The following is a 72,089-nucleotide window of genomic DNA, read 5'->3' as shown; positions in this document are numbered from 1 at the left end:
ATGCTTCTGTCTATACAGTAAATATGAAGCTGAAGCCAGTCACCGGTTGGCTTAGCTGTTTCCTCCTGCTTCCAGTCTTTGTGCTAAGCTAAGCTAATCAGCTGCTGTATGTAACACTTTCCTCTACAGGTGACATATGAAAAGATATTCCAAGCCCTGTTTGAAGACTGAGGATATACTGCATATATTGAGAGAGTTCACCAAAACCATGGTACTAAACTGTTAAAGATAAGAGGATCCATCGTTAGACCCCCACTACACATTTTGGTGACGTTTTTTATATAATTTGATCATGAACAAGTGCATGCTGAAGCTAAAATGTTTGGCAATACCTCATAGTCTTGAAACCACGAGAAAAGTTGCCCATCGTCTGCACCAACTCAACAAATTACTAAATGTAAGAAAGATACAAAAACATGTTTCTTCTAATCTCTCTAATGAGACACTTTGAATGCTGCCATATTACAAATAGATGAATGTGTTGCTTATGGTAAGCTTGGACTTGTTCACTATGGGTGGCCAGTGGATTTCGGACCCCTAGCCTTAGCTGTGTGTTTGTGCCAACTCTAAGACGTGACCCAAAGAGATTAATTAAACCTAATACATCTGAGTAATCTTCCACAGATTTTGCTCTTGGTTTTATGAGATCATCAAAGCTCTGCGTCCACTGAGTCACAGTCTCTTGCCCCTCTGATAAAGAGCACACTTCCCTCCAATCTGTTCTCAAAGAATGACCTTTGAGAAAGCAGCGGAAAACTCCCCGTGGCGAGAACATGTTTAGATCTCACTAATGCCTCTGATAGGAACGTCCACTCTGACAAACAAGCAGCAGATTCATGGCCACACCATTAAAAGCTCTGTGATTGCTTTGAGTACAGACTTGGGAAGGGCTGTCTCAAAAAAGAAATGTTGCTGTGGAAATTTCATGTTTAAAGTTCAATTTTTCATGAAATACTGTGTTGCTTTTGTAATGCCACAAAACAAGGGGTTCCACAAATATTAGAAGCCATAAAGGATCAATGATATATGAGGCTTTTTGGTGACTAAACAGAGAGCAATGTGTCCTCATACAATGGTTCTTTGAGATCTCACGAGATGTGACGTGACGTGACGTGACGTGACGTGACGTGACGTGACGTGACGTGACGTGACGTGACGTGATGCAAAGCAGGAATTCGCATTTCGATTACAACAGGGCTACCTTTAAGGTGTGTCTTAAATAATGGATTGATTATGGCTTGTCTTCAGTGAAGATGTTCAAAAGCAGTGGGCTGATCGTCCAGGGTTGGTTGTATTTGGTGAGACAACACCGCTACCCAGTTGGCCTGGCTTTTGGACCTACTACTGAACAGGTCCATCTCCAACGCGGCTTGGTGTGGCACTGACAATAGAAAGACATATCAGCGCATCATGGCTTTATTCGGCATGGCCAAGGGTGGCAATGGAAAAAGGGTTTTTGGTTTCACATTTGACATCAACAGCAGGCTCCTGGGTAAATGTCCTGTTTGTTTAAGCCGTCCGCCACCCCAACCTTCCTCTCTATGTGAATTTTGTCACTCTTTATACTACTGTACGTTACCTGACAAGGAGGAAGGTCATGCACAGGTCAAGTGTTCACAGCCTCCTGCCCCTTATTTACATACAAATTATAGTGCATTACCTTTTGAAGGTATAAGTATGAACAGTAATTTAGAACAGCCTGAAGGAAAAGAGAAGGAGATCATTTGGAAAAGGAAAGAAAGTAACCTAAACATAAATATGTCATGAAACATAAATAAACACTGACAACTTCTCGTTGATTAAATAAACATAAAATACATATGAAACATTCATCAGCAAGAGAGCAGCTCCAGCTGTAGATTGAGTCTAAGCTGCTCTCTCCTGAAAGATACCATGGGATCATCAATCCTACTGACACACACACTCACATACACACTTCCATCGTGGTCCCAGGATGGTAAATCATTGAAAATGTAAGGGCTTCTCTCCATCTCAATCTATGTTGCTATGACGACCGCCAAAGAGAGGATGTGTAAAACACTTGGCTTTGGTCATGGTTACGTAACTGACATCAGTCATTCAACCTGCTCAGAGTCTGACCAGCTTTCATTTGCCACCATAAAGGATCAGCTGATAAAATCAGCACTTCTGTTCCGTCTGGATCAACTTAAAGTAAAGATGTGACACAGATCTGATAATCTTTTGGCTTCTGGGATTGGAAGAAACCACTTTGTGCCTGTTTAGATGGCAAAAAAAGATCAGATCTGTGCTGCTTGAGTCCTGAAACAGGCATATGTCTGTTGCTGTGGCTGTGAGTGAAGGAAAGAGGAAAACAAAAAGCAATTAGAGCATAAAATATGCAAACTAAAGTGTGGACAAAGAAACTGCAATAATAAGTTTCATAGCAGAAAGCAGCCTAGTTCCCAAAAGCACCCAAAAGCTATTTAAATAAAGCACTTTATTGGAATGTGATCTTTGAGACCTGATGTGTCTCCAGTGTCTGCATTACTGCATCAGTATATGCAGGAATACTGTGCATGTTAGTATGTGAAATCACACCCCATTTACGCATACAGCTCTTGTTCAGTATGAATAAGTCCAGTGTTTTCGCTGTTTGTCCATAGCTGCTGGTAGCAATAACACCGATCACTGATCCCCAGGTACCAATAGACCATTCCCTGGCATGGAAACACACACACCCACAAGAGCATATTATATAAGCTCAGACACAAACACGCAGGAAACTAATATGGAAGCACACACACACACACAGAAAAACACATTATAACCAAGAAAACACACATGTACACACAGCCTTGACCAACTGACCCCAACACCAACACACTTTCCTCTTTTACACAGCTTCTTCAAGGTGGCAAATTCACACAATTATTCAACCTCGCCATTCTGTATAAAACTTACATTTGCGGAATGGGGGACAGAGTTGTCTCGGCTTTAATGCTGCATCGGAGGTAGTAACGGCGTCAAAATGACCTCTATAAAGAAAGAGCAACCAGGACGGGATCATGGGCAGTAGAGATGTGACTTTTTGAAGACATGTTATGCATGTGACCCGTCCCTGTGAGACTTAAAAAGTAGCTGGAAGCAGTTTAGTTCTTTTCTGGGAGAGAGTTACTGCCTCAAGTGAGGGAGTTCAAGTATCTCGGGGTCGTGTTCATGAGTGAGGATAGAATGGAGCTTGAGATGGATTGGAGGTTTCATGCGGCTTCTGTAGTGATGTGGGCACTGCGCCAGACTGTAGTGGTGAAGAGGGAGCTGAGCCGGAGGGTGAAGCTTTCGATTTACTGGTCGATCTATGTCCCAACCCTCACCTATGGTCATGAGCTCTGGGTGGTGGTCGAAATAATTAGATCATGGATACAAGCGACTGAAATGAGTTTCCTCTGTGGGGTGGCTGGGGTCAACTTAATAGATAGGGTAAGGAGCTCAGACATCAGGAGGGAGCTCAGAGTAGAGCTGCTGCTCCTTCTTGTCAAAAGAGGTCAGTTGAGGCGGTTCGACCATCTGATGACGACGCTCTCTGGGCGCCTCCCATTGGAGGTGTTCTGGGCATTTCCCACTGGTAGGAGGCCCCAGGGCAGACCCAGAACATGCTGGATGGATTACATATCTCACTTGGCCTGTGAACGCCTTTGGGTCCCCCAGGAGGAGCTGGAAAGCGTTGCTGGGGAGAGGGACGTCTGAGGTGCTTTGCTTGGCCTGCTGCTCCACTACCCAGCCCCAGATGGATGGATGGATGGATGGATGGATGGATGGATGGATGATAGCAGTCAGCAGCTAACTCAAAGAAGAAGAACAATGGCCGAAAATGTCCACAAATTGGGAAAACAATGAGGTTCAGGAGCTCCTTACCGTCCAAGCAGAGGACAAGAATAGCCAGCATATAACAGGAACAGAAAATAATTGTTATTGCCATATTAAGCTGCTGTTATTCTTTATGCAGCACTGCCAACATGTATGTTTTATGTCACACTAGAGGCCGACGCTGTTATGATACAAGTCACGTCCCTTCAAATCTCGTCCGCAATGCCAGCATGCTATCTAAAATCACACACTGTAGCGGCATGATGCCTCTGTTGTTGGGTTCTGTGTAGAAATGCAAAGGCAGCATGAAAAAGGGACTTCAGAGCGGCTCTGTAATGCGATTTCTGTGTGAAATGGGCTACACACACACACGTCATATGTACTAATCTTTCTGCATTTTCTGCCCACAAAATATGCACATAGCAGCACAAACACATCTGTACTGCTTAACCCAGTCTGTTTGCTTTCTCCTGGTGTTGCCTGTCTCGGTCAGGTTTGGTTTAGTTGTCTCTTTTGTCTACAAACATCAAGAACATGCGGTTCGGAGAAAAATGTTTTCTTTATTCTCTCTCCTCAGCCTGATCTCTTGAATTAAGTGCCATGAAAAATGATTAATCGTAGCTGAAGCCCACCAACTTTTTTCATCTAATTTACTGCCAACGCTGACAGCCGCTTGTGTTAGATATTGATTAAATCTTATGAGCTGATTGGGCGCATTTTCTAACTTAAAGCTTCCTTTTGGATATTTATTTAACATAAAAAAACAAGTAAAGAAAATTAGATTAAATTTCAATGTTTGCATCTCACAATGGAGAATACCGGACACACCCAGTGCCATGTGTTGGCGAATAAAGTCTCAGCACAGATTTGTGTGTATGTTGGACTCCACGTTGTTCTGGAGTGACGCCTGAGCTACAGGGAGAGACAAAGCCAAGTATCCAGTTCACATTAACACCCGGGCTCGCTCCAACACACATACATGCACGGGTTCGTCCTCGAGCTGGTGCCAAATTCAAATTTAATTATTTCTCCTCTCGCTCTCCCTCTGTGTTGCTTTTTTAATTTGTGAAAGAGGTGAAAGGTTTCATGCAGTTTAAGCTGTGTGGAAATAATTAAGGAAAAAACATCTCATGAGGGACTACTGTCTGAAGCCAAAATCTGATCCAATGCACACTTCCTTGTCACACTAAATTCAGGGCCAGAGCAAACTGGCCAATTTATTTTTAATTATCAGTAATGCTCTCAACATAATATGGCTGAATTATGATACCACTGATTGAAAACTGAATCAGTGGACCCTTCAGTTTCTCTGGAGGCACACTTCAACAGCCATGACCTGGTGTGCCTGTCCACACACACAGCCACATGTTCACACACGCTACACTGCAGAGACAGAGAGAATCAATCAGGTGGACACAGCAGATTGATTGAGAGAAGGTCAAGAAGTCTGACAAGATGAAGAGTCAGACAGACAGGCAGGAAGAGTTCACTTCCACAGTCAGCCTGTCCTTCGGCATCACTTTTCACTCCTAACACCTGAACTTTGACCTGAAGCAGCCGCCACCAACAAGGAGGTGGTGCATCACACCTTAGGAAGTGTCAAGGTCAAAGATAGTTTATGTCATGAGCACAGTGGACTGCAGGTAAAAGCCTTGGAAGAAACTGAGTCAATTTTGAATATGTATCTTTTTATTATTATTATTAGTAGTAGTAGTAGTAGTAGTAGTAGTAGTATTGAAAAACTAAACACGATGTTTGAGTCTGAACCATCTTCTTTTTATCTGGCGAACCTCCAAAAACAATATTTGTAATCATAAACTTTGTTTGGTGCTTCTGAAAAGCCAACACTTCCACACAAAAACTAGAAAATATCATACCACTGAAATGTAATAAAACCAATAAAACAGATGGCACAGCAATATTAAACAAAGAGTGAATAACGTAAAAATTGATGTTGCATTAAAAATGATGAAATAGATCACATAAAATATGTTTCCAAAGGTATTTCAGAAGTGATTGTGTCGCCCTGCAGGTACACACAGTGTTTTCTGAAGCAAAAGGTCCATTATGGCAAAAGCTAACAGGAGCAAAGGCACTAAACCAAACTACCTGTATGCCTCCAAAATGCCTCTGAAGGAATACTTCACACACAAAACTACCACTTGTAAATCAATCAGTCACGCTGTGTAACTTAAATGTGTGTGGTAAACTTTGTTTTTCTCACATGCCTTCACAGAAAACAGGAAACACATTGATTTATTGATTGATAGTGGACCAGGTTTAACAACAGCAAAAGTGCGTCTACACATCTGTTTACAAACTCTCACACAATTTACGCAGTATAATCCAAGTCTGATTTATCCTGTTGTATGCTCAGAACTTCCCAAACACATCACCATACTACTAAAAGCTGAGCTGAAAGTGAAACTCATCTACGTTCTCTTCAAGCCAGACTCCAACACTGAGGTATATTTTAGCAGACATGCATATGTTTGAGGTGAATATTCCTTTAAAAATCACTGTGAAACAGGTGTGGCAGAGACTGTTTCTGAAAACTCCCGCCACAGCATGTAAGTGCAGGAGACCCTCAACTGACAGCTATAACCTGTAAGGTCACATGATAACCCTACTCACACGCTACTGTTGTGCAAAATCCAATTCCTAAATCGTACATTCAGCAATGGTTGTTACAGGTTTGTCTGTTCTAGGACTGGATGGTGGAGGAAGCCATCTAAAAGAGAAGACAATATACAATAAACCAGGTTAAGGTAACAGTCACTGCAACGGACCAGGCTGTAAAACCCCATTTCCACCAAACACTTTTGGTGTGGTACCTTTGGAACCAAAAGTAACTCTTCAGACATGGTACCTAGACCCTATTTCCGTTCAGCATTTCCACTGCAAACACTATTCTTAAATGTGGGCGGAACTGTTGTAACTCACAACTCCGTCGACCTCTCACCGGTGACACAGATGGAAGTCTGCACCTGGTTTATCATCCACAAAACTGGGTTGCACACCAACATTTTCAGAACAAAATAGAACAGGCTGCAATGAGAGTCTCTCTTGATGGGATATTATAAAATAGCAGGTTTGTGCATTGAGTCCTTCTCAGGCAAGCGGCGGTTAGAATATATGCAGTTCAGACGACATTAATATATGTTCTTAAACACTTGCAGGTCCACTCATTAGTGAAAGTATGTCTTCCAAGAGAGACTAATGGAATGGTCAAAATAGTCATGTTAAGATTTAAGGTGTGTTAATGGATTCACCTTGTCAACTCAGCTTCTGCTAGAGGCAGCAAAACATCCTGACATTTTTTAGTTACAGTTTACTAATGTATGTAAAACTTGCCATGGTATGAACAGTGGTTACATAACCTTCAAACCCAGCCACAACTCAGCCCCAAACAAGAGTGACCATTCTCTATTGACCAATCAACAGACTGCAGTGTCTCCAGCTCCACCTTTTAGTACAGGATCTGTGTGCTAGGTACCCCAACAGAGGGGGGACCAAAAATGGGGATGATATGGAACAGTTCCATTGGTAGCATCCACAACTTTTCACAGTGGAAACTGAAAAAATGTGTACCAAACTATAATGAACTGAAACACACTGCTTGGTGGAAACTGAGCTTAAGGCAATCTCATCCCTACTGGTCATATTTTGCCACTTGAGCAAAAGCCCCGGGCGTTACTAAAAGGATGCCAGGGGCAGCCTTTTGCATTGTATCTTGATGCACAAGGGAACAGCAGTAAGAAAGGATTGGTGGTTAGTTTAAGGCAATGAAACTATTTGGTGAAAGTTAAAAAAAAGTTGCAGATGTTGCTTAAAAACACTTGCTTTGAGCAGCACAAAGATGACCAGAAAGGCAGGAGTGTGTCATTGTTTGTTGGTCTCAAACCCCGCTCTCCTAGGTCAAAGTCCAGTGTCCACCAGTCCACCCACCCTGAATGGACTTTCACAGTTTTTACACTACGTCTGTTGCTCTGAGTGTTAAATAATGACGCAGATGGGTTTACATTGGAGTTGGTGGAAATCCCAGTACATCTAACACAGATGCTAAACACTAGGGACAAGCACAAATTTGCCCAAGCGGCAATGCTGCGATTGAGACAAGACTGTAATCACAATGAATCCATAAATCATATGTCAAGAGACAAAAATTAAAACTGATTCTGTGGTGCTGCAGAGGCAGGTGTTTTTTAATTAAGAGATTGTGGGTTATGTTTAATGTAAATAGATACATCTTATCTGATTGTGATTACTTTAAACTGGTGTCAACAATATTTAGAGGCACAACTTTACATCGCTTGATGTTTGATATTATGATAAGTTATTGATCCGTGTTATAATTTATTCCTTTGAGTGCAGTTTATGGAGGAGAAGAAGCCTGTCTGCAGAGGTGCATACTATGATGCAGAGTGTTATCATTTTGATCTATTTTANTGTGTGAGTGTGTGTGTGTCCAAAAGCAATTTTTATCTCTTCGAGCTAAAATATTGCAGTTACATTTCTCCTGACAGAGCAGATTGCAACTTGGGTTTAAATCCTGCAGCGGTGAGGATGAAACTCAGATGAAAGATGGTTATTCTAAGCAGGCCATTGATTCCAGTAAGAGACAAACCTTCCCCTGCAGAGAGTGTTGTTTGTCTAAGTGTTTCTCCAGCCAGCGGATATCAAACCACCCCTGAGTCTGAATGCAGAGTTACATACAACATGAGATAACTGTCTCTGTCTGAAAAGTAGAATACCAGAGTAATATGACGTTTTTTGGCCAAAGGAGGAGCTACATTCCCAGACTCATGGCTATTCCATGCGCCATACTGTACACGCTGACCCCCTGAAAAAAGAGATTATGTAAAACTGTTTTTTTTTTATCAGTTTAGATAGAAAGCATCACTGGTACCATAAAAGTGAGACATGCTGCTAGACAAACGTTCATACAAACACACACACACATACACTGCGGCACAAAGCCACATGCATGCAGGGACGGACAAGCTGCACACACAGAGGCACAGTTAGGGATTTATTGGGAACAGAGGTAGTGGTTGAGGGGCATTTTAAGAGTCACTAATGTCAGAGCTAAAACTAAAACACAGCCTTCGGTAAAACACGCCCCTGAACTGCCTATGACACACACACACACATTCACATGTAGCACCCAGAGTTACACGCTTCCAAACACACTTTCTTGCAAACACACACCTGTTTGACGCCCATGGCCTTGTCTCTGCTGGCCTTGACACATCTGCACTGTATCTGTCTGCACAGGAAGAAGTTTAAGTGGGAATCTATTGGGTTTGGCAGCATGGGTCGGTGTGTGTGTGAGACAGAGAGAGAGCAGAAGAAAAACATACAAAGAGTGAAAAGAGAGATGAGAGAAGATAGGAGAGCAGAGAAGTTGTTTGATGTGAATTTGAGTTTGTAAATTTGTAAAACAATTGGCCATGGGGAAATGACCTCTGCTGTGTGATGGTGAAACTATCTGCATCTTCTGAGAGGAACAGACAAGTGCGTCTGTTGTTGGGCAGACAGCAGATATTGAACTCCAGCAGACTGTTTATACAACAGAGATCTGAGTTCTCTACAAGTTGTACAAAAGGATCCATTCGCTCCAATCAATACTTAAAGACAGACAGAAAGGCAGGGAGACAGAGGAACAGACCGACATTCCTTCGTAGCAAACCTGGACTGGGACAGAGGCATGTTCAAAGCTGAAAATACTGCCTCTGTGAAACCGTCTGGTTAAAGAGAGAGGAGGGGTAAAGTGAAGGGGAGAGAGAGCGAGCAGGCAATAAAGCAGACAACCCAGACAGAAAGAATGGAGAAGAAGGAACAAAACAGTCGCAGGGAGTGAGCAGAGGCAGCAAGATGAAAGATTGCAGTTCTCCTTCGTGTGCTGTGGCAGAGGTAACAGGAGGAGGTGAAGGAGGGGGCGGAGGGAGACTGAGGTTACCAAAACATCAAAGAAGAATATGAGTTTGACTTCTGCAGGAGAGGACAACAGGCTTTGACCCCTGACACCTGTAAAGATACAGTTACACTGACAAATCTTTAATACACACACACTTGCACCTCGAGTGGAACAAACAGCCATTATCTGCCATTTTTACTCTTTGGTCTCTTCTCTTTCTGTTCTGCATGGCTTACTTTGTATCTTTATCTCCCCTCTGTCGCGCCCAAACACACATATCCACTCAACCAATACAGTAAATAAAATAAAAGCTGGTCGACTTTGTCTTTTCACCCTACACACACACACACAGATAAGCATGGGTGTGCTATGAATAAGATTTGAATATTGCAGAGGTTTAGGACGACTCCACTACACAATAACACACTTGTCTCATCAGCCAAAATCACAGAGCGGAGCTACACTAGAGACAAGTGTCACCTCCTCTCTAATTGAGAAACTACAGATCCACCCTGTTGGTTCTGATTATTAGTATTCCGGTGCAGAGATTGTGCACTGGTAGGAAGTCATATCAGCATAACCATCAAAACTGAAGAGCAGAATACAAAATTGCTCCTAACAGGATCAACAAAGCTGTATTCACCAACAGTGGCTGAGGCTGTTGGGAAAACATTTTTCTCATTTCCTGCAGCCACCAAGAAAGAAGATATTAAATTCTGAGAGGTGAACGGCATACTGACACGATGTTTTACAATTTCTGGATAACCCAGTTCACCAGATTTAAACCTTTGCTGCCTTTTGGTGCTGCCAAAAATCACTGTCTGTATCTTATTAGTCTAAACAAATGATCCTTTTTCATTTTCTAACTTGACCTCAAATGAAACGGTCAAGGTAAAAGTAAGGAGAGAAGCAAAGGAAGAATCAAACAAAAAGATATGAAAGGAAGCAATGATACACCTTTAACCCCTTAATTTAACCCCCTTACAAGAAAAGTTATTATTCTGAATGTATTGTGCATCATTCCACACACATTTCCATCCCCCAAATTCAATATTAGAAAATGTTGTGATCTCCAGTAGGATTTCAAACAAAGCTCTCGGGGCTGAAAAATGATTTGGCAGCACAGCTTGCGTTTGAACTGACTGTCACACCGGTTGAAGAAGGATTGAAGAGGTAGATTAGCAGTAAGGGAATTTTATCAGCTCTTATAATGACTGCAACATAATCAGATCAATTAATTCAGTTACAATCTCGGAAACCATCCGCTATCAGTCTGACGACGATAAGCCTCTGGGGGCGAGGGCCAATATTTCAGGCTGATCCAGTGTAGCATGAGGATTTCCGGGCCAAGACTTCCACCTCTGTACGCCAGTCATTTCAGCTAATCTCTGTGAACAGATGTCTGCGGTATGAAAGCAGATACCTTTTTAAAAACTTTTGAGAAAAAACTTGTGGTCAGATGATGGTCGATGGGAGCTGAGATTGCATTTCAGCCAGTGCTTATGCCTCTCCAGTTAGTCAGTTAGTGATTTCATTGACACAAACAAATCAAATATTTAGGTCCAAACAATATACAAAAAATATATAAGTTCAACCCATTAGTAAAAACATTAAAAGGTAATACACCTAACAACACAGAATCCCTTCATTCAGTAGAGGCCTGCTGGTGCTCAAGTACTGCAAGTCATGCATGTAACATGACTAAGATTCTTTTATTAGTATCCACAAGGAGTGAGCTCAGTTCAGAAGAGTCATGTCCATATTTCTCACGGATATCCTGTGTAAGTGGGCACACAAGGACGTGTTCTTCATTTTGTATGCCAGTCTTACAGCAGCACACATGTTGTTCTGGTTGTGTACAGCTCCACCTCCCCATTTCTACTCGCAATCTGTGAGAGGACAACCAAAACCATGTAAAAGTTATTCTCAGATGGTCTTCAATGTATGGTGAATTGCTAGTATAAAGTGGATGAACAGATATGTCCGGATTGATGGCTTGGTAGGTCTTGTATCTTGTTCCCTCTTTAGATCTTAATTTTTCGACTATCTCTCTATGGTCATTTCTAGAACATACCACAGGGGGTCATGTAGCATGCCCTGACGCTGCTTTATCTTGGTCAAAAACCTTACTTGCTTTTCTCTCACTAAAGCTTGCACTGAAGAGAGTCCTGCCTCCAACAGGCAGGTTAGGTTAGGTGTAGTTCAGTCAGGAATACTTTAATCAAAGAAACCTTTATTTCCATTTGCAGTATTATATTTGACGGTATGGCTCTGTTCTGGGGCCTCTGCCTTTCCTCGGGCCTACACAGGAGGCCTCTTCTTTGCGCCTGCGTGGAAAGCATGAGGCAGAGAGAGCACACCTGTCTGCCCTTCCACGTGCAAATGAGGAAAGCCTTTGACAGAGACAGCACACCTCCCTGCCCTTCCATGCGCCTACATGTAAAGCCTAAGGCAGGGAGAACAGCAGCAAATACCTCCCCCAGGAACAGAACAGAGCAGCATCAATGACAAACAGAAATGACATTGATAAGTCAGACAACATGAAAAGGAGGAGTTGGGGTGGAGGCAGGTTGCAAAGCGGCTTGCAAAGGAAGCAGCAACAGTAGGCAGGCCAGAGCAGTTCACATAGGGCACCCTGAATGAGATGTGCCAATAGTTGCATAGAAAGGAATCATGTGATCTATCAGCTGACTCCCGTCCATTAATCAGCTGCTCCATCAGTTCATTGCTGTTTAAGATCAACTGATGTAGTTGGGATGTGAGCTGAGCTTGACATTGCGTGCTACCTGAACTAACGCTATGCTCAATTAGACCTCACCCTAAGTAGGGATTTCACCCGTCATGTAAAGAGACTCAACAGATTTTAAGGGCACCAAGCCTCACACCCACACAAAATAGCTGAAGAGAAAGCAGCCTCAAAAATATTTAGTTTGACACAAAATGGGGCATCATAGTTGGTGGATAAGAAGACTATTACCTTGTTTAAGTACTTTGTCTTCTCTTTCACATGTAGGGCAAGTGAGGTTCGAGCATTTCCATCAGTAGTGAAGATGGCTCCCAGATATGTGTAACTGTCACAATGCCTCACTATAAAAGAATCGGGTTGAATAGGTTGCCTGTCTTCCTCAGAACCCAAAATAGTCATAGCCATAGCCACACGGACTGTTAAACATGATATCCTACTTGGGCTACAAACAGAAACCAGAACACTTCCAATACCAAAATCTTGTCTAATCGCCTACAGATTCAGCATACATGTGCAGATATCTGTTTATAGAGATTAATACAGTTAATAATCTTCCTAACAGAAAAGGTGCCTAATCATTTTAAGTTTGTAGCCTTTTTTCAATGCTATTGAAAAGTGCTATGTAAATAATAGTGTTAACTTAATGCAGGGACAGAGACTGGACCCACTTTTGCTTTGGTGTCTGGGGCGTTTTGTAGACAGACCTGAGATCAGACAGCTGAAGGTGTGAACACTGTCAGGTATACTTAAGGCCTCTGGTACAAGCAGCTGAGAGCTATTTGGTCAGTTTCCCTGAGAAAACGTTGCACCATCACAAGGTCAAATGGGAATCCTGTTCAGTTATAATCAGCTTATCTAAGAACGCATGCAGAGTGCAGAGAATATTGAGAGAATCTGCACACACACACACACACACACACGCACACACACACGCACAGACATCCAGGTAGTTATCTATCCCTCCCAGCTGTGAGCCTACTAACCTGGGTTACATCACAGCTCACAGAGACACCTGGGTGTACTTTACATAACACACATGCACGCACACACACACACACACACACACACACACACACAAACAGAGAAACACACACAAGCATGCACAGGCACATAAAACCCTTAAGAATTGCGTGCACGCAGCTACATGCACACACCATACACAACACTGTGGATGGCTGCGCGAAGGTCTGGAGCAGGCTAGATAAAATTAGGAATACACAAGTCTCTGTGGACTGTGGCTGTGCATCTGTCGAGTGAATCAGCACTCAGACAGTACAGTACCTGGCTAGCTGGCTAAGTGATTCTGTTTGTCTCATCTGTCTCTACATGACCAGACTGGGTAAGCAGAGCCATTTGTCTAAAAGAGCCCTGTCAGTGAAACCACTGAGGCCACAGCAGCTACACATCCTGGATGGATAATGAGCCAATGTTGTTAGGTGACAAAAACAGCTCCGGTGAGTAAGAAGTGAATAACGGTACTGCCAGAGTAAGAAACAGTTAGCATTGTTGCTTGGAAGCATTAAAAAACAGATAGTGAAAAACAATTTTTTCAGAACGTGTCTGGGGGCAGTACAACTTTTAAAGCAAGGCATGTTATAGCAAATGTAAAATTAATGTGATACAAATTAAATTAAAGAAATCTTTTAAGGGTGAGATAGATGTCCTATTTAGAAGTATACACGATTCATTCATATGAAGGCACATTTGATAATGCGGAGCAGTGCAGCTTTGATCAAGACAACATAATTTGAACAAATTAAAGAAATAATCCAGGATCAATTCAGTTGGGGCCAGAGGTAGGAACAAGTCATTGTTTTGCGAGTCACAAGTAAGTCTCAGATCTTTGCACTCAAGTTCCCAGTCAAGACAGTCAAGTCCTAAGTCCTAAACTTTAAGTTGCAAGTCCTGTGCAAGTCATAATGCACTCCTCAACAAACGTAATGCCAATATTAACAAAAATCATGAATGTTTTTCTTATTTGCATTTATTTGTTGAAACAAGTTTATTAAAGTTCCTTAGATATTAAGCTAACGTTAGCTAAACAGCTAATATTAGCTCTGACTCGCTGTTCTTTGTGTAACTTCCACTATCGAATGAAGATAGAAATTGTTGCGTCTCGGTCTGTAATTTTAGACCTGCAAGTTTTGCATACTGTTGTTCTTTTTATTGTTGACCACCGTGTACTTTTTGTCCGTGAATGGAATTATCTTCTATCATTTTTTCCAACTGGTGCCCAGCAACATAATGTTATTTCTTGGTGGTTCTCTCCTGCAATTTGATTGGATGCTGTTGGATTTGTTGAATCTGGAGAATTAAGTGTCAACTCGCTGGGAATATCATTAACATTAGTTGATACAGGAATGAAGGTAAATGAATTAATTGACAAGTATTTTCAAGTCAAAAGACTCAAGTCCATGTAAAGTCATGAGTCATTGGTGTTAAAGGCCAGGTTGAATTGCAAGTCTTAAGTCTTTGATTTTGTCTTGTCGAGTCTCAGGTCATTAAATATGTGACTCGAGTCTGCTTTGAGTCCAAGTCAAGTGACTTGAGTTCCTGCCTCTGCTGTCATAAATCTCCTATTTGTCTGAGGCAGGGACTGATGCTGCATTGTACAGTCCGACAGGAGCTGGCACCATTTGAAAAGGATTTCTTTGTACAGTACACAGCAGGGTATGAGCACAAGAATACAGGTGCTCTGTAGCTACATCTAATTTTGGAAGAAAGAACAGAAAAACAAGAATTATAAGCCTGTAGACACTGATTTGATGCTTTGAGCTCAAATTTACTAAACAATTACATACGGACTGCTTTCTGGGAAACAACAGGCTGTAAAGTTAATTCAACAGAAAACCTCCAGGTTTTATTGTGTGCTCAGAATGTGTTTAATGCAGGAAGTTATCTGCTAACCAGCTGACAACAATTTACAAAATGCCACCTTTATTCAGTGTGGCTCCTGCACCAGAGGAACAGATGAGTACCAAGGTGAAATGTAATACAGTTTTCTGGAAAAACATGTCATAACAGCCTGCATGGTGTGCAGTTAAGTCAAGTGAGGCTTATTCGTGTATCCTTTTATGAAATAAGCTATTTTACAAAGAATGAGTCTAGACTGAACTATTTAAAAAGCAAAGCAAACAAGACATAACAGACTAACATAGCCAAGCCTAACCCAAACAACAGTGTGGCTGAGAGGACGAGGAAGAACACACCTGATAAGGCTCTTAAGGGAAAAATGCAGGAACTTTGAATAAAGGTATTCACACATCGCATGGCTGAGGCAGCGAAACGCGGCAGGGTAAAATAAAATGAGCAATAACACGGACAAAAACAATGAGGTGTTTTTTCTGCATTAATTTACTACACCCAGCAATTCAGCTCATTTTAATACAGCACACATTCTGAAAAATTAATAAATGAGACCCAGTGGGAATACAGAGATGCGCTGCACTCTTAAACAAACACAAGCAGCCAGACAAACTTAGAGCACAGTGGGCTTCAGTGTGACATGGGAGGTCACACTGCAATGCCAATTAGGCTTGGTTCTAGGCTATTTTGGGGCGACACCATGGCTTAAAGCAGCAGCATGAGAACTTGTAAGGAATTAAAGTAGATGAAAATAAAGAGAAATCCGGCAAAGGAAAAAAAAAATTGGCTTTAGGGTCTGAGATGATCGGATTTTATCTTTACAGAATCACAGACAGTGCACGGCCTCATAATGAGCCCACTCTGTGTATGTGTGTGTGTGTGTGTGTGTGTGTTTGTGTTTGTGATTTGAACGGACATTTCATCTGAATACACGTCAACACTAGGTGGACATTTGGTATTAACAGGACAGGGTCAGTGTCCTGCTAATTCTGACAATCCATATGTACTTCTACTGGTGTAGGGAGCTCAAATACAAAAAAAAATCTCCAAGAGTTGCTCTTGTTCACATATACCTATGCTTGTGTAAAATCTTTGTATAAACACAGCGCCCCCACTGCTAGTTCTATGGTATTACACCCACTCATTAATAGTTCACACGTGTATATTTCAGAGTTTCTGATTGGCTGACTAACAGAAGGTCCCAGTAATTCAAGTTTTTATCAAAAATGCTGTGTTACTCTGATGTCGACCCAGAATCCTCAGTTATCCAAGAAACCTTAGCTTCCACAACTTTAGCACAACTTTTAACACAATTTAGATTCATGTACTTTTAACTTTGTGTTCCTGGATTTCTGATAAGATGGCGAACAAGGCACATGGAAAGTTTTAAGATAGGTTCATAAGGTCCCACATTTTGACCCAATTCTTGCCCTCAACTCAAAACTGTGCTCAAGACAATTCAACAATATCACAGCAGCAAAAAAACAAAGAAAAACAAAGGAGTCCACAAAAGACAATGTCAGTTACCAACGATAAAAATTTCCCAGCGCTCAAGTCAGCTAATGCAAACATGGGAAACAGGTTAGCTTTCCACAACTATGCTACAAGCAATGCTTTCCTCTCTATGGATACATCAAAGCCTCCCACAGCAAGTACTAGTGGCTCGAGCACAAGACGCCCACTGAATACAACTCCAACTAAACTCCCACCGGCTAAGAAGTTGGCAACAGAAACAGAGCCCTCCCTGGCTGATGTTTAAGCTGCAATAAAGAGCCTAGCCAACAAGGTGTAAGACTGAAAGCTCTGAAATATTTGCTAGCTTTGCACAGCGGGTGGAGCTGAATTCAGGTGGAATCACCGAATGCAAGTCTATAGTGGAAATACTGGAAAAGACCAGATGAATAAATCACCGCACTAAAAGAAAAAAATACTTCAAGTGGAAAGGTACAAACACTGCTGTAACCTGAGACTCCCAGGTCTCAAGGATCAAGAAGGAGAAAACCTGACAGAGAAAATTGAGCTTCTCCTCAAAATTTTTCCTCAGTGAAATGAAAAATTGAAGATGTTGTCGACTCAGTTCATCATATTGGAAGGAGAGAAAGAGGACTAAGTTGCTAGGTCATCATGCAGTTTATAAGGAGGCAGCACTAGGATGCAGTGTGGTAAACAACCAAAGACTCTCCTGTGTGTAGGGAACAACTTCTTCCCCTCATGCAGGACTTCACCAAGGCGGACCAGAAGGCAAGAGATCTACTGTGGCCAAAAATCAAGCAAGCTAGATCACTGGGTAAGGTGGCATTCTACAAGGGTCACATCGTAGTAACTGATGGATGTATAATAATGGCTTAACATTAGAGTTAGACATCTTTAAAGTCTGATGGATACTCACCGTAATACTCAACAAATGTTATGGCATTATGGCATTCACTATTGCTCTTAGACTTAAGTTGTTTCTGAATATGTTTAGCTTCACACCTTTTCTCCTCACTATGTTAAGTCACTTTAAAAAGTCATTATTTATGGGGGACATTACTGTGAGAAAAGTGTATGTTAAGTGGTTTTGACTTTCATGTTTACTTCAAGGACAAATTCCAAGATGTTTTATGGGGCTTGCCTTAAGCTTTCATCCTTATAACTAAAAGCTTCTGAGAAAGAAAGCTCTGTGTTATTGTAAGGCCTTCCTCTCTAAGTGTGCACCTAGTTTGATTTAATTTTATTTATTTACTTTATAATATATAGTCTATCCCTTAAATGTCCATAAAAAGCAATCTGAAACTCCTCAGAGATAATCTGAAAAGAAAAGCTATGTTTCTTTATTGCAAGAGTAAAAATCCAAGAAATCCACTCAAATGAATCAGATGAAAGATTCTGGTCAAATCAGTGGGGAGATAAAATCCTCTTTTCACATAGTAAATCTAGATCTGCAGGAGCTGCAATTCTGTTTAATAACTGTATGGGGATAGTAGTAACATCTAAATTTAGCGATGTTGGTCAGTGGATTTTCTGTGTTACATATTGATGACTCCACACTTATTATAAATAAAAAATAAATATTTATGGTTAGTGCAACACAGTGCAAAATAGAAACCTACTCACAGATGTCAAAGAAAGATTTGCAATGAAAAATGATATGAAAGAGTGAGTACATTTGCATGAAAACAAGTAGATTGCAAAACATAAAGTGGGCAATAACTTTATAGAGCACACAATACTAAACCATTACATACTGTATAAAGGGGCTCTTATATAGTGGGATATATTGTCTTTGAAAATCCGCCTCACAGATCAGGTACGTCTTTGCAGTGCATAGTGCTGTTGTATTGTGTGCTGTGTAAAACAATTGTTCCCTCATATCTAAGGTGTGTTCTTTTAATGCACAGTCCCTTCACTTTAGTGTATGTGTGTAGCCATGTTCCATTTAATCATGTTTAATCATGTTTGTTGTTTAGCTACTGTCCTCACAGATCAGGTTAGTCCTTTAAATTTCCATTTGTGGCATCGGCGGGGTTTATGCACCTAATTATCTACTGCCTTCACGACTAAATGTGGTGTCAGGTTGTAGCATTTTGAGTTGTGTTGAGTGTATTCAGTATTTGAAGTGAGATTTGTGTTGTATGGAACAAAATAGATTTTTTATGTTAATTATATCATTGTAAAGCAGGTGGAAAGGGATGCTCCCCTAATGCAGCAAAAAAATGGTTTGGGGAGCACTGTCCTTGTACACAAAAATCGTGTGTGTGTGTGTGTGTGTGTGTGTGTGTGTGTGTGTGGTAAGAGAGTTTTTGCAGTGAGGAAAGTAAATGCTGAAAAGCCAAACTTCCTTCCTGTCTGAGTGATATCACAGGCCAACAATAACACACACACACACACACACACACAGTCTCTGTCTCTCTACTTGAGGGCAGTGCACACAGATCAGGCAGGGATGGTCCGTGTGAGTGGTACACAAACACACATGCACACACACAAACATTATCATGTCTAGCAGCAGGACAGTCTGGGAACAGCACACACACACTCCTCCATCCCTCCTTAAGTAAAGAAAAAATAGGGAGGGGCAGGAGAGGTATTTTATATCTCAGCAGAGAGTCTGTTGACATGAAACACTGACAACATTTATCATTCACCATCATGCATCTGTGCAGTAGCCTACAGTATACGCTGGAATGTCTTTGATTCTCCTGACCGCAATGTTTTAAAAGTCTGTTATTTCTAATAGTAGTCATTCCTGTTGTTCTATCTCCACTATTTCAACCAGCAGATGTTACTGTTTTACAGACACATTGTGCTATTCTACAAAAAATATGCAAAGAACAGGAAGTAATGGCTCACTAAAATGCAAAACTGGCCCAAAATATGTGGTATGATTCTCCTGTAGCTTAGATGGAAGGAAATATTTTTCTTCTCTGTGATCCCAGAATTATTATGCACTAAAATAAACAAAAACAGCACACTAGGGTGAAGCTTTGCCCTAAACCTTGTCCACAAGGCACCCTTTCCTGCACTTAATTTATCAGGAACAATGCTGACCTCAGCTGGACCAAGTGTGTTACTGCCGTTGTTTACGCTCCTCTATGAAAAGCAGCGGGCATCAGAGCAGTCTGAATTATGTAGCAATTCTCCCGCAGAGAAGAGTCTGACGGAGCATACAATCAGAGTGAGAGACAGACAGACAGGAAGATAAAAGCGGGGTTAGACAGGCATGAGAGAGAGAGAGAGACAGAGACAGAGAGACAGAGATATAGCAGGCGAATAAACAGGTAGGTAGACTGATTCATAATGGCAATGGAGAGGTGAGACAGAGACATGGTCAACAGACACAAAGCAAGTGAGACAGACAAGCAATAAACAGACGAAAGCATCCCACGCTTAATTAATTAGAGAGTGAAAACACTGCGGGGCTCTGCTTGAAAGACAGTTGGGCGTGTAACATCCCCACAACAACACACCCACACTCAAAAACCCAGACACGTGCACAAAGAAGGCATGCGCGCACACAAAGGCAAAGGAACCTTGTATCATCTCTTTTCACAGCTTTTTAGATGAGGAAAAGGCAAAGAAGAGCAAAGGAGGGAAGTAAATGAGTTGGGCGAGGAGAGGAGAGGAGAGGAGAGGAGAGGAGAGGAGAGGAGAGGCACAAAGCAGAGATGGAGCGAAGATCAGATGAGTGGAGATGAGACCAGATGAGGTAGAGATGGATGTTGGGAGAAAAGGAGAGAAATGGGGTGTGAGATGAAAAAAAAAAACGTGAAAGGACGCAGAGAGAGAGAGAGAGAGAGAGAGAGAGAGTGAGAAAGTGTGGAGGAGGAGGGGGAGTAGGAGGACGAGGAGGCGGAGGAGGAGGGCATATTAAATGGAAGAAGGAGAGCCAAAAAAATAAGAGTCGTGAAGTGCAGTGGAGAGGAGTGGAACGAGAGAGGCGCAGGCAGATGAGAAAGGAGGAGAAGAGAGAGTGGAGACTCTGCGCTGTGACCTCACATGCTCGGCTGCAATGACGCTTTGAAGATCATCTCAAGGTTGTTAGATAAGAGGGAACCCATCCAGACGAGGGGGGGTTATAGTAAGAACACCACAGGAGTGAGAGGAAGAAAGAAATATAAAGACAAAAAACAGTGGAGAGGAGGATGAGGGAGTCGAAAGGCACCGTGAAGAGATAAGAGGAGAGTGTAATAGTGAGAGTGATGAAGGCCGTGCAGAAAATGATTCAATGATTCAAGTTGCTATGAGGCATGCAGTTGTGTGTGTGTGTGTGTGTGTGTGTGTGTGTGTGTGTGCGTGCGTGTGAATACATGCATTGTGAGGCAGGCAGGCATGAACATGTGCACAGTGTGTATTGGTATCGGCAGACATGCAAAACTGTGTGAGTGTACGCAGACGGTGTGTGTGCATCTTGGCAGGAGTGATTAAGTACAATGAGTTTGCCAGCCAGTAAACAACCAGGCAGGCTGTGTTCCATTCCTTAATGAGTTCCCCTTATCTGTTACCCTCCTCTCCTCTCCTCCTTCCATGCATCCTTTTTAGTTTCTTCTCCTTTACATTATCTCATTCACTCCCCCCCTTCTCCATGTCCCATTATCATTCATCAGGCATCCTCCACTTCTACTCCTCTTTCAATATTTCCCCGCTCAGATACTTCTTCTCTTCAGCTTTATCTTCCTCCCGCCCTCCCTACTGGTTCCCTCGATTCCCCCCGAAACAAGAAAAAAGCAGGAGGAGTTGACATTGTCACGGTCTTTCTGACTGTGGGATGCAACACAAGCAGAGATAATTTGCTCAAATCAGAAGCCAGAAGTGTCTTGTATGTGTGACCAAAGTCGCACAGCATTTGATTTTGCTCTGTACTGGAATCATAATACTGTATGTGCAGCCTAGTAATTTTGTTTTTCAGCAGCACTAGCAGCCTGGCTCCAGGGCTGCCTCCATGGCTGTAGACTTTTAGTCTTGTTTAAACAATGCCTATGTTCAGTCTTTGCTAAGCCAAGTGGTTAAAACACCCCATTCATTCATTCGTGACTCCCTGCTCTGTTTCTCCATCAAGCTAATTTCATCTTCACTCAGTGACATGTAGGCTACAGTGCGAGGCAGGCAACTTGTCACAATGGTCATTTTTCACAAAAACTAAGCAGGGCCTCACCGAGTGTGTGCACAGCATGTCGCACGAGATATGGTCAGTGAACTCTCCACTAGAGATCTGGATAGAAAACACACCATTTAAACACTTTAGTGTGAAATTTATATCTGACAGTTATTAGATTAGCTAACACTCAAACAATAAATGCTTGAGATTTAGCAGCGATCAGGCGCTGCCAAATATTGCCTTGAAATTGTCTCCAGATGCTTCACATTCAGTTTTTAAATATTAGTCAGGTATCTGTGAAAATGTTCCAATACCCACCATCTGGACACATCTCAGGCTACATACATCATCTCTGGGATGCATTTAGCAGATACACTTCTCCACCTCTATTGTTTAAACGTTAAACCTGCTGAAATAACCTCAGTCAAGTTGCCAAGCCAAGATACAAAATGTAAGATGTTCAGTTAAACTGTGGGAAAAATGTGTTTCTGTGTCCAAGTGTCTTTTGATTCATTTAAAAGTAGTCCACCATGCAAGCAGTGGTTTTGGAAATGTCAAATTGAAATGGTAAAGTTAGAGTGATTATTATTATTTTTTTTTTTATAGTTCTGAGCAATTTGCACTAGCTTCACAGTTTCCTTTCTGCACATGTTGACATCAAACAAAAAAACACCTGGTCATGACTTGAACTCATGCTTTCTAATGTGTTGTGGGCAATAAATCAAATTAACTGCAGTTATATCTAGTTAATGGGATTAGAGCGGGGACACACTGTAGGAGACATCAATCTGGTCTGGAAGTCAGCCATGAATTTGGTTCTCTCACATCTTACAGGGTCTCCTTGGCCAGCTGGCAGGGGCTGCTGGTCCACGGTGATTTACAGTGATATCTCTCTATTTTGCTGCAGTAAGGACTTCAGTAATTGTACGAGATATGCACTATAGACCAAAGCTAAAGATAATCCATGAAGAATTATTTTTCTATTGCTTCAAAATCTTAAAACATTGTGTGTTATTTTGGGAATAAGGTTATTCACTGTCTTGTGAACAGACAGATGAAAAAATTGATACCACTCGCATGTCTGTACGCTAAATATGAAGTTACAGAGAGCTGCTGATAACTTTAGCCTAGCATAAAGAAGTTAGCTTGGCTCTGTTAAAATAATGGATGTATAAAGAACTGGATACAGAGTTAAAGCCAGGGCCCTATGCATTTCTTTGACAGTTGTTCAGTGGCGCATTAAGCGAACAAAGTTCAGCTTCCATCTGTAAAATACCCGGATCTTATGCTATGCTTCCACGTTGTTGGGCCCATAAAGCAGGCGCACCAAAGACTTTCACCAGCTGAGCAGCTAACCTCTGGTTTAGCTCTCCGCTAACTTAAATGGGATAAAAAGATTTAATTGCGCAGCTCCTCTAGACTTGAAATGTTATGGGACTGAATGGATTAAGTCTGCTGAAATGAGTCATTTTGCGGCGGCTATCAAATAAATGCATCCACTAATTTACAGACGTGTCTTTCACAGTGTAAGTCTATGAGAAATGGTATCCAATGGTATCACGTGACGGAACCAGAGGTTGTAATTTCACAGTTTGGCCACTACATAAAATTGGCGTCAAAGCCCAGTGCCGTTCCTGGGTGCTTGGTTAAAATCTAAAAAACTGCCTACTAGTACCTCAAAAGGTGAACTAATTAACATTATATATCAAAATACACAAAGCCAAATTTAAAAATGACAAATTGTGGGAATATGGCCTGAAAGTATTTCTTGGTTGAGCGCAGCGACCTCCTGGAGTCTTGTTATCACAGTGAGTGGAGACTCTAGAAAGTCACTTCTACCTGCCAGGAAATAGTGCAGCACATAACTACCCATAAAACACATTTTCTTTTTGCATAAACAAGTTATTGGTGAGTTTTAAAGTTGTTGATAGGTGGATTTTATTGCCTTTAGAGAAAGCTGAGCTAGCTCTGCTTCCAGTCTTCATGCTCAGCTAAGCAAACGGTCTCCTGGCTATAGACCGAACCGCTAACCAGCGCTAACACTTCCGTGTAGGCAACTGACAATTTTTTGAAATCGCAGAGATATGTAAAATCAGCAAATTTGTTTACTTCTGTTGCCATTTTCAGCCTTAACTGTAATGTTTAAAGATACATAGTTATACGCAATAGTCCAACCTATCTAATGTTTCTATGCTTATTTCATGTACTGTTGTGCTTTGCTAGCGTGTTTGATACACCAAATCTAAAGGAACGGAAGCTGCAATGTACTGCTAAGCATGGCAGCCATAGCAAAACAGATTTTGGCCACCAAAAAAAATCAATAACAGTTTAAGTGTGAACTATATTTAGGATATTTTCAGCTCTTTACCGTACATGCCAACTAATTTAGGCAGCAGTAGACCAGCAGCTCCCATATCCTAAAATTACTGTTTGTGTCAATGGAGTCTGGTGTCTTATGATAACAGCCATGACGGCAAGATAAAGTGGTAAAAATATTCAAAATATAGTGTACACTTTCACTGATACTGTGAATTTTAGGTGTGCATTTTTTAGGTGGCTAAAAAACGAACCAATTGAGGCAGTGTTTGCTCAGCGGCATTTCATTTTATGTACGTGATGCAGTGGTTTCCTACCCGGAAGTTATTGTTAACAAACATTGTTATTCGGACTAGAGGCCGTTTCCTTGTTGCTAGGGCAACAACTCTGGTCCCTGTTTACTTCCTGTCAGCTACTGCATTAAGAAACATTACAACAGGAAATATACTTGGACTTAGATTGTTTATGTTGTCAAGTTTTAAACAGTCTGTATAGTGTAGCTTCAGATTTAGTGTACAGACACTCACTCAGCAAGAAATAATCCTCAATAAATCCTCAAATAAATATAGCTCTCATAATGTCAAACTATTTCTTTGAGGATCCGCGTAAATTCCACCACTTAGTTAGAAATGTAGCGACCACTTTAAACAAATGAAAGAACAAAGGAGATCATTACCTGCTCACAACATAACTGATAATTTCATGTTTACTGTGCATCATTTGGCAAATTCTGTAGTAAGGAATCACTTTATATAGACAAAGGATGCAATTATCAAAGGCCCCTACATCCCCTCTAAATTTCTGTGAACACTACCATAAATTTTCTTAAGCAAGACATACAAGAGATTTAAAATGCTCATAAATTGTAAAATACTGATATTTTTATTTTCAAAAATGCAGCAGAAATGTTTTATGCTTGACACAATCCAGCCATCCGCTGAGTCAATAAACCCATATGAAAAAAAATTATTCAGTCAATCAAACATCCATTAAATGTTATTTTTATATCGTTTTGTAAAAGTTCTTTGCTTGTCATCCACAAATTTTTCGGCTTTCATTTTTCACGTATTCTGTTGACAATTAACTAAAATCTCTCATGAAGAAGTTACTTAGGATGAGAGGAGGTTAAATAGGCCTCACTGTGACAAAGCTGCATGTAGTCGCACAGATGAGGCTGGGAGGGGGTGGATGGGAGAGGGTAGGGGAAGGAACAGGAAAAGAGGATAAAACAGGAAAGTTACAATATCAGGATTAGGGCCTTTGGTTAAATTACTGGTTAGGATCAAGGTTTGGGAGTTTGGGGTTTGTTTAGTTGACATATAAGGTTTTTATCTTCAAATTAGCAACCGGATCGACAGAGTTTCACCATTTTGTCATTTTTTAATGGCAGCCATGACAGTACCACATCCCTGCCACATGAATTGTCAATATGAAATTGATTTTATGAATACTGCGAATCTTACTATGATGACACATAGCAGTAACTACCACCACCCTCAAGCACTCGCTGTGAAGTCAGCAGGAAAACCTCCGACTTCTCTATAAAATAAAATCAATCATTATTTTTACATGTTGGTGGGGCTGCTTAATAATTAACTTCTTCTAAAGCATGTCTTGGTGGCAATTTGAGAAGAGATGGCTCCATTAAGAGGATATTGAGGCTTAAAAAGCAGTATGTTCGGAGGCGTGTTTGCCTTCAATGTCGAGTCAAACTATCACACAAAGCCGCAGTGATCATCCCTCCTCAGCTCCACCCAGGCTCCACCTAATTAATCAAATTGGCTCCGAACAATTGACAACACGGTGGCAGGTAGTAAACCAAACTCCAGGCTTTAGAATATGGCTGGCAGATCCACGTTTCTCTGCAGACTATGGGTGACACTTAGGAGAGATTTTAAGCTTTAACGATGATTAATTGAACAAGGTTTCAGTCAGCATTAGGTAGTTCAAGCAGGGGCTCTTCTAGAAATATGGGGCCCCTGGTTAGGTGTAAGGGCCCTAACACACCAAGCCAGCATTGGGTCGATGTCGGGTTGTCGGTGAGCATCTGTCACCCTAGTTTTGGCGATGTGTCCCGCACTGTGGCACTGGTTCAGCATGTTGAATCGGCATCGAAAGAGAAAAATGAAATCAGGGGAAGCACACAAACGGCTAAAGTCAAGAGGGCATAAGATAGAACAAACAACTTTTTTTAGCCATTGAGCTTTTTGCAGAAACGGTTCGTAATTGTTTGTCTTATTGTTTGTTAGCTCGCAGTAAATATGCTTTGTTCTTTCAACACTGGGTTGTGTTAAGTTGGGCTGGGTTGGGCTAGCGTCTTGAACCCGTCCTGTCGATCGTCTGGTTTCCCTTTTTGAACGTTTAATACAGACTATCGCCACCTGCTGGTATGGAGAGTAATTTCCTCTCATGCACGTGCTATTTGGCCACTTAAGTCTTTGCGGTGTGTTCAAGTGCAACTTTTTAGCTACAAAGCAGGTGACATGGGGCAAAGCAACAGTCGGGATTTGTCGCCACTAGTTCTTTGATGCCGGTTTGATGTGTGTGGGCCTCACAACGGTCAAATTAACACAAGACAAAGCATTCTTGATATTTTGGGGTTTTGGGACAAGCTGACTTGGGACCCCCTGAATCATCACCACCATCTGCGGGGACAATAATTAAGGTTGGGTTAATTAGATATTAAGGGTAAGGCCTTTAGGAGACATTTTAGGATCAAGCGGGGAAAGGAGAATGGGAAGGGAGGTTAGGTACAAAGGGTTAAGGGTCATGGTTTTTGGCTGGTGCTCAATCATCAAACCAATATTGCATTATCTACACAGTACTAGCTCGTCAACCGATGGTCAAACAAATAGACAGAATGGTGTGAAAATGTCCTATACTTCAACTACTAAACAAGTATCGAGATGTTTACACAGTTGAGAATCATTGAAATGACTGTGCATAGCAAATATAGCCTTTAAATAATGGTACTGTGTACATACTACAGTGGGTGAGATAGAAAGACAACCAGCCTTGCTTTAGGACACCTATACAATAATATAGTAATATCTGAAATGAAAGCAATAATGTGGTTAAATAAGTCATGTTTTAATGCAAGAGCAGGTAAATGCTATAAATCATAATATATCATCTGTATCTTCCCATTCTATTTACAAGAGTTTAACACATAGCTGGTAAGAGTGATTCTTCAGTAAGTCTGACAACACTTCAGAGGCCCTTTCATCTTCTGAAGCTAATTTCTGTCTCTTGGCACACTTTCCGTTCCTGTGTTTTCCATATCACTCTATCTCACTTAGTCTTTCTCGCTCTCACAGCAGCTAAATCCCTCTCAATAAAATCTTAATCTCTTTCCCACCATCTGACGAACTTTTCCTTCAGCTAATGTTGTTTTTTGTAATCCCCTCTTCCTCTCTGTCTGTCTTTACATCCATCTCTTGCTGAAATTTGTTTTTTTTTCCTCCTCAGCTTAGTTTGATCCTTGGCAGATAGGGCCTTTGATCTTTTAATGGAAAAAATGCTACATTCACATTTCACAGGTTGTTCAAGTTGACTTCAGCAGTCTGTGTGTGTGTGGTACTTCTTAGCTCAGTTCTGTGTCTGCATCTGCTCTGCTCAGTCTCAGCACTGCTTCGCTGTGCAGCACAGGTACAGTAGGAGATGTAAACTGATCCATAACTGACCCTTTTGCCACAGCGCTCCTCCTCTTCCTCCTCAGGTGTAGAAAAAGCAGAAGATTTAATATCCAAAGCAGGTTTTTGAGACATTTGATGGATGTCTTGGCTCGTCTCGTTCAAGGTTAAGAGCGAATGATGCATAGAACTGCATCTCCCGGGATCCAGTTTGTCTTCAGTTCCCCGACATGCAACACACAGCTGTCTGTCTTTTCATCCTGTTACTGAAAATGTCTCTCTGTCACTCCGTCTGTAACAATCCTGCAGGGTAATTAGTAGAGGTATTTAAGTCTCTTGTTTTATGTGTGTGTGTGTGTGTGTGTGTGTTTGTGTGTGTGTTAGTATGCGTGTGTGTGTGTTGTAATTATGTCCCTGTGTGCGCAAGTATCTTGCTGCGGTTATACACGCGTGGTGGAGTGTGTGTGCGTGGAGATGTGTGTGTGTGGCAAGTGTGTATTACTATATGGGCTATGGTGTGTGTATCCCTGGTGCGGATGCCCCATCCTCATCCCCACCACTGATCCAGGCGTCATGGGGGTCATCGGCGTCGCCGGGGTGACAGGGTGTGACCCAGGAGTCACGGGCAGTGATCCTGGGGTCAGAGACGTCATGAGGGGGACGTCGTCAGGCGAGCGGCGCAAGGTGAGGGTGTAATCGGGTGGGCAGGTCAGGCGCACCGTGTCCAGCGTGCTGTAGATGTCCTGGGTGTCCAAGCCGTCCAGGGCGTCCAGTGTATCCAGAGTGTGATGGTGGTGAGTGTTGTTTCTCTCGTCTGCTGATGCAGCATCACACTCCAGCTGCTTCACCTGAAAGGGTGGATGGTGGATGAGTAAATGAGAAGATAAGAAGACGATAAGGAGGTGAAGCAATGGGGACACAAAGAAATTGAATAATCAAATCTATGGCTGTTACTAAGGAGCTTAATTGTCAATTCATCCACAATTATTTTCTACAATTATTTTATATTTTCTAAAATCAATTTATCTTAATAGTAAAAATGCCCATCACAATTTTCTAAAGCCCAAAGTGACATATTCAAATTGCTTTTTTTTTCAACCAACATTCAAAACTAGAGCTGCACAACATATCATTTTTTAATCATCATCCCGATGTCAACTTGTTCGATGAATATATCGCGAAAACTACACTTTGAAATGTTATCATTCTTTTTTTTATTGGTGCCTTTTGTGTTCAGTTCAGTGTTCACTTTGTTCAAGAAGAAAATAATTATAATAATTTTCTTTAATTTCTTTTAATTCAACAAGTGATTGATTTTATTGAGCAGTATACTGAAAGCAGCAAAAAAACTGAGTATGCTTATATAATACATATAATATCTGTTTATTTATAGCAAATAATATCGTTATCATTATGTTTAGCAACATTATCACATATTTTCCTCATGGTGTGCAGCTCTAGTCCAAACACCAAAGATGTTCAATTTAAAGTGATACAAAACAGAGAAAAGCAGCAAATCTTCACAGTTGAGACGCTTGAATTGATTGTGTTTTGTTATTTTTGCTTGTTAAATGACTTCACCAATCAGCTTTTAAAAATAGTTGCTGATTAATTTTTAATTAATGAACTAATCATCTAAACTCTAATCAGATCCCATGTTGTTGTGGCTAATCTATATGGCAGAAATCAATGTCACAATTTTATTAAGACTTTTAATATCAATATATATCGTTTCATGGCAATAATAATATTATTATGTATGTAAGTAAGTAAGTAAAGCTTTAAAACACAATCACACACACAATTACAATAAGGGGTGGGAGAAAAAATTGATGCAGCATATCATGATATTTTTGTGTGGCAGTATTGTATCATCACACAGTGCCAAGTATTGATTTTTTAATTATATAAATTACTAATATTACAAATACAAATTAAGGCCTCTGCTTGAATAATAAAATCAATTGCCTTTTCAGTTCACTGGATATGTTTTGCTGCTGCAAAAAATGGCTGAAAGGAAAATGAATGGAAAGAAAACTTTATCCTATTAGATAAAATAGATGTCTACAAGGTGGGGATATACAGTTGAAAAGAGGAACTAAATAGCAATATATTCTATTGCAATACTCATCATATTGCAGCATATTTAAAATTGCAATTAGATTGTATCGTGACGTAAGTATCATGATAATATCATATGGTGGATCGTCTGGTGCTTCCCACCCCTAATTACAATGTGCTTCACACGCACAAAATATATGTAAACGAACGAATACACAAGCTTAGAATAAATTACAATATATAACACAGCACAATGAGAGACAGACCAATCCAAAACATAAGAAGGGGATGGAGATCTATGAACAGGCTTGCCTATGAAGATGAGTTTTAGATTGGGGAAAATGATTCCAGAGAGCTGGGACTAAAATAGTGAACGCGCGATCACCTACTTGTATGAAATATGGAAAAATAGTAAAACAACGGTTCAGTGAAATAATCCGTGTTCCTCTGTCATGTATTTTAAAACACTTAATGTGTAAAACAACTTGTAGCTCATTTGTAGAATTCACGTGAAATTATCATATATTCACAATATGAAATCAACTTAAAATCCATATCCAATAATATGGATAATTATTTTGAACCACCTTGCATGTGAAAATCATGTAAAAATCTAAAAGGCAAAAATTGGCAAGTGCTCTATCTGTATGTTGGTGTCATTGGCTCAGACAGTCAAGCAGACACGCCTCTCTGTATGCCTTCATTTCTTAAAATCAACACCACAATGCACTGAAATTACTGAAATCATCTATAAAGAGTAGAATAATGTATGCTAATGCAAAAAGACTATGCTTGATTGTTCTTGTCACACCAGATCTTCTGGTAGTACCCAAAAAAGCCACACGACATTTGAAAAAAAATAAAACACAATTACAAAAGCAGCTGCAATGTTGACCTACATTACTGTAGTTCAATTGCCAATTAACAATATTTGTCAGCTTTATAAGAGGTCTGACATTTAGCACACTCACTGTGTGAGATTTCAAAGACACTAGCTGAGCTCAAACGAGGCCAAATAGTCAGTGGATGAATTGGAGGCAATTGGAAGCAATTCAGGCAATTGGACACAGCCCACACATGCACTTGCATCACAACAAACTCACAGATACACACACACACACACACACACACACACACACTCATTCTCACACGGATAATGCCTGCTGATGACAGGCTGTGTTTTGCAGAAGTGCTCTACTGGCAGCTTCTCCACTGGCAAGAAAGGCGTTCACTCAGTCACACATACCCAACCTCAGCTAGCTTGATGTTACTTAAATGCACAATAATATGTGTGATTATTGACAATAAGCATGATTATTTTAAAAATAACCTAAAACGATGTGGCTACAGACGCACACAGACACTTAAGTTATACAACAATGCACATAGGAGCACAATAAAAAATACAAAAACACATGACTCACCTGTAATGACATCAGTCCCTCCCCCTGCAGGTGGGCGGCGACATCTGCCGGTGTGATGTCTCGTCTCGGGGGAGGAAGCGGACGTGGCCGACGGTGCTCCAGACGCCTCTTGTCTTTCTTGTACAGCAAAGCCGCGAATGCGAGGATGTTAAGAAACAAAAGTGACGCTCCCACCGCAATGGTCACTGAGAGTTCAGTTGAGTAGTCCTCATTGGGAACACGGACCCCCTCCTCCCCTCCACCTTGGCCCAAAGCAGGCTCCGGGGGCTGTGGAGTACCTCCTTGTTGACCTGGATGGCGTGTGCTGCTAGGCGGCCAACCTTTGGCTAGACGCTTGGTGTAAGAATAAGGAGTGTCATCCTGTGGAGAGGGACTATGGGTGAAGGAGGACACCGACTGGAGGAGCTCGTTGACGTGATGCAAGTGAGGAACCAGCTGGAGCCAGAAGGAGATTTTGGTGGCACGGTAGTGGTCTCTGACTCGGGGCTTCAGGCCGATGTGGAGGTACAGCTGCTCTTTAGGGGTGTACTTAGACCAGGCCACTTCTTCAAAACGGTTTGGTTTAGTGTGGATGAACTTGGTATCTTGAGGAACTGGCTGGTTTGGGTCACTGGGAAGAGTGAAACACAGTGAGTTATTTAATTAATTGTTTGTTTTTTGGTTATAGATAACAAAATGGAGGGATTAATCATTTGTGTAAAGGAAGACATGGATTTTCATCCCCTCTGAACCTGTTGTTGTACAAATAGCTGTAATCATACACAAAAAGATACACAGAAAAAAAGAATACAGAAATATGACAGACACAGTTAACTGTCACAGGAGTCAGGCTGGTGCCCTGCAAAAAAGGTGATTCGTGGGTGGTATTTTGTCTCAAATTTATTTCGTTTGGTTCTGGGTGAATAAAGAACATGCGGATCAGATCGGGGGTGTTCGATGATAAATAAATCAAATGTGTTACTAACAGGCACGTTAACTGTGGAGATGTACTGCTCACTATTATGAGAATAAGCAAAAAATATTCATTTACATAGAATTAATTAATTATGTTTCTGTATAACCCTCTTTTTTAAATACATTATCTAAGTGTTACACATATGAAATGTCCCAAATGACACTTTAAACATGCTGCCTAATCGATTTATTTGAAACCTGCATGGTTATTACAGGATTTGTGGTTTCAGGTCAGGCCGTGGATCTTGTGTTGGCAAGGTGGGTCGCGGAACTAATTGGTCATAAGTGCGGGTGGTGGGGCAGGTGCAGTATTGCAAGTCACAGTTTTGGTAGGAGTGGGTCTTTAAAACTAAAAAAGGACTCTGAGTCAAGTATCTGTCAGCAGCTCTGAGCATCTTTACAAATAAAAACACCATGTAAAAATCAAAATCAACTCACCAAAATAGCAGTGTAACACAAGGCTCGATTGTAACTGTTGCCAGGTTGCCATTGGAAACCATTTTGACAAATTGGCAACAATTCTAGACCTTTGGTTGTTATCAGTTGCAAACACTTTTTAACATATAAAAAAACAGGGACAGCCACCAGCAAAACATGCACTCCAGTCTAAATTCATTTTGAATATCTGTTGCATTAGTGATATCTAAATATTGTTGTTACAGTAAGAACCGACAATGAACAATGCTGCTCATGCCTTGGTGCATTTACTTATGTGCGCACAGGCATCTGTTTTAGATACAATGGCGAAGCAAATTAAGCTGTGAAAAGTTTAACTAACCCGTCAACATCACAAACGAATTTGCACATTGATTCAACTGACAAAGAACCAGGTGAACCTGAATGAAAAACAAGAATGAAATTTGCAAAGTCTTAGGTGGCAAACTATTCCCGCACCTTTGCAAAGCACGTACAACATACAGCTCGCTAAGTGACACATCTAGTTCAGTAGCTCAAGGGAGCACATCCTACAGAACAGTCCGTTCTTATTACGAACTCATCAAATATCACTGTTTTGTCAGTGCAGCGGTATGTTATGATGCTGGGCAGCATCCGTTTGAAATGCCATCAGTAACAATAAATATAAGGAGCTGGAAAGTTCCTATAGGGCAGGCGGGAGTAGAGGTGGATGGGTCCAACAAACCCTGGACTTTCACCTGGGAGCCAGCTGTTTGCTTCCTGAGCGAATGCTTTGCCAACCTATGATGTTTTCTTCTAAACCTAACCACGTGTTTTTGTTGCACAAGCAATTAACCTAACTTTGAGGTGTTTTACCAAATATAAGTTTATTCTGAAAAAGATCATATGCCTCTACCGAGCAAAAACTGTACATGTCCTGTGAAAACAGAAGTGTATTTTGAAAAGATGCAATGCATGTAACAAGCATAAACTGACATGGCGTCCTGGAGCTTCAACACCAGATGCAGGAGGACACCCAGCACAACATTAAAATCCACTGACAAAATGGTGATATATAATGAGTTGGGATGAGAATGCATTTCACAGAACCACGGGGCTGGACGAGCACTGGAGCTCGATGCAACACGAGCAGGCAGCTCAATGACATAATGAGGTTGAGGCTGCAGGAGCTGGCACACCTATTGATGGCCTGATAAACATTCGCATGATCAATGCTATCAACCAGGAGTTCCCTATAAAACTTATAAAACATCACATCTTATATTCTGAGAAATGAGGAACCCTTAACATCCTTAACTTGTGTAATGGATCCTCAAATAAAGCTTTCATTCTTTTACGTCACATTTTCATTATTAAGCTGATGTATAACTGCTTATTATTTCAATTATTCTAAATATAAGGTGACTGAAAATAGCAATCATATTTTCAGTTTCAGCAACTAAAAGCCCGATTGCCAGCCTGGCATCCATTTTTAAAAGTTAGTGTTGAGTCCTGCTAACAGCTAAGAACACTCCATGATCGACAAAGGATTACAGAAACCATGATGCAACAGAGAACAAAGTTTCCGTCTACATATTTATATTCAAGGGTCATATTTTAAAGTATTTCAGTGCAATGGTTCAATGTTCTACCATCCAAAAATACCAATATTTCATGCTTTTCAGTTTTTCAAATGTCAGAGACTCCTAACAGAGCTGTTGAAGAGTTTCTCTCAGCTGGCTACCGTCCTCTGGGGTGTGTGAGTTTCTCTCATGCTGTCCAATAGTTTCGCCAGCGCTGGCACACATCTTTCTAAATCAATATCAAAGTAACACAAGACAAACCAGTGGCAAAAAATATTTGCACAAAGCAGAACAACTTTTATTTCCCTGTAAACATCGCCCAAAGGTGATTCAGTTGCAGATCATTGATTTTTGTCCACTTTATATGCCTCTTACAAAACATTTCAGTTAATGTGCAGTTCAAACTCCTGCAGCCGGAACTGTGTGTGGATATTTGCCTCTCTAAAATCTGTCAGATATCTTTATTAAAGATGAATGTGTGTGTTGAACGGTGAAAATATCCTGAAAAATCACCTCTCTGACACATATGGACAGGCATTTATTTGTCGGTTTACCTTCTTATTTGTGTCAGCAGTGAAAATGGCGTAAATGAAAGAGCAGCACATCTTCACAGACTTGCCAGTTACACGCTATGTGCTCACTTGTCAATCAACACCTTATGAACAGCACAAAGAGGCACGTAGCGCACAGACCTACCGGCGCACACACGCTCACACAGGCTGAGGATTTATACGTCCACACAGAGGCTTACAAAATATACATCAGGGAGCATCATATCCTCCCCGTTAAATTGAGCTGTCGCAGAGTTCCATCACCGTCTGAAGCACTCTCAGCCGGGTGAAATCTTTTCTTCAGAAAAACTTCCCCATTGATAATTGAAGTGCACGCTGAAATCTCAACATCCCTCCTTGGTGATTTTGCTCCACAGCTTGCCGTAGTGGTAATGACAACACAAACTATGGGCTGGAAGCTGCTAACTTGATGCAATCTGATTGCCTTAATGCACTCGTGTTGAAGACAGTTTTTCTAATGCCTGAGTCAAAACATGTAAGCGCACAGTCCTAATTCTGCATGTTGTGAGATAGCAAGGCTCCGTGGTGATTTAGATCAAGGTCTAGACTGTAGATGTCTCTGTAAATCTGAAGAGGTCTCAGTGGAGGGAGCCTCGATTGGATTAATTACTGGTAATTACTCACTTCGAGCACTGCAGAATGAGGGTCCATCCTCAACAATTACTTTTATCTTGTATATCATGTCACAGTGGAGAGATAAAAGGTGCTCTTATCAGCGTGGACGTCGGGTTTTTAAAGTTTTAATGTGGATTCTTTATACAACTGTAGTAGTCTTTGCTACCGGCAGATCATTTCACTTTCAATTTAATAAATTGGATCTCTACAAGCTTCTTTAGCCACTGGCAGATAATTTTAATTTTGATTCAATGTATTGAATAAGCTCCCTGTCTCATTGCACCAGTTTTGACCATAAATGACTGAATAAGGATGCAGAAAGAGCGAAGAGGAGACAGGAGGAGAGGAGAGGACGGGAGAGAAGATTAATCAAACTGTGGCCAATCTTTCATTCTTCTTTTAGGACATTACCTTGGCTTTCCTCAAGGACTTTTTCAATAGCAGGGGTTCTTTAACTTTCTCAGCCAAAGAAGAAAAGCCTTGTCAAGATACTGACATGACAGAGAACCTGTGTGCACCCTCTGCCAAAATTAGTCTGCAGTGCTGCTTTCATGATTGTATCTAAAGTACTGTCTCCTCGTCAGACGTCAGACACCTTCTGAAGGAAAAGCCATTATAATAACATATCCTTTGCCTGTGAGCTCATTATTTTTGTTGCTCTAAAACTCCGGTGTTTTTCATCTAATGCATCATTAAATCTTAGCTTCACTCAGTTTAAGCTCCCATTCCAAATGAAACCTAACATTTTGAAAAACATTTTTTTTCCCTGTGCTATTAAAATGTTACTTATCTTGATGGAAAAACTTGACAGAGAAATGGATTTAGGCTGATCTGTCTGCACACAATTCCTACAAATTGCCGCCAATGCATTTCCCCCTGCAATTTCAACATCATTTGTCGGAAGTACATTTGCTAAATGCTCATCAAAACCTGTTAACTTCTCCCTGTTATTCTGTGTCTTTGATTGTCCTTGCCCTCTCTGTGAACCCTGTATTCCATGCCCCATGTTCATTTTAACTATCAATCAGTCCAACAAGTTAAAGATAAAGAAACCTTATGAGAGAGGCACTATGCCGTTTGTCTTAAAGACACCACAGACTTAAGTCTTGGCTGTCTTTTTTCAAGCTTGGAGGAGATTTGTTCCTGTAAAATCAAGAGTGAGCTGTCCACAGTTACAGCAACAACACTCAGCGCTGCCAAAACCTCGTCCCTGCAGAGCATCAAAGATAAAAGGACGATCTTTTACTGACAGCTGTGCATTTTCTTTCACATTTTAAAATGTGATTAAATGGCCTGGCTTTCATTCGTTACTGTGAGACATTTTCTCCATGTGGGTGGGGATTAGATATTGATAGCAGAAATTAGAAATGGATTTCTGTGTCTAAGAAAGCAGAAATAAAGAGGGCTGAATCATGGTGATGCTGCGCTTTGTTTTGTCTTGTTTTCTTGATTTGCTTTATATAGTATAGTCAGGCAAAAGGAATAAAAAAAAAACAAAAAAAAACCTCACAGTGGGATTTTTTTCCGATTGAAATCAACGTCTCACATCAGTGTACATTTTAACAGCTCACCCAGTCTTGGCAAAGTTGGTCCAGTAAGTCATGACAACAGCGCTCAGCATCACGTCGTTTTTGGAGAAGTTACAGTTGAACAGATCAGTGGGCCCCACCATGGGCACGCCGAACACGTAGGGCACCTACACACACAAACACATTTTAGGATAGCTTTCATTTATTACATTCATTCTCTTGACAGTAACCCTAACCATAAGTGAATCATGACAAAGCAAAGACAAATGCAACTTAATGTGTAACTGCAGTGGACCTAAATTCAGTAAATCCATCCTCAGTTTGACAAATATTCTGGACTGATATCCATCCCCACAAACACCAACTACAAATGCATGCCTACACACATTCAGTGTGGTGGACACAAGACAAGGAAGCATACACCTACACAAAAAACCTTGTTACTAAGAACAGCAGAAAAGATTCCTGTGATAAACTTCAGTCATCACAGTGTTTAATATACAGCAGCTTTACAATCAGACCTTCACATCCCCTGAACATTTCAGATATTTCATGCTGTAGAGGATTGCTTGATTCCACTTATTTAAGCACTTTAAACAAATCAATATGAAGTAGCACTTCACTGGTAATCTAAATCAAGAGCTCCTGATTCATTGCATGAATATTTCTAAAATCTCTGAGACATCAGTCACCTTAATTTTTGCCTCGGTCTGAAGTACCCACACCAAAAATTCCTATTTTTACTCCTCTCCTTGACATCTAATATCACGTTTCACACCACTACTACAAACACAACTATTAAAACTGTCACTAACGTTATCTCTCTCCATTTTAGCACAATACTGTGACATCAGCTCACCTCGTCACCATGGGCGGAGTCAGCCCAGGGTGGCGTGGCATCACTCTGGCAGTGGTGGTAAAAGGAGTAGAAGTAGGTGGGGGATCCATACTGAGCGTGGAGGTCAGCTGTGGCGATCGCTGGCGCCACCCATTGGTGGTCTGTGAATAGCGCTACCAGAGTCTTCCGCCGTGTTTCTGCATTGTCACGGTCCGCCCAGTCCGTGTACATAAACCTTTAGTGTATACATTTTAAATTAGCTTTCTGTCAATCTATTGACAAATCTTTGAATGTTATTAAATCATGCAAAAACATCATAAAGGTACAACACATTATGCTGTGCATGCATATTAACAAACACACCTCATAGTCAAAAGTCTGCATGTGCATATTCCATTTAAGACAACACTTTGACATTTTGGGAAATGCACTTAGTCGCTTTAAGAGATTGCTGTCAGTTGGATGAGAACATTGACATGGTAAATGGTAAATGGATTTGCATTTGTATAGCACCTTTCAAGTCTTCCAACCACTCAAAGTGCTTTTACACAATATGTCACATTCACCCATTTATACCCTCATTCATGAAGTGGTGGTTGAGGCTACCATACAAGGTGCCACCTGCCACTCATTTAAACATTGACATGCACTCACACACCGATGGTACAGCTACTGGGAGCAACTAGGGTTCAGCATCTTGCCCAAAGATACTTGACATAAGGATCCAGGAATCAAACCGCCAATCTCTGATACCACTCTCATGTCTGTTCACTAAATTTAAAGCAACCGCCTGAAGAAGGTTAGTTTAACTTGGCATAAAGACAGGAAACCAGGGGAAACAACAACCCTGGCTTTGTCCAAAGTTTAAAAAAAAATCCCTTACCAACACCATTAAAGCTCACTAGTTATTGTCTGTCTTCTATGATTAATCTATACCCAAACAGAAATGTAGAAACAAGTAGTTGTGCAGGAAGTAAAGTGACTATTTATGGCGAGTCTCTGCTGGTTGCCAGACAACCTCATGGTGATGACAGTATCTGAGAATGTCACTACCCCTGGCCAAGAAAAAGTCCAGCGCCCCATAAAACTTCAAACTGACCATTTCACCCTGTGGTTTTTGTACCGATAAAAAAAAAGAAAAAGATATAACATGTTCATTAGTGAGATTTAAAGCCCTGACACACCAAGTCGACGGTCAGCCGACTGTTAATGTCGGACTGTCGGTGAGCGTCTGTCACACTAGTTTTTGTGATGTGTACTGCACTAGGGGCCCTCGTTGGCCCCTGTCGGCTTTTTTTCGGCCAGTTCAGCATGTTGTATCAGTATCAGAGGCGGTGGAGGCTGTTGATTTGAGGAATCCCTCTGATTGGCAGTTCAGCTCAGTGCATGAGAAGAGAAACAGAAGTGAGGAAAGTAAACAAACGGCTAAAGTCAAGAGGATGTAACATCGAAGCCAACTTGTTATACCAGAGTTTTGGGGGGTTTTTTAGCTATTAAGCTCTTTAGCAGAAATGGTTCCTACCTGTTGGTGTTATTGTTGGCTAGCAGCCAGTAAATATCCTTAGTTCTTTGAACAGCGGGTTGTGAGCTAATTGGCTAACTTGCATCTAACTTGCATCTTGGATTCATCCTGTTGGTCTTCCAATTTTCTTTTTTGAATAACTAATGCGCCACCTGCTGGTATGAAGAGTTATTTCCTCTCGTGAAGAAGCAGAATGCATGTGCCTGTTGCGTGTTGGCTGCAGTCTTGCAGTGTGTTCATCTGCAACATAGGCCTTCGTCGCAACTAGTTCTTTCATGTTGGTTTAGTGTGTCTGGGCTTTGGAGCTGCTTAGGTAGCTTTTGTTATCTTTGGACAGAGTCAAGCTGGCTGTTTCCAATCTTTAGGCTAAGTTATGCTAATCATCCTCTGACTGTTGCATCACATTTAACAAACAAAGAGATGTGTGTATTTCCCAAAATGTCAAACTATTTCTTAAATACATTCAGACATTTACAGACTCACTCACCTGATGCTCTCTCTCAGCGTGTCTCGACCTTCTGGGTATCCATATAAACTATCCACAAAGTCTGACACTGCAAAGTCAAAGTCCTCAGCCGTGACACCGTCCTCAGAGTCCACAATGCCCTCCACAAACTTCACGCCCTCGCCCTGATTAACCCCCAGCATCACGTCGTAGTTCAGAAACTCTCCCTGCTCCATCAGAATCTGGGGGTCATCGGGTATAACATCACCATCAATCACCGGGGCAAAAGCCGTGTGATATTTGGCTGGCGTTATGTTCTGCTCCACAAGCTCGCGGTAACTCCGGCCCTGGAGGCAAGCAACCAGTTGGGTGCTGTCGTCGATGCCGCAGCCCACCCTCTCACCAAGCTGCCGGGCGTACTTGCTGGGCTGGTAGTTGACAGCCCAACTGGCTAAAGCGCTGCCGCTCTGGATGATGGCTCTGTGGAACAGGTCTGAGATACACATGAAAACATGCACATGAATACAAATATGCGCGTGCAAAGCATTTGCATACACATGTACACACATATTTATGCATGCACTCACACATGCATGCACGAATGCATCCATATGATTGCATACTTGGAGGGTTTCACAATACATTTGCCTGCATAAACAGATGCAGAAATAGCGTTCCTACAGCAAGAAAACACTCAACTCTCAGACATGCATTATTCAGAAGGATGACAGGTCGTGGTTAGAACAGCAGGTTCAAGTGGGGAAGGGTTAACGATTTAAAATAATACAGCTCTTAGCTATATGACTCACAGGCGGGCAGGATTATTCAAAGAATTCAAAGGCTTATTCAGGCATTTATACCAGTAAATGAAAGTTCAATTGGTCCACTGGAGACCAAGAAAGCTTTCATAACCATGAGTGTCACAGCTTTCACAGCACCCACCTACCTACCAACCATCATAGGTGCGCAACTGTCTATGTACCTATACTCTGTGTATTTCAAAGTGTAACAAAACTCTCCACATCTGTCCTTAAATGCAATTTTTAAACTGAATAAAACACATACGGTAAGCAGAGTTTGTGTCCATAATTCTTCCTTACCCTCCGAGTAGTGAGACAAGGTGAGCAGGCTGACGCACGAGGCCCCAGCCCCGGATCCAAACACCGTGACCCTGCTTGGGTCTCCTCCGAAGGCTGCGATGTTCTCCTTCACCCAGCGCAGAGCCTGGATCTGATCCAGCAAGCCGTAGTTCCCTTTTGCCGCCTGGTCACCTGTACTAAGAAATCCTACAGGCAAACAGAGAGGGAGACGTTGTTATTACAAACAGGTAGAACATATAGCACTTTAGTTTAAAGACTTACATGAAATCAAAGCTAAAAATGCTCCGCAGAGAAGTGAGCAAGTGTATAAATAATGAGTTGATCAAAAGAGATTTTTCCTGCTGACTTTTTGGAGAGTCATCTTACAATGTGCAAACACACGGGAGCACACAGGAAGGTGATTCCAACATCATGGCATCCCCACTGTTAAGATCAATTATGCATGAGTCTTGTTTATCATACCTTTAAAGAGAAAATTAATGACAAATGATGTGCCTCCCCTGCAGTCCCTTGCAAATTGGATTAAATCAACAAGGTACATCCATATTCATGTAAGTAAAAATCCACTTACACACACACACACACACACACACACACACACAGGGACATAAACCTACACACACATGCAGCTACAAACGCAGCTATCCCTTATTCCCTTTACTGCTGACGGTGTTAAACAAAAAAGGATCCTAATGGCTCACTCCACTACAGTATATCTCATTACTGCAGAAGCTAATTTCTCTGAACCTCAAGCTGGCCATGAACACATTCTGTAAAAGTATAATAAGCAAGAAAGGCGACGCTTTTAAAATATTACATTTCATCACTTAGGAGTAATTTGTTAGAAATTTCTCTCAGGCACAATGGACATTATGAGGAAATTATATTAATGTGACCATAAGAACAGTTTCAGAACACTTTAATATAAACTACATGTGCTTTCACATGTTTAAATGTATTTGGTTCTCTACATGTTCGTAGAAACATGCCCCATTTCTTGCAGATTACAATAAAATTAGCAAGAAAATGTGCATAAATTTACACTGCTTTGCATATATGGGCTCACCTCACGCATCCAACTTACGATGACAACGATGAGGACGAAGAGGAGGAAGACACTGCGACTCATGAAGATGGATGATGATGGTGATTATGGTGGTGATGGTGGTGATGATCGTGCTGGAGGTGGTGTAAACACAGAGGATGGAGATGAAGACAAAAAGAAGCATGTGGGACTGGCTTTGTTCAGCTCGATATGGTGATTACTGCTGTAGCGACTACTTTTGTTCCCAAGGTCAGAATTAAATAGTTATTTCATTCACCAAGCAGATGCAGATTTATGCCATCATATAAAATCAATATCTCATGAAAGCCTTGAAAGCTTTTAAAATACAGAAAAGACGGCATGGGTCTCATAAACTCAAATCAATATTTTTTTTTTTTTGGTGAATACTTTAACCTTTTAACATGTATTCAGCTCTACTCACTTCATTTTCAAAACTACTCTGTGTTTTTTAAAGGAACGCCCCCACGAAGTGGCCTTACTTCTGAAAGAGAAATGTCTTTTATGAAGTATTACATAATTTGGGTGCTCACATGATCTATAAAATGTGCTAGAACTGCATAAAAAGGTAGAAAACTAAATCAGTGCACTAAATAATTTACAGAGAAAGTGCAGCCAGATGCCCAAAGAATCCACACATTACTGTTGCTCTCTTACAGTAAGTACATTTTAATTGGATAATCTATATAAAAATTATCAAAAGCCTTGTTTTTGTTTCACAAAATGTCCATCACTCTCTGTAGCACAGGTCCACAGAATCGAATAAATTAAAGAGATACCAGTAATGGCATGCATACCACATGCACATGTGTTATTAACCTGCTGGCACTACTTAATTTCCTCATATGAATTATTAAATAGTGGGTAACTCCTAATGAACGTGAGGGCATGGTTTAACCCAGCCAATGGTATAATATGCAGCTTAATTTGACTTAATCAATATGAAGGCATGCTGCGCTCACACGAACCACTCTATACTCGGTGTCAAACAGTAAATGATGCCTTCAAAGGCTCTCTTTAACCCTCCTCTGGCCCTGCTCAGGCTTTGCAATTTTTTATAATTGCAGCCGTAAAAAGCCTAAATGCTAGGATTCCAAGACATTCTATTTATTCAGCCTGTGTGCTTTGCATTGCTGTCTAAAATTAGAAAAAACACAGGGAATCAGATTTTCCCTGTTCAGAGAGCAATGAGTCAGAGAGTCATGGAGGTAAAAAAAAGGATCAGATTTGAGTCAATGCTAGTAGTGGAAAAAAATTGGCTTCAGGGGGTTTATTTCCACTAGGGACACCCACACTGAACATGTTTTCACTCAAAAAAAAAAAGTGAAAAGGCAGTCTGGGTGAAAACAACTCACTAATGGTTTTCACATTTCATAGCTCGCTGAAGGAATAAACAATCCAGATGGTGAATACAATGTAAATGTAAAGACATTACCAAATTCAAAGTGAGGAACAGCGCTGTGCAAATTCTTAGTTAAAAGGAACAGCGACAGTAATCATTTATACCTCTTTACTAACAAATACATCACCCAACAAAAAGCTGACAACCCATAACAAATGAGAACTAACTGAGTTACATAACAACACTGACTGTGGTCATGCATTACTTACTCATACAGGAACATTAATCACTACCCAACTAGAGTTTGAGAAGTAATGACTGACCACTGTCACAGACTAAACTTGCATTTCTTCATCTCATACCACCTCCTCTTCATCTAACAGGGTCGTGTCTAGATGGTAACGCCACAATCACGAAAACTCCCATGAGATTTCAAGAGATCATTTTAACATTTTAACCCAAACAATTATCTTTCCCTCACCCTAACCAAGTGCTGTTTGTGCCTAAAGCTGACCAGACTTTAACCGCAGTAATGTCACATCATTTACGACAAAGACAAGAATATTTTGAAATGGCTCACAAGGCTTTCACAATTCTGGGACTACCATCTCGCCACAACCTTTTAACAGGGAATCCATCTGTTCTCGTGCAATTTTTTTAAAGGTTCTGTATATATGAAATTCAGAACGTCTAGATGTTCTAGAGCACCAGCATCTCCGACCAAAACTAAAGGGCGCAGTAGCCACACTGAACCTCTTCCATATGTTCTCAGCAAAGTGTTGTAAAACGCAGAGAAAGCAGCCCCAAAACACACAACAAGATGATGGTATAAAATGTCCCTCTTGTGAACGACGTCAAGCTACGAGGTAAGACCACTAGGCAAGCAAGAGGATGCATATCTTGGCTATTGGAATATTGATTTTTAACGTAATGTATTCAGCTTGGTAAGGAACTATTTCTTTGATCTGTGAGGACCTAAATCCATATAACAAAGTGATTAGCTGGCTCGCTATCCTGCTAATGCTAGCTACCTAAAACATCCAATAAAATATGCTTGAAGTCACCTTCAGCTGCATGCTTGTCGCTTCAACAATGCTTTGTGAGAGGTCACTCTTTAAGTCTCTTTGTAAGCGTGGGGAGGGACAGTTTAAAGGAAGGGACTCGCGTGCTCTAACCCTGCATTCCTGTGGTATCGGAATAATCGGAAAAATTTGTCTCGACTGGAATGTTTTATGTGAACACTCCCGTAATTCAAAGCAACAACTCGGGAAGTCAAAGAATATTTTGATACAGGAGTTGACAATGTCTACAAGTAGAAACATGGCAGTTAATGTTCTGTAAATGATAATAAACTCTTGATGTATTCACATATTGTATGTTATTGCATGTAATTTGCAATAAGGTATTAGATAGCAACCGTTAGTTGCTGTCGACGTAGAGTGACGTAGATTAGTTATAATTTTATTTATTAGCATTACTCAGGCAGTAATATTTTAGTATTTTCCGGGGATGTACTAGTGCAACGACAAGTCCAGAAAAATCTCTTTGTAATATAAAGCTTTAAACTGTTATCAACATGTTGTGCAAACGCTCTGACCAATAAAATACAACAAATCTTCTTCGTGGCATCTGTGTCGTTTCCTTACTTAAAGCTCATGAACACACCAAAGTTGGAAGAACGACTTCCCAACTCGGAACAATCCAAGGAGCATACGAATGCAGCATAACATGCACATGCAGAAGCTCAGATTGCAACACACACACAGAGGAAGCATGACTTCATTCTCTGCTCAGGACGACATTACTCCACTTATATCCTCACATAACAAATAGGTGTTTGCTGCTATATCGAAGTTCAAAATCTAAAGAACCTTTAAATGAAAAAACAGCAAAATTCCCACCGTATATGTATGCAACAGAGATGTGTGCATTGCATTTTCAATTATTATCCATTCATCGCCCTTTAGCCTAGCCCCAAATGTAAAGTAAATTACTATACAGTAGGTTTATGAAACCGCAGTGATATTATCAGAATACCCAGAGCACCTTGGCAGTAATTGCATTGCTATTGTTCGTGCTCAGAGGGTGCAGCGTGGTGGTGAAGCACAACTGCAGTCATTTTACAGTAAAATGTGGATTGTTCACTATAGATTGCATCCTGGTTGCATGTGCTTGAAAGGCATCCAAGGCGTGCATATATTAGTATATTCATTGGTTGTCAAAGTAGAGGTAGGCCTGTCTCTATTGCAGCATAACTCGATAGGATGAAAAACTATTGGAATATAGAATCCGAAGGTATGCTTCAACAGTGACGCTAACAGGCTCAGGGAAGCGAGGGTTGAAATGCAGCTACACCCATACTAAAAGCATATACAGTCGTATACAGTGCCGGAGTGTTCAGCAAATTACACAGATATATAAGATATATGGTTTTACCCAGTACTCCTAGGCGATAGTTGAGGGTTATGACAATGACGTTGCCGTAGCTTGCCAGTACGCTGCCATCCATCATATTGCCAGTGCCTTCTGTGTATGAGCCCCCGTGGACGTAGACCATCACTGGCCGCTGACCCCCCTCCTCATGAATGTCTTGGAGAGAGAGAGGAAAACAGATAATAGATAGATAGATAGATAGATAGATAGATAGATAGATAGATAGATAGATAGATAGATAGATACTTGCAGCAACATATGGCCTAACGATGTGCTCAAGGTGACATCATTGATGCCAGTGCTGTACATAATCACTTTTTGTGCACGAGTGTGAGCACAGATCCACCCACCTTCCTTCTGCCTCCATTCTGTCTGTTGTTAATGTCCATATTGACCGACTGTCCACCTGTCCATTTGTATGTATCTCAGCCTTTAATCACTCGGTGGGTTTATACATACAAAAGCAGGAACAGTCTGCGGCTCCTTTGCTTCCCTATGCTTCATATCTCCCTTCCTTCATTTCTCAGTGGGTGGAAATAAATTGAGGCTGTGGGAGTGTTCATGCTTGCCATTGTGTGTGTGCGCGTGTGTGTGTAGGTGTTTGTGTGCATGTGGGGTCACATGCATGTGTATGAACCAATATGTATGCATGAGTGAGTCTGTGTCCTTCCCACTTTCCTCCACAAGTAAAGGCGTAAACCCCTTGGCGACTGACGCAGGTGTCTGCATATTAAGTGTTGGTTCAACCAGAGGCGTGCACGAGGGGGGTGGAGAGGACTAGTTGGGACTCCACGTAACTTTATTTATTTATTTATCAAGGGTATGTCTTTGCCCTGACAGGATTGTTCCATGTTTAAATTATATGTCACAGCCGAGGCGCCTTCAAATTAACTACCCGAAGGTTAGCCAGTTCCACTCTGTTTTGACCTTACGCGTGAATGACCTATAACACATCATCCTGTTCTCACCCCACATGCATATATATTCACCTTTGTCCCCTGAGAGGGTCTGGTGCACACTAACCTTCCTCGGTGGGCACGTAGATATTGAGGTAGAGACAATCCTCACTTTGGTGAGTAAGGTACGTCGCCGCTATATCCAGGTTAGCCGTGAGCCAGGACGGCATCATGTCTCCCAACATGCTCCTCTCATCCAGAGACTGCGGACACACTGGAGCAAACTGCGTCACATTTCGTATTCCCGGCCAGGGCAGAGGAGGCTCAGGCGGCTGGAAGCGCCGGTCCCCCGTTGGAGGCCTGGCGTACGGTACTCCCAGGTACTGGATGACTGGTCCCAGGAGGTCAGAGGGCAGCGGGGTCAGGATGCCCCGGATGCGGCCCTGCGCCGTGGAGATGACAGGCACAGTCTGCTGTGCTGATAAGGAGGCCGGGTAGAGAGAAAGGGTGAGGCAGAGGGAGAGAAGGAGGGATAGAAACCCGAACGGGGAGGAGAAGGTTGGGAGAGGGGACAGGGGAGTTCTCCTGGTCCTCAGCTCGGACATGATGGTGCGTTTAGGGGTACCTGGGTGATGAGGGATGGGAAGGGAGGAGGAAGGGTTGGGGAGGGCGAGGGTTGCGGCTGTGTTGACCCTTCAGAGGTATCCAACACTCACACACAGCTGCTGCTCAGCTTGGCCCATAGCACATACAACACACAGTCCTGACTCTTGCAAACAACCTTTTGCTTTTGTGTGTATGTGTGTGTGTGTGTGTGTGTGTGTGTGTGTCTGTCTGTGCGTGTGTTTGGTCCTGTGTGTGAGTCAGTGATTCTGTGCCTCTGAGTGTGTGGTGACTCAGTCAGCGAGTCCCTTGAATACGTGTCTGTATGCGTGTGTATGTGTGGAAGTGTTTAAGCGAGTGTGTACGTCCTGGACTGGCGATTTGAGCATGTGTGCGTGTATGTGTGTCTGTGTGTGTGTGTATGTGTGTGTGTGAGTCTCTCGTTATGTAAACAGTAGCATCACTGTTCCTCTGTCACTCTCTCCTTCCGGTCACCCCCATAACAAGCCCAAACTGCCTCCTGGAAAAGAGACAGAGAGGCAGAGAAATGGAAAGAGGAGGAGAGAGGGATTTAATTAGTCTTCATTAGAATAATCACAGTGTCAAATAGATAAAATGTCACGCACGCACACACACACACACACACACCGCAGCAAACTTACACATCACATCAGAAAAATAGGCTGTGCTACCTCGCTGCTGTTCACGTTAAAAATAGATATGAGAGCGATAGATAGGGCAAACAAGATGTTGTCCGCTCAGCTTAACTCGGTGTCAGACTGTCAGGGCTGCTGTGTCACACAGGAATGGCATGTGTGTGTGTGTGTGTGTGTGTGTGTGTGTGTGTGTGTGTGTGTGTGTGTGTGTATCCAGTATGAGCCGCAGACATATGTCACATCCTCACTACACAATGTTTCACAGATCACAGGACCCAGTTGAGGGGGGGTGAGGTTGGAGGAGGGGATGGAGAGTCACGTCACATGCTTAATTAAACCCTGAATACACCACGGGGCTCCTGACCTGCATGTAGCATAAGGTAGGAAGCCTGTGACACACACACACACACACACACACACACTTTGTTCTCTATCTCTCTCCAACAGATGCATGCACACACCTCTTCTTTATGTCTCTCAATAACACACTAACACAGGTTTTTCCTCTCTTGCAAAGATGCACACACACACTTTCTTGATCTCTCTACATGCTCACACACACTCTCACACACACATACACACACAGCTGCTCCCCAGCCGACACTGCTATCTCTCACTGAGGGCCTTAGGGCAGAATATTAACACATACACACACAGACGCACTGAGAGAGCAACATCAATTTCCGTGTAATCACACACACACACACACACACACACGCACAATAAGCAGCAAAGATATTAGAGTGTCAAAATGATCAGTACTATCGCTCCTCCCATGTTAGACTGTATTGGTGTCGGCTGTCCAAGGTGCTAGTTAACATTCCAGTGGTGATCACACACACGCTGATGAATAACGCTCCATTTATCAAGGCAAACCCGCCTGCCAGCCTCCCCTTGTATGTTTTCACACAGAGAAAGAACAGAGAAAAGCTGCGCTGCGTTTTTATTCCCATCATAAATAAAGCAGAAAAGAAGAAAATAACAAATACAAGCAAGTGTGTGTGTGTGTGTGTGTGTGTGTGTGTGTGTGTGTGTGTGTGTGTGTAGGGGGGGAGAAAAACCCCGCTTGCCTGTGAGGTAGAATATCCTGTCTAAATCTCTATCGGCACTGGAGCTGACTACGGCAAAACACACACACGCGCGCACACACACTCAAATGCAAAGCCTCAACCTGCATCCTCGCTGCAGTACAAAAAAAAAAAATCAAATGACAAAATGTGGGATGTAACCTACCCTGCCAGGGTGAGAGGTGCGAAATCCCACGGAGCATGTTCCCGTTCCCGTCCACCGCAATATTCGCCTCGTGTTTTCGCTGCTGCAGCTTATCCGACGTGCCCGGGATGGGATATTGGGAGATATTCCTCTGCTGCTGCTGCTGCTGCTGCTGCTGCTGCTACTGCTACTGCTGCTGGTGGTGGTGGCGATGGCACGTCTCCTGGGTGGGAATAACCCAAAAAAAAGAAACAAGAAAAGAACAACAAGCCTCAAGCTTTAAGTCCGCAAAAATGTGCGTATTTCAAAAAGCGTCGTTTTTGGATGTAGTAGAAATTGTGTTTCTCAAAGGATCGCAAGGCCCAGGACGTTCAAATGATCAATCTCCCTCTCTTCCTTTCTTTCTCCTCCCTCCCCCATCTCTCTCTCTCTCTCTCTCTCTCTGCCTCGCTCTTCCTCTCCCTGTGTCTCTTTCTCTCCCTAGATGCGATTGGACAGTGTGGCAGGCAGCAGCTACTGATCCAATGATACGCACCTAGCTCCGTGAGGAAGCGCAGACTGGAGAGAATGGAGAAGAGGAGAGGACCGACCTGTGCAGGGAAACACACACACACACACACACACACACACACACACTGAAGTGCACACCATTACAGTAGGCACACTGGTGCATAAACACACATGGCTCCACACATTCACACACACACACCTGTGGAAAGTCATCACACAAACACACATGCACAAATGAAACACCTGGGAAAGAAAGGATGCATGCTCACACTAACCTGTAGCAAACACATGCCCAGACACATTTGCACACACACACACACACTTTAACACAAATGGTGCCCGAGTGCACAGTGACCTCTTGAGGACCATAACAGGAGATTCTGTCTCTATTCAGCTCTGCCTGCGAGGAGCCTTCTCCCTTAGGCACTGTGTGTGTGCGTGTGTGAGTGTGTGTGTGTGTGTGAGTATGGTAATGCAGTGGGTCTGCAGTCGCTACTAACTGTGTTTGGGAACACTCCTCACGTCAGCACAGCCTGCCGCAGCAGCATTCAGAACTTTCTATTCCTCTCCTCAACAATCTTCCATCCACCCATCCATCTCTTTGTCTGCCTGTCTGACTCTGTGTCTGCTCGTGTGCTTGTTTGCTTATTCCTCTGTGGTGCCCTCTGCTCACGTCTCCTGAGTCCTCCCTACCTCTCCCCCCCCCCTTTTTTAAAAGCAGGTTGTCTTTGTATCTTTTTTTAATTAAAAAAAAAAAACCACAAGCAGGTCAGTTTGTGGAAAGGATTTATTTGTATAGATGGGGTTTGAGAGGTGATTTGAAAGGATGACACTGACTTATAGTCTAAGCTTTTCAAAGCCATAGGGCCTTTCACTCATTCTTTTTAACCGAGACTGCCAAAAAAAGACACTGCGCGAGTATCCGAGGCTGTGCTCAGACTCATATCGGATTAAAAGGTTAGAGTTGTAGCTAGAGGTTGGGCCCGTACAACCCGAAGAAGTTATCAATAAAATCCAAGGAATAACTCTAAAACTGCCACACCATGAATGTAAGGGCGTAAAAATAAGCTACAGCTATTTGCGCTATCTGGAGACGTATCACATCTCCTCAGTCGAGAGGGATAAATAAGGTGTCACAGGACTTGAGACAAACAGCTCAGAAAGCATGCTTGATTCTCTGTCGTGAATTTTGTTGGAAATATTACCCAGCTGAAGTAAACATGATGATTTGGGAGAGCTTGGATAAAATACGATGCCAAAAGTCTATTATCTGGATAAAGGACCGAAACAGAGCGCTGGGTTTGACTTGAAATTGATTCATGGGCAAAGGTGCTAGCAACAATACAATACTTCAGTTTTGTCAGAGTATAGAATATTTTACGGAGAGTTTATTTTCTTGTTGCAATGTTTACTAATGTGAGCAGCCGACAGGACGTGAACTTGGACTCACGTCGTTTACTAGCAAGCTGTCAGATCTAAACAGAGATCTGAATCTGTTAGGACGGGGAGCCCTCGTACTTGGACGTTAGGACTGGAGGGGATATAGTGTCCCCTGTGTTTGTCATCACTCTTTTCACTGAGGAAGGAATAAAGACAAAAGCATGAGACATCCCTTGTCACTGATGTGCAACTTGCAAAATTAATGTGACTCATTTGCAAAAAGAATATATGTCTACAAATGTAATAAAGTCTATTTAGATTTCATAATAGCCTTTATATCAGGATAATCTATCCATACCTAATTAACCTAATTACCACAAAGCTTAATGAGGCCCATTCTGTTCACAGAGTCCATGTAGGCAGGAGGTTGAGATGGATGGATGGATCAACAAAACACCAACCAGGACTGCTGTTTGCTTTCTGTTTCCCACTGACAGTCGACGTTTAGGTTTTTTAAGCCTGACCACAATTGTTCCCTAACCTCTACCATGTGTTTACTGATGTAACCATGACAACAACTGTCCCCAGATCTTGACAAGGAAGTCTTGTAACCCAAACTATGATGTTTCTCTAAACATAACACTGGGGCAGCTGTGGTTCAGGTGTTAAAGCCAGTCGTCCACTAAATGGAAGAATAGCGGTTTGATCCCCGGCTCCTCCAGTCACCATGCTGCCCCCGGCAAGATACTGACCTGATGGCTGTGCCACTGGTGTGCAAGTGCATGTGAATGGTTAACTGAGTAGCAGGTGGCACCTTGTATGGGAGTCTCGGCCACCAGTGCGTGAAAGCGTGTGTGAATGGGTGAATGTGACGTGTAGTGTAAACTGAGGTCGAAGGACTAGAGAAGCGCTATATGAATGCAAGGCCATTACCAAGTAGTCATTCAACCCAAACTAGGATGTTTCCCTAACCTTGACAAAGACGTTTTTGTGCCTGAACCTAACCAGTCTTTACACTACTGAGTTGTCACTTCATGAAACAGATTTGTCTTACTCCAGTGATTTTTGGAGGAAACAGGTAAATAATGTCGTCCTTCTGATAAGACAGACAGATCAGAAACTGCCTCTGTAAGTCCTCCTGGAGTACATGGACCAACAACACCTTTTGTCATGTCATTAGGAGGACTTGCTTTGTAATGGGGGATTTATGAACTGCAACCCTACTGTAAAAGACCTCTCTGTGTTGTTGTCAGCAGTGTTGTTGCTGACACAAACTGATCAGCATTTATCCCCCACTGACATTCTTAGTCACATAGGGAGGAGTTATCCTCTGTTTTTCATTACACGCCGCACTGATGCACAAGCATCAGGAAGCATCAGGGTCACTGAATGTGTGTTTTGGCCAAAGTGTCCAAACCTATTTACGGATATCTTTTCCATATTGTTCCTACTGGAACACTACACTTTGTGACTGAAGCTTCTGCCACCCACGTCCCTGTAATGAACCCTCTTTCAAAGTCTTTAAAAGCTTTTTTTATGGTCAGTTGGGCCTTCTTAGCATTTTTATACATGTCACAGAGCATGAGAGAAGGTTAACGACTTAATTGTATCATTGAGTACACCTGTATGGATGTATCTGCATTAGTTATAGTTCTCTGCTCATACATTCAGGTTTTTTTCTCTCTCTAATTAAACCAGATACATAAAGTGTAACAATAGAGCTCAGTGGCACTGAGTAGAGTGGTAGCAAAAAGGGATTGAAGAACTTGAAAAGGCATTCTCTTACAAGCATACTTTGCTTTTAATTGGCCCTTCAAGAAGATTACAAATTGTGTCTTGTTGAACAATTTATTGAGCATTTCCTGCTGATTTTAAGTGCTTTATCAAAGCTTAATGCCAGTCATGCACAATGCATGTTAAGAACCTCCAAATGCACATTATTATTCTTGGTAGGAGAAGCATGTAGTGAAAAACTGAAATGCACCACGAGGGAGCAACGCACTGGCACTGATGTGGCAGCGGAAAGCTGTTTCCTGTGAGAATCATGGTAATAATTATGCAAAAGCCTGGAATTAAACTTTAACCTGCGATTTTAAATTTTTACATTTTTACTACAAAAAGAGAATTGATTTTAAAACATATTGCTAACAGAGACTTTCTTTTTTTTCTTTTTTAGAAGATAAAAGCACAACAAGTAGGCAGACGTTACTGTAAACCGACTATTCAATTAAATCATTGCAGGAAATGTATATTAAATACTACAGTGGATTTACATGACACCACAGTCCTGTGGAGAGTACCACTTTCATTTTATCTTTTGAAGAGACCTTCTCTGTTTGACTCATTCTGTCATTACATCCAGAGGCTGGAGCTGAGCTGCAGCAGGAAGTAATTTGGATGTAGATAAGTGGAGCTCAGCTCATCTCTGACAAGCTTCAATCCAATTTAATCTCTGGTTTTAAATCACTGCCAGTATCTGTCGGTCTTAAATTACTCAGATAGAGCATGATGTGCATTTAAGAGATACAGTGGACAATCATCGGCATAGCAATGGAGCTCAGTGTCATTCCGAAGGATGAGGCAGCCAAATGGTAACCAGTAATGAGAACAAAAATGCACCTAAATTTAAATCCTGAGGTACAAAACAGAGGGACAGGCAGAGGGTACTTGCTGTAGCTCTGGTTGAGGGTGAGAGGCTGTCACTAAATAGTTTGTTGGACACAGGGAAACGGAGATCTGTGTGGGTACATGAGACCCCGAAAAACCAGTTGGTCCAGGAGCTTCTCCTCAATGATGGCCATTTCCAGGCATATTTTAGGATGACGCAGGGGCAGTTTGACAACCTGCTGTCTATCGTCGTATAGCTCTAGGTATCCAGCAACCTCTACCACCAGTTTCTCCTCCATTGTTTACCAACTGTAAACTTTTTGTTGTTACTACCACAGAAGGCCTGCCTCTCAAATAATCCAATTGGACAATGGGAAAAAAGATGAGGAAAAAAATGGCGTGGGGCATTTTTCCGCTCTGAGTTAAAGTTTTTTCAACTCAAGGAGGTTAGAGTGCTCCAGCCTAGAGGTGCCTAGAGCACAGAAACACGAGATACGTCGCAACGCAAAAAATGCGAGCAGAAAGCTTAATTCTCATAAAAAACAATTACCAAAAGTCGCCTTCAGCTGCTAAAATGCTTTTCTGTGTGATTGGAGCCTAATCCTTCATTTTCGTCTGAATGTAACACCTTCATGGTATCTGAGGATCAGTGTCAACCTTGAAACGAGTTGCAACCACAGCAGCTGACAGACCGAGCATTCTTTGTGTTCTTATGGTGCTGTAGTGCTGTAGCAGACCAAAAGCATTCTACATTTTATTTCAAGACTGGTAAAGACCACAGCTGCAGGAATATCACTAGATTGCCTGTGCATAAAAGAAGTGTTGAATAAAGACATCTACGTTGATTTCAGCTTCTCTTTGTGTTTGTATATGTTTGCTCTTAAAAAACAAAAGGAAAATTCCCACAAATAAAATTCACTTCTGCATGCCTTTTAAATATTTTATCAAGACATTTCTTATGGCACAATCATACATACACACATATACAGTAAGGCAACAGAGGAGGTGAATAAAGAGAAATCTTAATACATTTTCTGTAAGTGTGGGAAGGTGGATTTTTCAGACCAGTTTAAGGAGTGCTTATGGTTTGCATGTTCTATATTTTATTATAAGTGTTTCATAAATGCATGGGTCTGGTCTTGTCTCGACTTGGTCTCAACCCCTTAAAGTCTTGGTCTTGTCTCCGTCTCGATTTACTGTGGTCTTAGCCATGACTTGATCCCAGTTTAGGGGGTCTTAAATACAGCACTGTCTTATTGCCTTTTAGTGCCTGGATTTGTTTACAGTAAATTGAGCAGAAAAGTCTCTCACTAACTGCTTTTCTCCGTTTTACTTTGTGCTCTAATTCCACACCAGAGGGGCAACTGAGTGCCCCAAGTGCTCCTCTGGTCATCTCCAGTGCTCCTAAAAGCTCCTCTGGTCAGTCCAGTTCCCCTACAAGTGACCCCCCAGTTACCCCTAGGACTTTTCTGTTCATCTTAAGTGCCCCTACGGTCAGTCCAAATGCCACTCTGTTTAGCTCAAGTGCTGCTCTTGTGTCATATCAGGGCAAAAGACCTTGACCCGCTCACACTGGAGGGATGACCTCTGTTCATTTTCACTATTGCCTCGAATTCAGTGTCTGGAGACGGAGCTTGTCTGTGCATGTCATTTTTAATGATATTGCTTATTTTGTTTTCCATCCTAGTATCCCTATTTCTCTGTTTACCTCTCCTGACCTCATCAGTCTAAAACTTGTTTGAGGCTCCTGTTTTTCTACAAGTGTCCTGACCTTTATAGTGCTTTTTCTAAACCATTTAATTTCATCTGTGAAGCCACACACACACACACACACACACACACACACACACACACACACACTTAATGTTTGTCACAAGCCTGTCCAGGTTTAGGATTTTTTTTTTTTTTTTTTTGAACATTGCCCAATGCATCTATTTGTCCGTTCATCCATCTTATTAAATTGATGTCAGTTCTTCTCTCCATCGCTTAGTCCAGATTAGTCCACCATTCATTCATCTCCCAACCCTCCAGCTTTTCTGTCTCTCCTCCAACACATTTGCTCTGCTCGTCTATTAAATTATCTCTCCGTCTCTCAGCAGCCCAACTCTCTTTCAGTTCACCCATCCCTCCCACAGCTCCCGCTCTCTCTTAAAATATTCATTGATGTCTTAAACACTTTTCCTGTCTCTTCGGCACACACTACCTATCCTTAACTCGTTCACTGCTCTGTGTAACCCTCGTAACATCACGCATTTTTTAGACACGCTAGCAGGGACAATTTACTTTTTACATGAATTCGTGCTATTCTTGACTTTAATATAATATTATGTGATATACTGTCACAAACCTAAGAGCCATATCTAGAGTGATATTCAATCAATCAATCAATCATCTGTCACATGGAATTATACAAGGTACAGCTCCAGTGAAATGTGATCCTATCAGCTACTTTAACTTGTGCACTGTAACTTAGTCCTTTTTTACATCTTCTTACATTGTCGGCTGCTGCTTTATAATTGTCCATGTTTCCAGATGGTTCTGGTAATCCATGGTTTCTGATCAAGGAATTTAACTCTTCACACATCCCAACCTAAACAAGATGGACAAGTGGTCGTTCCTCCCGCACATGGGCAGTGCCGCTCTGCAGTTGCCTCTGAACAGATGCAGTGATCCACAGCAGTACCGGGACACACCTCTCATTTCCACCGTCACACCAGTCCTTATTCACCGTAAAACACTCTCCCTCTCTCCTCAGAGTCCTCTACGTTGTCAGATCGGCATATAGAAGAAGTGTCACCGGTTGAATGGCGCTGTCCAGGATTTAGCCAAGTTCAATAAATCAAATTATATTACAGTTATCCTGTTGGAAACTGATGCTGCGCATAGGTCATCCACTTTATTTCCAACATCTGTACAATGGCTTGCAGGATGCTGGTTCAGCTGGTGCCCATCTTCACCATCTTTCCTTGATGTTTACTGATGTTTACATCTGAAAACCTCGACCTGGCTAGCTAGCAGAAGTCAGCAGAGGGAAAGTTTACAGACTGGTGTGTTGATTTTCTCATCCCAGTGAGTGACTCACAGCCACATGCCTCCACTGTCCAAAGCTAACCACAAAAAGCACCACCAAGACTTGCAAAATAGACATAAGAGCCTAAATTTAGGCTCAAATTTAGTGGAGCTGACAGAGAGGGGACTGGAATCATCCTCAGTATATTCTGTAAGTTTTGCAACACTATGAGCATTGTCTACTGAGAAACTGATACTGGCACCACGGCTAGTGTTTGATTCAAGTTATTTTAACATCTGCAAGGCAAAATCATGAATACAAGAGGACGTTTGTAGTGTTGTAATCCCAGTAGAACCTCTTCAAAACTGTGAAAAACAGAGAAAAGCAGAAATCGCTGGAAATGGTGTTATACTGCGTCTGACAAATGATGAAAAATAAATGGCTGGCTGAGACTGAGAATTCACAGTTACAGAAATGCCTTTTCTCCTGTCATTTGATTACTTAAACCTGTTGCGTATCTCATAAAAATGTTGCTCTTAAACCACATTTTAAATCTGTTTTTAATGCATGTGGCTCATTACTTTTCTTACTGCTGTTTACTGTGCAGGGAAATGCAAACAGACACACACAAACAGATGAAGCCGATTTACACATTGCAGTTTTTCTCAGTTGCTAAGACATGCTTAATGAAACTGTGACCCACTTGATCCTCATCATCACCTTCTCAGCACAGCAGAGGTCTTCTCTCACGAATGTGTTAACATGGGTGCATTGGTTTCACACATTTTTCAAACCCTTTTTCAAAACAGTTAACACAGATCTCATGGAATGACCTCAAACTCTATTGGATCAACCGTGTTAAACAAAATCTGATAGAAATTACTCCCATAATTACGACTCTCTGATGCACCTGTGTGAAACCCCTTTACACAGCTCTTCAACCAGCAGTTAGTTTGTATCCACCTACAAAAGATGCCACCTGTGTTGCTATTTGCAAGTATGGATCAAAGAGGCCAAAGGCACATAAGCAAAGGAAGAAGCCGTGGCATAGGGGAGCCAAGTATTCAGCATTTCTGAATTAGAAAAATATGGAAACAAGACTAGGCTGTTGTGGTCCAGCAAAAAAGTATGACATGGGAAAATCTGATCCAGTACTGTAAGAAAAATGTTCCTCAGGATTTCAGAGCTTGGATGCCATTCTTTATTGGTTCTGTGGTGAAGAAAGAAGGCAGTAGTAAATAAGCTGTACCATAATAAATGTCCAAATTTGTGTAGCCTAGGTGCTTACTGTAGGTCTTACAATTAATGGGCACGCAAAGACCTGCATGCAAGAATAAAGTGATGACAGTATTTCTACAAGATATCTCAAAAAGTGCAGATGCAGAGTGCAGCAGGGTTAGTTTTCTCTACTAAAATCATTTTCAGAGAAAGAATACAATTCATGCTGTGATATGCCTGCTTGCCTTTTTTTGGCACATACTATAACTATGTAAAGTATCAACGAATGGCACAGACATGTTGCACAAATAAAGGTTGAACAGGTTCATATTGATAGCTGTGTTTTTGTTGTACATTGTGTAATGATTACCTGGGAGATTATATTCATTTGACCACAAGTTTTTTTGATTGATGGAAATATTTGCTTTTGTTGCATGTTATTAATATTGTGTGAGAGTTAGAGCATTTTGCAAACAAAATTTATCATGTTGGAAAGAGACTTTCAGTTTAGGCCTGTGTGTGAACTGTAATCTCCGAATGCACAAATGTGTTCAAGCAAATGTAAGCAATCTTCATTAGCTGCTTCGTTCCGTATTCAGACAACATAATTCACATAATAACAAGTGCTCCACCACTGTATCTGCATTACCTGCGTACATCCCTGACATGAGATCTCATTTAAGTCATGAGTGTTCCAATTAAATTTCAGTCAACCCGCATAATGCTGTCGGAGAGCCTCTCTCCTCCTGCCCTTCTCCCTGACCATGCTTCACTAGTGCAGCCTGTGCTTTCCAAAGTATTTTTATCCCTCCCATCATATTATTTGCTGGGCAGTCAAATCAAGTAAGATTTATTTATAAAGCACTTGTCACAAAGTGCTTTGTCAAAAAGAACTCAAAGAAAACAAAGGACACACAAGCAGATATTAAATCAAGGGCCAATAAAAGACAAAAGCAAGAACACACACAAGCCAGACTTTATATGTGCTTGAGCGTGCGTACGAGAATATATTGAAGCAAACAGTCTTCAGCAGACATGTCAGACTAATGCAGACAAGAACTCAGCCGGATGGATGGAGATAACTGCTGTTTTTAATGTAGGAAGCTTTTATTACTTAATGGGCGTGTGGTCTGGAGCAAAGTCTGACACGTTGTCTGAAATGATGAAATGGGTGGACTGACATGGAGACCTGCATACTGTGAGAGGAAATTACAGCACAGAACTGGATTATAAAACATCCTAAAGCTACAGCAACAGGCAGGAGAGAGAACAGATAAGATGCTGTGAATCTAATTGTCCTTTTCAGACTAGTTTTAGTAGCAAACCAATGCATTCATTCTCTCATAACCGACACTCATATCGTTAGCCTCATAGCATAACTGAATTAAATAAAAAGTCATATTTTGGCCAAAGACACAACAACACTTGCATAACAAATTTTGTAATGCAAGTGTTGTTAAATAAAAAGTTCTTACCTGTTTGCTGAACAATGTGTTTTTTTCTTCTTTTCTGAAAACCTTAAAATATGACGTAGGTAATTATGCTATGAGGCTAATGATATGTAATCATGGATGGATGACTGAATAGGCATACTAGGCTCAGGCGGGACCCAAAGTGTCAGGGGCCTTCACCTGGAAAATGTTAATGAAATTTACAGGTATGGACCAGGAAGGACTGAAAATAACCACAAACAGACCACAAATAGATTCAACCGAACTGCAAAGAGACACAAAATAGCTAAAAACTGGCAAAACAACCACAAAAAGACACAAAAAGGGCAACAGAGACACTAAAATGACTACAACTTAACACAAAAAAACCCACAGATACATGCAAAGGAACCACAAAGAGACACAAATAACTACAAAACTGGCCAAAGAATTACAAAGAGACACAAAAAGACCATAAAGAGACACAAATCAACCACAAATAGATGCAAAGGAACTGCAAAGAAGCACAAAATAATTACGAAAATGGGCAAAACAACAACAAAGAGACACTAAAAGACCCCAAAGAAACACAAAATGACAACTAGACACAAAAAATACAACTTGGTGCAAAGGAACTGCAAAAAAGCAAAGAATAACTACAAAAACAGGCAGAACAACCATAAAGAGACATGAATGGACCACAAAGGAAAAACAAAATGACCACAACTAGACCTAAAGAAACACAAATTGATGCAAAGAGATGTAAAATAACTACAAAACAGGCAAAACAACCACAAAGAGATACAAAACGGCTACAAAGAGACACAAAAAAACAAATACAAGGAGCTACAAAGAGACACAAAAACACAAATGCAAAGGAAAGTGCCCTAGAATAACATTAACAGGCAAAAACAACCACATCAAGACACCGAATGATGACAAAGAGATGCAAAACAACAAAAAGACACAAAAGAAGGCAAAGAGACAAACAACTCCAACACAAATAGATGCAAATTAAGCACAAAGAGACACAAAATAACTGCAAAACAGGCTTAACAACAACAAAGAGACACAAAAAGACTGCAAAGAAACACAAAATCACTACAACTAGACACAAAAAACACAGAAATTGATGCACTAAACCACTACAAAATACACAAAATGACTGTAATGAGTAACAAAAAGACTGGAAAGAGACACAAAACAACCATATAAAGACACAAAAAGACTGCAAAGAGGCACAGAATAACTACAAAACAGGCAAAATAACCACAAAGAGACCACAAAGAATCAAAAAACTAGACACAAAAAACAAAAACAGATGCAAAGGAACTACAAAGAGACACAAAAAACTACAAAAACAGGCAAAAACAACAGAAAATGACCACAAAGAAATGCAAAACAACAATAAAAAGAAGCAAAACCACCCCAAAACTGTGTTTTATGCTCTTTTGTAACAGAGATGGTGGGGCCCTTTGCACGTGTGTTTCCAGGGGTTCATTGTCTTATAATCTGCTCATGCATGTAACCAGTTCTGCCACGTGTGCAAGATCAACAAATGGCTCCAAAATGAACAAATATAAAGCTAAAACAGTGCATCACATTAGGTATTTAAACTCTGTGAACTGGGTAATGTGAGTTGATGGATTATAAAATCTTCAGCACTTGTGTTAATGGTAAATCCGTCCTAAATTACAATAACATTAAATCAGCTGTAATTGATATTGAAAAGAATGTAATGAAAGTTAAAACAAAGGGGTTGCTCTTGAGTTATTGGCTCATTCATTTAGATTGGCTGAAGATTCTGCTTCATCAGCTGTAATTTGTCAGCCGTGTTGGATTGTCACTGGACAATAGAGGCATATAATGAGTGGCGTCTGTGGGTATAATACAAACGATTCAACTATCCGCCTAGTTTTATTTCATCTACAACTGATACTAAATGTGTACATCACCCACACATTACTCACTATCCAAACTATTGTTTCCTGTAACAAAAGCCTTTGTTTTTGCCTCCCGTTAGCAGGCAGTCATATGCCAAAATTTGATTTACTCCGGATTTTGTTTTAGTACATTTCCAAAATGTCACCTACACACACCCACACTGTGTTGCATGTGTAGGCCAGGGTCGGCTCAGTGATTTTCTGTGCAGCTCAGTTCAGTTGCTGCTCTCTTGCAGGTTGCAGGGGTGCATGAAGTATTGGTGCATGTGGCAGCAGCTACAAACAGCATCAGCCCTTATTGGTATTTCTCACAACGTTAGAGGGGGAGGGGAGGATGGCGATTGTGAAGGAAAGGACAGATGTCAGATGGGCACAGCGGGGAAAGGGGCAAGTAATGAAGGGTTCGATGAGATGAAAATGAGGACGGAAAGCAGGGGGAAAAGCATGAGAGAGAGGACGATTAGGAAACCAGGAGAAAAAAAAAAGGAAAGGAAAATTGGTGCAAGTGAGAGACACAGGAGAATGTGAGAGAGAGAGGGGAAAAGAGGGTGGGAAGGGGAGCTAATAGAGGGGGCTGAGGGTGTGAGAAAAAAGTGAAAAGCAATTAGAAAAGGTGAGAGCGATGCAGAGATAGAAAACAATAAGGTGTTGCAGAGCGGAGTGTTTTATCAATCTTTTAAATTAACAGTTTTGTGAATCTGCTGTGATCATAGTTCAGGAGATATGGATGCAGTATTACACAGGTGAGGATGAGAATCGATTGACTCACGCCGCCAGGGTGTATATACATCCAGAGGCTGTGAGGAAATTGACATGTCCGGGCCATACCTGTGTGGTGTGAAAATAAAAGCTCTATAATTGGTCATTCTCTGTGGACTCGTTGGGGCAGAGGTTAGAACCAATAAAAAGTGCCAGACAACTATGTGGAAATTGATTGTTCACGGGACCTCAAGAGACAAAAATATCTTTTTTAACTGTTATCATTTAAGCATGAGATAATCAGAGACTAAATATGACTTTTGAAAATCAGCACGTTATCATTATAATCTGATTAAAATTCCATTTGGTTTTACTCTATTCATTGAATGGCTGAACAAATCAAAGATGTGAGTGGTGATTCAGACTTCCAGGACCAGGCTATTATCAAGAGTGGTTCCAGAATTCTGACCCCATGATTAATTTATTTATCGATTGACTGACTAACTAGCTGACTAGCGACTAGCTGGCTGACTGGATTGGTTGATTGGTTCAAATGGAAAGGCAGGTTTTTATGCAACGAGTGCACTCTCCACCGTGTGTCTGGGGGCATGTTGGTGGGGAACAGGGGGTGCACTGTGCGGGTCAGGTTGTGTGTCCAGTGTGTATGCTTAACAGTAGTGGAATGAAGGGGAGATGGTATGCAAGTTATATTAATAAGATGTAAGTGGCAACCTCCAGGGCTGAAAAATGAAGTGCCAAAAACGGCAGTTCTTTGATCGACCACAGGAGGCTGGCTCCAGAAGCCAGTCAATCCCCATAAAACAGAATATTAAAATGCCCAACTTTATAGCAGAAATAAACATGTTTACAGCCTGGTACAAAAAATGGTTTTGGTCTCTAGTTATTAGCTCGTTCATGACAACTGTACCTGTTTACATTTTGTTGCGACTTAAAAGTTATGCATAATAAGGGCGGGCTGCTCTGAATGACAGGCTATCCTCAGCTTCTCGGTCAGATCCACCACTCACTACTCCACAGCGCCAGCCTCTCATCCGAGTACGGTCACTTCTGGCTCCAAAAAACCAAGATGGGGACAGCTGAAATATCAAATTAGAGGCTTCAAAACAGGATTCCACATGATGTCACTGTAGCTACACCCAGTATTTTTGCACTCTAAAAATGCGTAACCAGGTGTAACCAGAGTAGATAGTCTACATAGAGAAAATCAAATCCATTAAAATCCCACCCAAACAGGAGGAGTTGAATCTCACTCAGTTGTCCCTCCAGACACCCTTACAGTCACAATGGTGACGAATACAACAAAAATGGGTATTTACCCATCTGGTATCGGACCTTACCTTAGTGGATTATAACATATTGGGTGTTGAATTAATAAATTGAATTGATAAATAAATTAATCTGCAGATGCTACAGTTCAATATGAGACCAAATTTTTCTATTGCTGTCAAGTTTTGAGCAACACGTTCTCACTCCAACCTTGTAACATATCAACATTTGGTCAAGGACCTTCCACGTCCAGACGCTCTGGGACGCTGTGTCAAGTTATGTCTGTCACATGCATTGTCTTCTTTTAAAAAACACTTCCGTTTTCACAGGAAGTTTGCATACATACAGTATCTTTCAAAATAAATGCACAATGTCAGTACAACAACGCAAATTGACATTTTTTTTCCTTCAGCAACTAACACACATGGTTGGGTTTAGACAACAAAAGCACGTGGTTAGGTTTTGGAACAAAGAACAGGGTTTGGCTTTATAATCTTACGGGACATGAACACTGCTCTCCCAGGTGAATGTCTGTGTTTGTTGGACCCATCCACCACCCCTCCCACCCAGCCTACTCGGACTTTCATCGCCTTAACTTTTGCTCTTGTCCTGCTGCGTTTCCCCGCCGCTGAGTGCTGTTAAACTATAACAGTGACTGGCCACGTATCACGCCGACATTAAAGGATGTCTTTTTTTGTCAGTGTCTGCCTCTGTAAGTCACTGTCCAAGCAGCGGATTTTGACGACTTCAGAGTGAGACCACGTTCTTTTGAGCCACAACAAAGGCCAAAACATGGCCCTCAACAAAAGTAGTTGAGGCTTGTTCTTAGCCTAGCAGATTGCAAGAAATGCCTTTCGCTACTTGATTTTGTTAAACACTTGCGGCCGGACGGTAAAGATAAGCAAGGAGTCAGGAGTCAATGGCGGTATAAAACAGAGCAGTCAGTACAATATGTATTTTAAGAATAGTGAGAAGAGGTTGTTGAGCATACAGACATAAATGCACACAAAAAATAATAGGCTGTTAGGTCCAGTAGTATTCAGGATTAGCCCCTTACGCCTGGCAGAGATAATTAGGCTTTTAGCTGAAACAAAAAATAATTATGGTGTGTACTGCACGTGCCCTAAAAGTACACGTTCTTGGTCTAAATGGCTTTAGAATATATTTATAATAACTCTGTCATACCTGCAGGCTCTAGTATCTTTTCATGTTATATTTGTACCTCATAACCCAATGTTAGTAATTTTGCTTTTGTCCCAGCGTGTTGCAGAAAGTACTGCCCATGTAAATCCACAGTGCCTGAAATTGATGTCCATGTATCGCAGCCCTAAAGGGGCTTCCTGCTGTCATCTCACATCAAATAGAAAAAGAAGCTCTCGTCGCTCAGGGACCGGAGACTCTGTATCTCAAAATATGTACGTGTGTTGTCACAAATGTGTGTGAGGTAAAGCTTCAGTTCATCCAGAAAAAACACTGGATTGAAGCAGTGAGGCTGTGTGAGAGAGTGTTCGTGAGTGTGTTACGTATACATGTGTCCTCCTATTTATCTGTGTCGGGAGATTTATTGCCAAAGGTACCTCTGAGCTGCAAATAGCCACCGCTGTGGCCCCTGAATTGATACGGCAGCTGTTCAATCAAGACACCTATGGGCACTGCTAGGCGACAAAGCCTCCAGGAGTGCCGGTGAAATCCTGTCGCTTAACTTGAAGATCCCTTCATTCTCTACCGCCTGTCTCAGTCATCCCTCTGTCAGCTTTGTGTTGTGACTGTGCATGAGTCTCTGTTTAAATTCCCCGTGTAGAAAACAGTGCATCAACTCCAATTTGTCAAATCAGTATGAATTTATGCAGAAGCTACACACACCTCCTGCTGTGTTTACTTAAGCGGTGTTCCAACAGAATTACTGTTATAGTTTTGATTCATGATGAGAGAAAGACTATTCATAGTGACTGTTCAGGTCAGTGTTTGTCATCCAGGAGGACCAGACTTTATGAAGGTCTTGTTTATGTCTGGGAGGTCACAAAAGTTACAATGCACACACCAAGCATCATATCAAAGGGGAACCATCTAAATTAAGAATTCCAATATGCTGTTTCAATGGCCTAGGAAAGTTTAATCAATATGTGAACATGAGCTGCTCTCTCTCAAAACCTGAAAACAGAGAAGTAAATCTCAAACTTGTGATGTCAAAGGGTACAAAGTCTTGAGATGGTCCACAGACAATGAATGGGAGCCTGAATTTGTGGACACACTGAATGTTTGTTTCTTTTTATACCCAAATGAGTTTAATTCTGTTGCAGCTCTGAAACACAAAATGTGCCCATATACTCAGAACATTCCCCTGGGTGCTCTCAGTGTCATCTACAACATCTTTCCCAATTCTTTGTCTATGGAGCAGCTCCAGACTTTTTGGATTTGGGAGAGTTGTTTGTTTATTAATATTTTTGGACTGTCTTAGACCATAGGAATAACATGAATATGAATGAATATGAATTTTGAAAATGGTTGTGGTTCCTCTTTAATACAGAAATCACATACACATGCCTAAGATCTTATTGATAACCTACTGATACCATAAACTGTAAAAATAGTGGATGTAGCTACCGTGATGATTCTGTGAATCCTCGAGTTTGGCATTTTGGCTGTTGCCATCTTGTTTTTTTGGAGCCAGAAGTGACCATATACTTATTTATATATCACTGTTCAAAAACAGAGGTTTACAAAGTGCTCAACAATTAGAATAAAAAACAATTGAAGCCTTTTATTGCTGTACACACATTAACGAGTTAAAAGCGTGTAATCATTTTATTCAAAAATCACCAAACAAGACAAAGACAAAACCCTGGTTTAAAAACTGATACTGAAAACCAGCTTTGTGAGCAGGACCTTTCTAGACAGGGGCAGCTCAGTGATCGATGCTGCTGACTGTTGACCTCAGTTTAATGTATTCGTTTGTGTACGTGCGCGCGTGTGTGTATGTGAGTGTGTGTGCAAACCAACCTTGGTGCTACAAGCAAGGGCATATGTCTCCACTGACCATTACAGGGTCTTCTGCCAGGAAATTTTAAGCATCAAATACTTAATTTCCGGCATTCTCACAAGCACTCAACTAAACAAGGCAGACAGGCCTTTTTTTTCATCCAATGGTTGATCATCTCCAATGTGGCCATGAGCTCTGCCTTTTTTTAAATTCTCTTATGTTTCCAGGGCAACCCGCACTTCTGTGTGAAGCCTACCTTCCTTCTGGCACACACACACACACACACACACACACATATTCAGGAGTACAACAGCAAGTGCACACACAAACACAAATGGACACATGATTACACAGAGCATAAGATTTAAAATATACAATATGTATGTGCATGTAATGTACTAAGTGGCTCTTTGCATGTTGCATGTTCTGTTCCTCTGCAGAAGGTGGAGGATGAAAATCTCATACCTATAAATATATATACATGAAAGTAGAGCTCTAACAGACATAGGACACTTGCAGGAAAAAAAATCTCAATCTCTCAACATAACAGTGACTAAGCTGTACCTTAATATTATGTCAGTTTGTGAGATAATCAGTGCTGCAAATCAACACTAACAACCATTTTATTTAGTAATACAGTAGTGCTTAAAAAATAATAATCTGTTGGATCTGTTGTGTTTCATTTCTCTGTTCTTAGAGAGAACATTTTGTTATAGGCAAATACATTAATTACTTGAAGCAGCTGCTGAGAAAACAGTGAAACATGGTGGTAAAACACTGCCTATATGGAGTGTAAAATGTTCGCTTGTCTTAGATTTTCTGCACAAGTTACCCATCACGTGCATCAGCTAGAGCAAAATGGATTCCACTACACATGGCCGTCTAATTGAGATGCCACTCTGGCCGCTCCCTTATTTCCCTCATAAATGAAGTCACAGACCCAAGTGAACTGTGACCTGTGAGGCGGCAGCACATTCCTTAAACAGGCTGATAAGCTTAACTGGAAAGACGTCGCCTTCCTTACACACATGGATTATTATAATGGAAATTAGATTTTTTTTTTTTTTAACTGGAAAAAGCAATTGAGATGGCTGTAATTTAAAGATTAATAAACTGTTAACAGCTGTTTTATTATACATTCTGCCAAACCTAGGAGGGGCAGCTGAAATTGTCACTGTCACGCTATTAGTGGAGTTCCTCTATGTCACAATCAGGGAAGAGGTGGGAGAACTCCCGAAAATATTTCTGTCAACTGAAGATCTTAAACAGTGACAACAGGGAAAACTAGATTGATGTAGAGGATAATTAGACATCCTCTGCGAATAAAAGGAACCTTTGATCATTTGGGGGGAATATGACTGGAAATGGGACCATATAAATTTTATCCCAGATCGCATTATAAAATATTCAATGTGAGTTGATCTTGGTGAATTTTCATTATCGGGATAATTGTGAATATTGTATCCAGCAGCACCTAAAGAGACTGTTGGAAAACCAGCAATAAAAGAGACTACAAAAACAGGCTTCATATGCATCAACCTCACAAAATGATAAAAACTGTCATATTTCATATCAAAAGACACGGTGCCTTTTCAAATAGTTGAAAAGCCTGGCTTTTTAAGACTGTTTGTTTGTATTCCAGTAAAAAGGATATTCGTTAAAAAAAAGAATGCGTCCTCTCTATGATGCAATAAAAATAATTGTTTCTCAACAGAATGTAAGGTAAAGTGACTCCTGTATGTTTTAGTGCCATTTTAAGAGTTTTAAAGGGAGACTACGCCAATTTTCAAAATTCATACATTAATCCTATGGTCTAAGTCAGTCCAAAAATATTAGTAAATATGAACAACTGTCTCCCAAATCAAAAAACTTAAGTGCCAAAACTCAAAAGAGATGAGATGAGAGAAGATGAGATGATGAGAAGAGATGAGAAGGAAGCGAGACGGCTCACTCCATAGCTGCTTCAATCATTGGCTCTGGAAAAATAAGGTTTTTTACTCTTTCTTTTACCACTTGCTCGATTGGGCAAGTGAGCTGCTAGATTTACTAGCCTGATGTTGCATTTTACTTGCCCTGGGCAGTCAGGCAATCCTTACAGAGGAGCCCTGGACGCTATTATAGCTACAATCTCTTCACTTCACAGGTAAATTGACAAATTAAAGGGGAACTACACTCAGTTTCAAAATTCAATACATGTTATTCCTATGATCTAAGACAAGTCCAAAAATATTACCAAACATGAACAACTCTCTTCCAAATTTAAAAACCAGAGTGCTTAAGCTCATGACTTAAACTCATGATGTCATAGGGTATAAAGTCTGAAGCTGCACCATAGACAATGAATGGGGAAAGATGTTATAGATGACACTGGGAGCACCCAGGGGAATGTCCTGAGTACATGTGAACATTTTCTGTTTCAGGGCTGAGAACACTACAATAAAATAAAGCTCATTTGGGTATAAGAAAGAAAACAAATATTCTGTGGGTCCATAAAATTAGACTCCAAATCATTGTCTGTGGAGCAGCCCCAGACTTTATACTTGATGTCATCACACGTTTGAGACTTCTCTGGTTTCAGGTTTTGAGAGAGAGTAGCTCATGTCCACAAATATGGACTGAACTTTTTCATGCCGTGGAAATAACATCCAGTAATTCTTAATTTAGGTGGGTTAACCTTTTAAGCACATTTTGATGATTAATGGGCAAACACATTAATTTTTTATATCGTCCCATGCCTACTGCGTCCATGTTTGCTGTCTTATAAGATGGTCCTCACCAGAAAAAAATGACAGTTTGCTCTTTTTGTCACATCATGTCTCATGTGTCATGTACAAAAGGGGTGGCAGATCAAAAACACTCATATGAGTCTTTTTTACAACAATGATAATCTATTTTTTATGCATGTATTAAGACTGGTTGGTCTTACCAAGAGTAGGATGAGACAAACGATAGCATTTTAACAATCTGTGCAGAAACAGGCCAGCAGGTTTATTCTGGATAAGCAAGAAACTTCATGTATTGGGGAAATGGTTGCCACAACTGCATAAAGTCCAGTCATACTATAAAATTTCACTCCTGGAAATGCAGGAAATCACAGTGGAAAAAGTGAAAACAACAGGCCATTAAATATAAATACAGAGAACACCACAGACTGATGCAACAAAGCAGTGCAAGATTATGTAACAAAGAACCTTAAATTAAAACTCAGAGTGGCACCACAACTGACATGTCACATGCTTGCGGTTACCAAGCAACCCTATAACGTGGGAGCAATAAAAGCAGCATAGTTCAGGTGAGAACTTGAGGAGGGACAGCCACTGTTTTAGTGTTATAGATGTCTTCTTGTGACTGCTCATTGTTTTTTATATGATAATGAATTCAATAGTGTAATGTAGCTCTGCATGGAGATAATGTATCATCCATATTCATGCCAATAAAGGATCTTAAACTAAACTAAACTGAAGAGAAAGAGAGAGGAGCAGTGTCAGCCCACACATACTCAAGCTCACATATACGCATAGAGGCACACAAGTGTGAAAGAAAGAAAGATAAGGAGATGCCAAAGAGGATATGTTGCCTAAAAAAAGTAGACAGAATGAAATTCAGAACGAGAGGCAAAGAATTCCTGCTGGTACTGTATGTGCTGCAGCACATTGCTGAGTCCATTTGCAATAGATTGTCAGCTGGCTAATAAGCACAACACTTTTGGGGGCAAGAAGGTCAATAACAGCCTCTAAAACAAAGCACTCTTCCCAGAGATACAGATAAGAGCTCTCAAATTAAAAGCCTGCGACTAAACGTCTTTACTTGTGGAATCATCCATGGACAGGGACTGACATATTTACACAAGCCTTCGTATTTTAACTGAGGTGAATTCGGAGTTACTTTTGGCTACAGAGAGGACTTTGGTCTGTTCTACTGTATAATGCATGAATATGATAAAATATGAACAGATTCCTCATGAATTTCCAGCAGCAATGAGACACAGGGATAATTTTGTATCTACAGACCAAGTTTACACCCTGTGAAAATGACAGCATCAAATCCATCAAATCCTGTTTCAGTCAAAACCCTGTCTTCTCCAGATACTTCATTCATAATGCATTCCAACGCATCGTTCCTGGCAAATGGCTGTAAAAAAAAAAAAACCAAAAAAAAACAAAACACTAGAGATAAGGCTGACTGTGAGTTTGAGTCTAGGAAAACAAATACGGGGCAGTGTTGGCGTACAGCAAGCATTCAAAAGTGGCAAACGCTGGGAGACAACAGGAGACAAGCCAACAGACAGCCCCTTGTACTCTCAAAGTCAAACATGTCCTGCAGGAAAATAGGAGAGAAACCAAAACAATGACACACATCAGACTTCCTGTCCTGTCTGTACTACAGCATGATGTTTGCTGGAAAGAGTTACAGACTGAAAAGCGATTTAAGGGTTGTAAAAATAGACATAGGCGCTGTTTTCTATGTTAAACAGTGGCATATTTGATAACAGTTTTTAGTTTTGCTACTAGATAGTTGATACAGCACAAAATGCATGCTATAAAAATCATGAAAGCGGCATCTTCCACCTCATTTGTCTGATATTAAATGACAGTCCAGTGTCTCAGCAGCAGTGCTCCATCAATGAGCGTTGTAATAGCAACCTACCAAAGCAACTAAAACAAGGGGCATAATGTCATAAATTGCCTTATTTTTATTTTTAGGTTGGTGTGGGTAAAGGTTGGTTTCATTTAGTTGGATTGGAGTAGGAGGCAAAGTCATGTGAGCCATGAACTCCACAACTGCCTCAGCCACTCAATGAAGTTGCAGATCTAATCTATTTTGCATGGCAGCCATAATTAATGCATGCAGCAGCGGGCAAAAACATACATTTCTTGGCTGTCGCTCTATGTCAGGGAACAGTGAGTTAACTTTAAAAGAGCTGTCATGTATAAAAAATGTGTACAAGTACAGTCAGAGGTAAAAGTCTTAGGACAGCAGCAGAGTGAAAATGTTTGTTGCTGTCGGTGAAAGTGAGTCAGCGTTTAACACCTTGCATGAATAAAATGTGCTAAGTGCGGTCCGTTGAGAGAAGCGGCGGGATAGTGAAGAGACATTTGTCATTTTCTGCTGCACGTAGAAAACACTTTGGTACCTTTGTCGCCCTTCTGAGCTCTTGTAACACACTTTACAAGAATAAAATGTGTGCAGCCGGTGTTGTATGTCAAATTACAGTAAAGCTTTTCAGGCAGCCTGCAACAAACAAGACACCCAAGACACGTATGGGTAGCTTTTGGTATGAAAGAATAATATGTGACTTTAAGCGCGTAGAACTCTCCCAAGCTCACATTTAAATGCCTGAATGAGTAGAGCATGTTGAGTTAATGTCAGGATAATATAGGATAGGCTGGGCTTTATATGGTGTGAATCTCAGATAATAGGCCCATGCAAGTAGTCAGCATGTGAAGCCAGTCACTATGGATTCATTAAGTGGGTTCAAGTCTGGCTCATTAGTCGTTTCATCCTTTCTGTCTCTCTCATCTTCCTTATTTCTCCCTTATGTACAATACCTAATAAAGCTGAGGTACAAAGACATAACCCTCAACTCTCCCTCCACCCGTGTTTCTTGTGACTTTCCACAATTTCATTAATGCCATGTAAAGAAAGCTTTAGGAAAAGGTAATCAATACACCAACAATCATTTCATCAACTGAGAGCTTAGAAATGGACATACTCACTTGATGAAGAGGAAGATGCATTTTACCACCACTGTGAGGGGTGACTAACGAATGAGCGGGGCCGAAATTTACTCGGTTTATAATTAAAGATCACTAGTTTATCCAGGAATAGAGCTTGTGATCTCTCAGTAAGCCAGGGAGACCACTCAACTAACTAATGTGAGTACCTTACAGCCCTGTGGC

The 72,089-nt window shown here is 41.3% G+C and overlaps 1 protein-coding gene across 1 annotated transcript; it reads right to left on the bottom strand.

Annotated features, from left to right (window-relative positions):
• Positions 1-25,122: 25,122 nt before the first annotated feature.
• On the bottom strand, positions 25,123-49,530 carry LOC126393299 (neuroligin-4, X-linked-like). The gene is made up of 9 exons (XM_050049387.1): positions 49,147-49,530; positions 46,782-47,777; positions 45,762-45,914; positions 40,921-41,106; positions 39,863-40,313; positions 37,875-38,088; positions 37,058-37,182; positions 31,367-31,976; positions 25,123-28,729 (listed from the first exon to the last, which is right to left on the bottom strand). Exons 2-9 carry the CDS (start codon positions 47,257-47,259, stop codon positions 28,322-28,324), a joined length of 2,625 nt encoding a protein of 874 aa, XP_049905344.1. The 5' UTR covers positions 47,260-47,777; positions 49,147-49,530; the 3' UTR covers positions 25,123-28,321.
• Between the last annotated feature and the right edge of the window lie 22,559 nt (positions 49,531-72,089).

Source organism: Epinephelus moara, chromosome 7 (genome assembly GCF_006386435.1).
Source record: "Epinephelus moara isolate mb chromosome 7, YSFRI_EMoa_1.0, whole genome shotgun sequence".
In the NCBI taxonomy this organism is placed as follows: Eukaryota; Metazoa; Chordata; class Actinopteri; order Perciformes; family Serranidae; genus Epinephelus; species Epinephelus moara.
This window is presented reverse-complemented; position numbering and strand designations above follow the sequence as displayed.

What these genes read in the sequence shown, in the direction of transcription:
- LOC126393299 (XM_050049387.1), bottom strand. Translation starts at nt 47,259, where the DNA reads ATGTCCGAGCTGAGGACCAGGAGAACTCCCCTGTCCCCTCTCCCAACC. An exon ending in CTACGTGCCCACCGAGGAAG is followed by an intron (nt 45,915 to 46,781) that starts GTTAGTGTGCAC and finishes TCTCTCTCCAAG; the next exon opens with ACATTCATGAGGAGGGGGGT. An exon ending in ACGCTGAGAGAGAGCATCAG is followed by an intron (nt 38,089 to 39,862) that starts GTGAGTGAGTCT and finishes TATACACTAAAG; the next exon opens with GTTTATGTACACGGACTGGG.